The sequence below is a fragment of the Carex rostrata genome, chromosome 30 (assembly GCF_964058835.1).
Source record: "Carex rostrata chromosome 30, lpCarRost1.2, whole genome shotgun sequence".
In the NCBI taxonomy this organism is placed as follows: Eukaryota; Viridiplantae; Streptophyta; class Magnoliopsida; order Poales; family Cyperaceae; genus Carex; species Carex rostrata.
The window spans coordinates 3,956,399-4,027,914 of record NC_135947.1 but is presented as its reverse complement, the minus strand read 5'-3'; the positions used below and the strand labels follow the sequence as shown (position 1 = coordinate 4,027,914).

General features: G+C 34.3%; 6 protein-coding genes and 2 pseudogenes across 7 annotated transcripts; 2 read left to right on the top strand and 6 right to left on the bottom strand.

Moving 5' to 3' along the window:
* Positions 1–12,355: 12,355 nt before the first annotated feature.
* On the top strand, positions 12,356–16,068 carry LOC144546799 (Radical SAM superfamily protein). The gene is made up of 9 exons (XM_078295357.1): positions 12,356–12,530; positions 12,604–12,659; positions 13,147–13,249; positions 13,895–13,995; positions 14,297–14,427; positions 14,679–14,787; positions 14,912–15,103; positions 15,231–15,367; positions 15,606–16,068. The coding sequence occupies exons 1-9, from the start codon at positions 12,395–12,397 to the stop codon at positions 15,883–15,885; spliced, it is 1,245 nt and encodes a 414-aa protein (XP_078151483.1). The 5' UTR covers positions 12,356–12,394; the 3' UTR covers positions 15,886–16,068.
* Positions 16,069–16,173: 105 nt separating this feature from the next.
* Positions 16,174–19,067, bottom strand: LOC144546800 (uncharacterized). The gene is made up of 9 exons (XM_078295358.1): positions 18,664–19,067; positions 18,087–18,129; positions 17,914–18,005; positions 17,775–17,823; positions 17,561–17,631; positions 17,158–17,271; positions 16,994–17,082; positions 16,506–16,551; positions 16,174–16,410 (listed from the first exon to the last, which is right to left on the bottom strand). The coding sequence occupies exons 1-9, from the start codon at positions 18,883–18,885 to the stop codon at positions 16,357–16,359; spliced, it is 780 nt and encodes a 259-aa protein (XP_078151484.1). The 5' UTR covers positions 18,886–19,067; the 3' UTR covers positions 16,174–16,356.
* A 13,096-nt stretch (positions 19,068–32,163) lies between these two features.
* LOC144546664 (uncharacterized) lies at positions 32,164–36,586 on the top strand. Its single transcript, XM_078295197.1, has 3 exons — positions 32,164–33,092; positions 35,487–35,622; positions 36,094–36,586. Exons 1-3 carry the CDS (start codon positions 32,251–32,253, stop codon positions 36,283–36,285), a joined length of 1,170 nt encoding a protein of 389 aa, XP_078151323.1. The 5' UTR covers positions 32,164–32,250; the 3' UTR covers positions 36,286–36,586.
* An 887-nt stretch (positions 36,587–37,473) lies between these two features.
* Positions 37,474–39,714, bottom strand: LOC144546644 (subtilisin-like protease pseudogene; annotated as a pseudogene).
* Positions 39,715–43,992: 4,278 nt separating this feature from the next.
* On the bottom strand, positions 43,993–46,227 carry LOC144546643 (subtilisin-like protease pseudogene; annotated as a pseudogene).
* A 1,461-nt stretch (positions 46,228–47,688) lies between these two features.
* LOC144547095 (putative glycosyltransferase At5g03795) lies at positions 47,689–52,181 on the bottom strand. Its single transcript, XM_078295698.1, has 6 exons — positions 51,706–52,181; positions 51,164–51,294; positions 50,201–50,549; positions 49,472–49,767; positions 48,370–48,835; positions 47,689–47,885 (listed from the first exon to the last, which is right to left on the bottom strand). Exons 1-5 carry the CDS (start codon positions 52,102–52,104, stop codon positions 48,439–48,441), a joined length of 1,572 nt encoding a protein of 523 aa, XP_078151824.1. The 5' UTR covers positions 52,105–52,181; the 3' UTR covers positions 47,689–47,885; positions 48,370–48,438.
* A 4,719-nt stretch (positions 52,182–56,900) lies between these two features.
* Positions 56,901–62,832, bottom strand: LOC144546663 (beta-galactosidase). Of its 2 annotated transcripts, none has more exons than XM_078295196.1 (14): positions 62,633–62,832; positions 62,140–62,284; positions 61,670–61,737; positions 60,768–60,821; positions 60,543–60,626; positions 60,269–60,354; positions 59,982–60,062; positions 59,581–59,714; positions 59,211–59,252; positions 58,413–58,489; positions 58,198–58,306; positions 57,779–57,839; positions 57,431–57,503; positions 56,901–57,256 (listed from the first exon to the last, which is right to left on the bottom strand). In XM_078295196.1, exons 1-14 carry the CDS (start codon positions 62,749–62,751, stop codon positions 57,088–57,090), a joined length of 1,302 nt encoding a protein of 433 aa, XP_078151322.1. In that variant the 5' UTR covers positions 62,752–62,832; the 3' UTR covers positions 56,901–57,087. The 2 variants fall into 2 exon arrangements, with proteins under 2 accessions (XP_078151322.1, XP_078151321.1); XM_078295195.1 differs by having other exon boundaries at positions 57,779–57,860; positions 58,216–58,306; positions 62,633–62,830.
* Positions 62,833–64,426: 1,594 nt separating this feature from the next.
* DEG1 (DegP protease 1) lies at positions 64,427–68,621 on the bottom strand. The gene is made up of 8 exons (XM_078295193.1): positions 67,994–68,621; positions 67,785–67,907; positions 67,100–67,271; positions 66,554–66,591; positions 66,253–66,451; positions 65,581–65,733; positions 65,153–65,287; positions 64,427–64,734 (listed from the first exon to the last, which is right to left on the bottom strand). The coding sequence occupies exons 1-8, from the start codon at positions 68,395–68,397 to the stop codon at positions 64,657–64,659; spliced, it is 1,302 nt and encodes a 433-aa protein (XP_078151319.1). The 5' UTR covers positions 68,398–68,621; the 3' UTR covers positions 64,427–64,656.
* Between the last annotated feature and the right edge of the window lie 2,895 nt (positions 68,622–71,516).

The following is a 71,516-nucleotide window of genomic DNA, read 5'->3' as shown; positions in this document are numbered from 1 at the left end:
TAAGAAATCAACTTAGATACGAACACATGTCAGCTCAGCTCGAGGGCCAAGCGACCCGCATCAGAGATGATGCGAGTCGCATGATAGGTCCAGAGAAGACAAAGTTTGGGATGAAACCTGAGACCCTGGGAACGCCTTTTATCATTGTTCAAAACCAAAACCTTTAATTGCTTTCATTTACTGTTAATTGAATTGTCACTCGAAATTAGGAAATATAAACAAACCAAACCCAACTTTTCACACTTCTAGTACCTAACTCGGATTAGTAAGAATTTAGAGTCGAATTATACCGTCCCTGAGGATCGATACCTTATTATACTATACAGATAGGGTTGTGCACTTGCAATCTTAGACGAGAGTAAATTCAAGGTTTAAACTGGTACGTCCCTGAAACTTTGTAGCATACTTTTGTAAGCGAACACATACCAACTAGAGCACAAATCACTAAACTACTAATACATTTTTGTTAATTTATGAGGGGACTAGAATATATAAAGGTTCAAAAAATTCAACTAAATTTTTATATACATAATTACTAATTTTAAAATCATAGGGTGGCTTCGCAACTCCACCATACATGTAAATTCGCCCCTTAGCAACTTGCTGAGCTATTCTACTTAACATGTAAACAAAATATATTATCCGTGAATTTCACGTTCATACATGTATTGATACAGAAAATTATTAAGTTGAAATACTAACTAAATCTATCAAAAAGATATGGTCTAAGTTTTTATATCGTGTATGTGAAATCCCAACTTCTTTTAGCATTTTGTTGCGACACTCTTGTACCTTTTAATTATATATATATATATATATATATATATATATATATATATATATATATATATATATATATATAGGCTAATGTGCTTTCGGTAGCATATTGGCTGACATACACACGGTCAAAATTTAAAATTTTAAAATCTAAAAAGTCGATCTGAACCGTTCATCTCGTTCTCCATATTAATATGTGCTTGGAGACCAAATTTTATATTTTTCTAAATTTTTTTACTATTTATTAAGCCACTTTGAAAATTGCTAATCCAACGGTTTTACTGTTTTGTTAAGCCACCGTTGGATCAGCAATTTTCCAAGTGGCTTAATAAATAGTAAAAAAATTCAGAAAAACATAAAATTTGGTCTCCAAGCACATATTAATATGGAGAACAAGATGAATGGTTCAGATCGACTTTTTGAATTATGAAATTTCAAATTTGGACTGTGTGTATTTCGGCCCATATGCTACCGAAAACACATTAGCCTATCTTTCTCTCTCTCTCTCTCTCTATATATATATATATATATATATATATATATATATATGATCCAAACCATTTATCTTGTTCTCCATATTAATATGTTCTTGGAGACCAAATTTTACATTTTTCTGAATTTTTTTACTATTTATTAAGTATTTTACAAAATTGTTGATCCAACGGTGGCTCATGATTTTACTGTTTTGTTAAGCCACCGTTGGATCAATAATTTTGTAAAATACTTAATAAATAATAAAAAAATTCAGAAAAATGTAAAATTTGGTCTCCAAGCTGATACGTCCAAAGGGTATGGTAAAAAGCTTCAATACAATAAGATGCACCTTTTAACCCTAAATACACTTTCGGTTCAGATTGCAAGTATACAATCCTATCGTGTAGTATATTATCGGGTATCGATCCACAGGGAGTGTGTTTAATTACTATGCTTAAACTTTAGTAATAAATTTCAGAAAATAAAATAAAGTAAAGTGCAATAAAAGTAAATGGGGGGTTTGTTCTAACAATTCCTAGTCTTGGGTTCAATACCCGAGAGAGAGATTTTAAAACAATAAAAGTAAATTGAGGAAATAAAGATTGATTTGCTTTCTAGTTTGAGAAGATCTAGGGGCATTTGGTCTACAATTCCTTGCTAACTCTATCTATTCGGTATTTGTTTAAGTTCATGTATGATTTAATGAGGTTTCTAACCTAATATGTTATTAAGGGTCACTTTCGTGAATTAATAACGTGTCCAAGTAATTCGAACTTCACGATTAAGTCCTTCATCCTAGCTACCTAGACCATATGCTCTTGTTACTCTCTCCTCTCCTCAAATATTGATATTTCACGATTAAGTCCTTCATACCAATACCTGATTCGATTTGAGATGTCCTAATTAGGGTTTGGCTTCACGGTTAGGTCCTTCACCAAATTCCTAACCTTAATTTCTGTAGTTCTGGCTTAGATTACAAATTGGTTAGATCCTAATCCAAACCTAGGGTATTTGCATTAATAATTTGGTACTCTCCTCAAATCCTAACTTCTTTGGATCCTTTGTATAACAAAGAGATACCAAAGCGGGACTACTTCGATTTCAAGTACTAAACTATGTAATTAATACAAATGATAAATCACAGAAATTAACATCAAATCCCATAAAACAATCATAACAAAAATAAATAACCGAATAAGATACAATTAAACAAGTTCATGCATTGACTTATACCCTTAGAGAGAGATCTACTCTCTCATGGAGAGATCCATTACAAAAAGTTGGCAAAATAAGAAGAAATGAAATAAAGAAATGATTACACCCTTTATTTGATCAAAGCCCTCAATCTTGCCGACTTCTTGCTCAGGAAACCCTTCTTCTCCTTGCTTGAAAGTTTTCCTTACTTCAGAATTTATCGTTAAGTATTGTGTGTGTGGAGAAAGAGAATGAGATAATGGATGATTTTTTATCTTTGCGAAGAGATGCCTTGAATGAGAATGAACTCCCTCTTTTATAGCCAAGGGTTATGCCCAATTAAGAGACTAGGAAGTGGAGTTAGTGGGTGCTATATTTGGATTGTTTTCCAGGATGCTTTGTCCAATTTTGACTGTAAAAACGTGTCCATGATGCGCCAAAAATAGAAACCGTGTTGAAAACATGTAATTTTAGCTTTCTGCGAGTTTAGTGCATTCGACTAACTCCAAATTTCTTTTTTTAGTTTCTCATACTGTAGATCTTCTTCCTAGCTTTCCAAAAAGTGGTCGCAAGTCTAAATCGGAGTTACGAGTCAAAAGTTATGGCTATTTTAAGATCAGGCTCCAGTTATGCGTTCTGCTACAGTGCGGCCAGGCCACCCGCACTGGGCTCGGTTTTTTTCCTGTGCGTCCAGATTTCATTCGTATCGATATCCGTGCGTCCGCACGGATTTTGACGAACAGCTTATTATACCTTTTTAAAATTGGCGCGCATCCAGAAATCCATCTAAGCACTTAGTACGGCCGTATCGTAAACCGTGCGTCCGCACTGAGCATTTTTCTTCGGTTTTCTTCATTTTCTGCAAATTAAAACCAAACAAAAGCAGTAACTTGATCCTAGGTGTATTCTATTCACTTTATATTCAAAATACAAGATATTTGATGTTATTTCATTATAAAAATCAGATCGAATATGTATATAATTTACGCCTATCACAAGCACATATTAATATGGAGAACAAGATTAACGGTTCAGATCGACCGTTTGGATTTTGAAAAGTCAAATTTGGACCGTATGTATTTCGGCCCGTATACATTCGAATGCACATTAGTCACTCTCTCTCTCTATATATATATAGAGGAGGGTTCAAATGCCTCCATTTTTTGTGCCTCCACCATGCCTCCATTTTTTAAAACTTTAATAATTCAACATTTAAAATTTAAAAGTCAAAATAAAACCTTTGGATATGATCTACATCATTTTATTTATGCACGTGTAAAAAATTATGACATTTCAATTTTATTTGGGTTGTCATCAAGAGCTTGTTAAAAACTTACTAATGTGGATCATTTCTAGACGTTGATTTTTGAACTTATTGATTGATATAAAAACAAAATTGAAATGTCATAATTTTTTATGAGCACATAAAGAAAATAACATAGATCACATCTAACGATTTTATTTTAACTTTTAAGTTTTAAATTTTGAGTTTATTAATGTTTTAAAAAATGGAGGCAGGTGGAGGCATTTGAACCCTCCTCATATATATATATATAGAGAGAGAGAGAGAGAGAGAGAGATGGGCTATGGTGCATTGCAATGCATGGAGGGGTTTGTACATTGGACCATAAATCTAAAATTCAAAATCCAAATGGCCGATCCAAACCGTTCATTTTGTTCTCCATATTAATATGTGCTTGGAGACCAAATTTTATATTTTTCTGATTTTTTTTACTATTTATTAAGTATTTTACAAAATTGTTGATCCAACGGTGGCTTAACAAAATAGTAAAATCAGCAGCCACCGTTGATTCAACAATTTTGTAAAATACTTAATAAATAGTAAACAAATTCAGAAAAAATGTAAAATTTGGTCTCCAAGCACATATTAATATGGAGAACAAGATGAACAGTTTGGATCGACCATTTGGATTTTGAATTTTAGATTTATGGTCCAATGCACAAACCCCTCCATACATTGCAATGCACCATAGCCCATCTCTCTCTCTCTCTCTCTCTCTATATATATATATATATATATGAGAGTTCCAATACCTCGTGTCTTTCATATCTCATCATATTTTGTATCTTTGTTTTCAAAGTCCAATATGTCAACCCGAACCAGTCAATATGATATCCATACTAAAATATGCTTAGTGATGAAATTTTATAATTATTTTACTATTTTTTAGATAGGCAAAAAATCACTCTTTTTGAACGGTCCAGATACAGTGATTTTGTACCTATCTTAAAAAATAGTAAAAAATTTGCAAAAATTATAAAATTTCATCCCCAAGCATATTTTAGTATGGATATCATATTAAGCGATTTGGATCGACAGTTTGGACTTTGAAAACAAAGATATACAATATGAGGTATGAAAAACATGAGGTATTGGAACCCCTTTCCCTGTATATATATTATGGCTGATGTCATAACGTTATAATGTCAACCTAAATTAGAACAAGCCAGTTTTTGCAATTTCAAAGTCCGAACAGTCAATCCGAACCGTTTAACATGATCTCCATATTAAAATGTGCTTCAAAACCAACTCTTTTTTTTTGGATTTGTTTATTATTTTTTTAGATGAGTACAAAATCACTATTTTTAGATAATTCTGAACCATTCGAAACATTGATTTTGTACCTATCTAAAAAAATAATAATAAATTTCAAAAAATATAAAATTTGATCTCCAGACATATTATAATATGGAGATCATGTTGAGCGGTTCAGATCGACTATTTATACTTAAAATCGCAATAAATGACTTGTTATAACTTAGGCAGAAATTATTGTTGGCTTTTGGAGCCCTCGACTTACTCGTTTGACTGGATTTGCAAAACATACATAATTGCATTTTACAGTTTTCCTTCTTGAGACATATGCAGGTTCATGACAATTGGAGATACAATTAATACACATCGAGGATGAATCAATGAATTGCAATATAGCATCAAGGATGTGGTCATGAAGCATAGGATTATGGATAGAAAAAGCATAACTCAAAATTAAGGACAATTAATCTGTAAAATTGGTAAAATAAGCTTGAGACCGAACTAAGTGAGGCCTATCGTTGCAACGGTCCAGGAACCGTTGCAACAGAATAAATCAAGTCGCAGAAATGACTGTGTCGCATTAAATCAAAATCAAGCGGCTCCAGCCGAAAGTTGAGACAGAGACTTCTGTTGTGGAGACCGTTACAACGGTCCTTGACCGTTGCATCCAAACCTGTTCGAACTACCCTACTGTTGCAACGGTCAGGATCACTTACTTCATTTTTGACAGCTCTCTATAAATAGAAGCTATACCAAGGTTTGGATTCATACTCTAGTCGCCCCTAACTTCAATATTTCGTATTTACAGATCTAAAGAAAGCCATTGTTGCTTGTGTCCTTAAACTTCAATGCTCACAATCAATCTCAAGCTTATTAATCAATTACACAACTCCTAGGGTGATCCTGCATGATCAAACCATTTACTACTTCGAGCCTTTGTGCTCACCCAGCAATTCTTGAGTCCTCGTGAATCAGATTGTCTTCCTTGAGCCTTTACTACTCTTTGTTTGGGCCATGTGACTTTCCAGAATATTGTAAGGGCTCACCAGTTCCACTTTGTAATCCTTTCTCATTGGGTAAAGAAAGACGCGCCATCTCAAAGGTCGCGGGCCCCGGAGACATAGGCGTTAGTGTCGAACTTCGTAAACAACTCTTGTGTCAAGTGTATCTAAACTCTACTATTTACTTTATTTCTTTCATACTTTTAGTTTAGGACAAAGTTATTCTAAGTTTTCGCCAAGAATAACTTTAGGACACACTCGAACTTTAAAACTTTGATTAAAATTTAAAAATGTCATATTCACCTCCTTCTAGGTGTCTTTGAGACCAACAATTATAACGTTATTACATTAGCCGTACTCTGTGTGTGTGTGTGTGTGTGTGAGTAAGGCTTCGGGTACTATGGATATCATAAGGTCATATGTGCTACGGTCTCAAAAACCTATTGTATAAACTTCAAATTTCGATTTAAGTAGCACAATAAATTGGTTATATAAGAAACTTGTAGAATATCAATTTTTACTTTTTTAAAAATTTTTTTTATGGTTTATGAAAGATGATAAAAATGTCATAAATTGTCAATATTTTAGGCTATTTTTTGTCATATTTCATAGATCATAAAAAATAGTAAAAAAATTTCAAAAATAGTAAAAATTGGTATTCTACAAGTTCATTATATAACTAATTTACTAAACTAGTTAAATCGAAGTTTGAAGTTAATATGATAAGTTTTTGAAGCCATAGCATGGATAGCCTTATGCTATCCATAGCACCCAAGCCTTACTCTCTCTCTCTCTCTATATATATATATATATATATATAGAGAGAGAGAGATATGTTAATATACAGTCGATTGTTTCTAGCCTCTCGTGCAACCAAGTCGTTTTCTGATTTTTAAAGTCCAAATGATCAATCCAAACCGTTATTTGTGATCTTCATATTAAAATGTGCTAGGAGACCAAATTTTATATTTTTTGGAATTTTTTTGCTATTTATTAAGCCACTTTGAAAATCGCTGATCCAACGGTAGCTTCTGATTTTACTGTTTGGTTAAGCCACCGTTGGATCTGCGATTTTCAAAGTGGCTTAATAAATAGTAAACAAATTCCAAAAAATATAAAATTTGGTCTTCTAGCACATTTTAATATGGAGATCACATCTAACGGTTTGGATCGATCATTTGGACTTTAAAAATTGGAAAACAACTTGGTTGCACGGAAGGCTAAGAACAATCGATTATTTATTAGCCTATCTCTCTCACTATATATATATAGAATTGGGCTACGGTGCTATGCATATTTAGTGTCATCTGATGCTATGCGTTTTTTAACATTATGATTAACTTCAAGATCCGTGCCAGATTGAGGCGCTCATGATATTAACAGAGACAAATGGAAATTTCTAACGAAGCGGTCTGCTCGTCCGTTTGGGTTAAGATAGAGCAATTCAATTCTTCTCCCTATTGCCTCCCTCTCTCTCCAGTCAACATTTGAAATTCAATTCATCTCTAGTCTTTGTGCAATTCAAGTTCTCTCTACTCTCAAATTACTATTTCTCCTCTCTTGCCTACGTGACTAATTGCAGTCCATTCTTCTTCTTCAGATCAACAGAAAAAAAGGAGAACAATCGAGGGTTTAGTTAGGTTCAACATAGCCATTGGAGGGTGACGAGTTCAATGGCCACGATCTGCAAGAGATAGTGACTGGGGAGAGGGGTGGGGTGAGAGAGAGAGAGAGGCCAAGGGGATTACAGCGCGACAGAGTGCCTGGAGTGAGGCGTGAAAGGGGCGAGGGGATTGAGGAGTTCAACATATCCGTTCTCTGTTTGTCTCTGTTAAAATGGATCAGCTGGCACGAATCTTGAAGTTAATCATACGGTTAAAAAACACATAGCACCAGATTGTTGTTCGTACAATAATCTTTTACGTCTATTTGACTAATTTGCAAAAATATACAATTATTGAATTTTACGATTTCTTCTATTTTGAGAACTTATAGGTCCAAGAAGAGTAAGAACTGCGATATAATAAGCTTGGACTGAAGAAATCACGAAGACTTTTATCAAGAATACTAATTGTAAAATCAAAAGCTTGGTAAAGTATGTATGAGGTTGATTAAATTGAGATAAAACGTTATGAACGTTTTCAAAACGTTGGTAACGTTTTATAATGATTAGAAGCTTCAAAATTATCAAAAGAAGAATCAAGTTATAACGTTATACAACCGTTGTGACGTTTTACAAACGTCATAACGGTTGACAAACGTTGTAACGTTTAACAGATACAGAACAACTGAAGTACAGCTGTTCAGTACAAACTAGAAACGTTGTAACGTTTATAAAACGTTAAGTAACGTTTTACTAAGCTGTCAGAGAATTAAAACCCTAAATCGCATTTGAATAAAACGTTGGTAACGTTTTATAAAACGTTGGTAACGTTTTATGTCAAACAGCTCATTTTTGAGCTGCCACTATAAATAGACTGAAGGGATCACTTTCAAATCATCTCAGCCGACCCTAATTATTCTAAAAGCGATTTTCTGAGAGCTTAGCATACTCCATTGTTGTGAGAGCTTAAAACTTCAAAATCCCTTAAGCAACCTCAAACCTACTTCACTAATCTTGTTATAGATTAGGTTAGAGTGATCTATTGAGTGTTTCTCTTGTGTTCCTAGACAATCGAGACCTTGTTCTCATCTCTTTGAGTTGGCCGTTTGACTTCCCGCTTGGTGTGTAAGGGCTCAACGGTTCACAAGTTGTAATCCTTTCGTATTGGGTAATAGGAAGGCGCACCTCACAAGGTTACGAAGCCCCGGAGACGTAGGCCTTTGTTTTGCCGAACTCCGTTATCACCCCGCGTGTCAAATTTCTCTAAACTCATCTCTTTACTTTCAATTGCAATTTAATTTCAGTTTTTGAGCAATTAGAGGTGCCCCTAAGTGTAACACAGATGGCACTAAATATACATAGCACCGTAGCCCAACACACACTCTCTCTCTCTCTGTATATATATATATATATATTATATTTCAGCTATCAATATTATATGCATGTCTATTATAAATTATTCAAAATTATAACTTTTTTTTCCTATTATTCTAAATTGCTTTTTTTTTTTTTCTATTATGTTATTCTTAAATGCACCGTTAATTTCTCAAAAACTGAAAATAAATGTGATTAAAATTAAATAGATAAGTTTAGAGAAATTTGACACGCGGGATGATAACGGAGTTTGGCAAAACAAAGGCCTACGTCTCCGGAGCGTCACAACCTCTTCTAGGTGCGCCTTTCTATACCCAATGAGAAATGTTTACAACTTGTGAACCAATGAGCCCTTACAACCAAGGGAAGTCACACAGACAACTCAAGAAGAGAACGAAGTCTCTAAATCAATGTTCGCAAGAGAAACACTCAAAAGCTCACTCTAACCTAATCTAACTCAAGATTAGTGAAGTGGATTTGAGGTTGTTTAAGGGATATTGAAGTTTTAAGCTCTCACAACACTGGAGGAACTCAAGCTCACAGAGATCTGGCTTTTTGAAATTTGGGGCGGCTGAGTTCAAGTGGGGAAGAGACCCCACAGCTCTATTTATAGAGACAGCTCCAGAAAGAGCAATTTGACTTAAAACGTTACAGACGTTTGTTAAATCGTTACAACGTTTTAGTTCAAAATACGATTTTGGGTTTTCAATTTTCTGTGAGCTCAGTAAAACGTTGCCAACGATTGTAAAATGTTATGTAACGTTTTGCACTGTAAAAACTTGATCAAAATTAGGAATTTCTGAAGTTTGGAAATTAATTAAAACGTTACCAACGTTTTAAAACGTTACAGCTTTTTCCACAAACGTTATAACTTTTTAAAACGTTACAGCAACATTTTTGATTTCTTTGACTTTGATCGAGTTGTTTTACAGCGTTTTCTTAAGATATAATCGTTATAACGTTTTACAAACGTTACCAACGTTTTTATCCTGTTGAAACAACATCAAAAACACTTTACCAACTTTAAAATATTACAAATTAAATTCTTGATAATTATCTTCATGATTTCTTTAGTTCAAGCATTCTACATTGCAATTCCAATTCGGCTTTAATCTACATAATTCTAAAATAAAAGAAATCGTAAAATTTAATAGTTATATGTTTTACAAATTAGTCAAATAGACGAAGAAGATTATTGCTAGAACAACATGTTATACTTGCCAATTTGTTAGTAGTATATGTTAAATTATCTGTTCTGAATTCATATTCGATCGTCAAGTATATATTTAGGTAAGAATTTGGTTTTGAATCTAAACACGTCTCATATGCATAGTTGTACCCTATGTGCTAAATTAAATGCAGATATTGATGTAATTTTAAAAGTACAGGTCCCGTTTGCAACCTTAACTTGTAGGTAGCACTGACAAATTTGGCCAAATAAAGGAAAAATCTAATGTCAAATATATTTTTTTTATGTCGAATGTTGCAAAGTTTTTAATTCATGACAAATATAAATTTTGGATTCATGTAATCTCGATTACATGAATGTATAAATTATAAAATTTTGGAATTCATTCGTTAATTATCAACATATGAAAAAATATCGATAAATTTTGGTATTTTTAATTTTGTTAGCTCTTCATGCATATAGTGAAGTTGAAATAGTGCAACTTTTTTTGTGTGCACGTGGTTTATGATATGCGCAAAGCACTAAACTATTCAGCTTTATTATTTAAAATTCTTATATTAGTAATTTGATAATTGATTTAATGACATTGATTTTCTGACGATGGCTTTAGTCAGTTTGCAATTACTAGGGCTTGGTATTCTGTTGACGTCGGAGCAAGATGGGCTTTTTTTTTGTTGACTGTTCACAAATCCCAACGGAATACCGTCAGAGAAGTTCCCTCCGTTGTCCGTAAATTCTATATTTTCAGTAAGACATAAAAAAGAGTTCTTAAGTTTATCAAACTTTTTAGTGAACTCAAGTCTAAAACTCTTCGAATTGGCTTTAAATAATGAATTTGAAATGTTGAAACCCGTCTATCTTACGAGTGATGCGCCTATATAGAAATTTTTTAAATTTTGAAATTAATTTTGCATAGAGTCAAGTGGTAAAAAAACATTTAAAAAATGAATGCATTAAAATTAATTTATTAACCTTCTAATTTTGACTACTTGACTTTATACTAAATTAATTCAAATGTTTAAAATTTTCACATGTAAACACATCAATTGTAAGGTAGACAGGTTTCAACGGTTCGGATTCATCATTTGAAGCAGATTCGATGGATTTTAGACTTGAGTTCACCAAGAAACTTAGTGAACTTAATAACACCCTAGTTCTACTCCATAAAATGTCATAAAATCTAAATGAGTGAGGCTATGGTATTTTATAATACGCGAATCGTTTCGTGCATATCTTTGTCTCTAAAATTTAAATAGTTAATCCGAACCGTTCAATATTATAATTATATGAAAATATATTTAAAGATCAAATTTTATACTTTTGGAATTTTTTTACTATTCTTTTTGGTAGGTAGAATATCACTATTTTCAGATGGTCCATAATTTTTAGATAAATTGATTTTCTAATTGTCTCAAAAAATGGTAAAAAAGATTAAAAAAAATAGAAGATTTACTCCAAGTATATTTTCATATGATAATAATGTTGAGCGGTTCGGATCAACTATTTGGACTTTAAAAGCGGAGATATGAATCCAATGTACGGAACGATCCGCACATTGCAAAGTACCATAGCCTCACTCGACCCAAATTGTATAAGTACGGGTATGAATATCGTATCGGCTATGATAAGAAATACATCGATATGAGTATCGAACGATACAAAAACGAATATTGATATGGCAATACAATACGTATCGTATTCGATACGGAACTATATATAAAATATCGGGATAACATAGCATAAAACCCTTCAAATATATAAGACAGGCAATACAATTTTCAAAATTGAAATTGTTCATACAAATTTTGATGCGAATCGAACGATTGGGTCAGCCATCGGATTTAATTTGATTGGATGTCCATCGGATGGAGTCCATATACTTAGAAATAACAGAATATTTCTATTAGATCCGGACCGTCCGATCAACATCCGATCAACATCTGGCCCAATCTGGCCCGAGGTGGGAATGAGCCCTTTAATATCCGTGCGCGGATCTAAATAGATATACTTGTGTTACTGATATGAATTCCGCCTCCATTCCTATTAACCGTCCATCCAAAATCGCATGCAACGGATCGATCCACGACGCCACTCTGGATTTATTATGCTATTCTGATCCGTCCGTTATAGATCGGACGGTCCAAAAAGGAAAACATGCCCTACCTTTTAGACCAAATTATCAGGGACGCAGGAACGAAACGAAGTCGCTGGTGGAGCACTCCCCGATGGCGATTTCTCTGATGAGAAGCGGCGCCTTCTCTCTCACCTCCCTCTCTCTCCCTTCCTCCAACCCTAGTTTGTCTTTCCTCCGACGGTCCTTCTCCGCCTTGCGCCGCCGTTCGCTCCGGTCCTCGGCTTCGGGTTAGTTTCTGATATACCGAGATTGAGTATATCTTTGGCTTTTGCTGATGAGTTTTATTTATCTGATTTTCAGGTATTTCTGCTGTCTCCAAGGTAATGTTGAAGGAAATGGAGTTCTCTGAGGTAGAAGTAAGTTCTTTCTCAACAAAATGCTACCTATTTTATCTTTAATTTTTTTTTCTTAATTTTCTTTTTGGAAATTTCTTTAGTGAATCAAATTGAGCTATTAATTGTGAATTTAATCTCCAATTCAATTAATTTAACCTTAATCATAGTACTTGACTGTGTAGTTCAGCCCCAATCAGGCTTCAATTCTTCTCAATTTAGCAGCATTCAGTCTCCTTAACCTCAATTGTAATTAAAAACCAAGCAAGCCCAAAGAGAAACCAAATACATATAATGCAGTTAAATTAAGGAGGAATCTGTTTTTTTCTGGTCAAATTGGTCGTCAAACACTGCAACTTCATACTTAACCTGGCGTACCAATGTAAATGTGAAGTTGAGCACACAAATATTGAATTTTGATGTTGCAAGTGCAAAAATGGCTGTACAATTTACAAGGACGTAGATTAGCCTTTCGTGGGTAACATATCTTGTCTACATTTTTTTGTGACAGAAATGGGTTCAGTCGCATGGGTTTAGGTCAGGCCAGGCCATGATGCTTTGGAAGTGTCTGTATGGGAACAACATGTGGGCCCTCTCTCATGATGAGTTGGAAGGTAATTTCCTTTTATTGACTATATTTTTAAGTTTTAGGCAAACTTTCTGTTTTCAATCTTGTCGATTGCATGATTTAGCACATATACATTTTCTATAAATATTGATATTTTAATTGCAGCTATGCCCAAACATTTGGAGTTATTTGCAAATGACTCTTAATGTAACAAATGTTATGATAATAAAAAACGGATAACTAAGCTGCCTCAGACCTTTCTGTATTGACTAATTGAAGTCCACTTTAATTGAACTTATTAAGTATAAGCTCAGAAATCAACATTATATACACCTTGCATGATTTTAGCTTTATTAAATGAAGGAGAAACAATATAAAGTTGCTTGCACTATGATGCACTAAGGTGGATAAATCTGGTTTCAGGTGTATTTATACAAGGGTGCGAGGAGTGATTTACAACTGACCATTACAAAGAACAGTATTAGAAATTTGTTAGCTTCAAATTTAAAAAAAATATGTTGTATTGATCCAGACCAAAATTGTTATGTCAATTAGAAATTCCAGAAATATTGAAGTTAAAATTCAGTTGAGATGGAGTTAAATTATCACTTATCTGGTTGATTCATTATCAGTACTCTTTTAGTGAGATATTGTACCAGAGTCCTGTTTCATTGATCTTTTGCTGTTTTAGGTTTGAACAAAGACTTCAGAAAGATGATACATGAAAATGCTGATCTGAAAGAAGCAGTAACAGTGAAAGATATTCTGACTGCATCAGACGGGACAAGAAAGGTGTGCCTAGAACCTTGAAACCTTATGTTGATCTTTTTACTCCGTAATACTCTCCCCCCCGCCCGTCCCGCACCCCCTCTCACTCAAATAATCAGTAGTATAGTTTAATTGATTGCTAAAAATAGGTGTTGGTTCAAATAGGTAGTGCGCTGAAAAAATAATTACGTGCAGATATAACAATTCAGTCCTTGTACATGCTATCGAATATCTATTACCTGAGAATCTGAAATTTTATAAAGTATATACGTGCTTTACATAACTAGAATATTCTGACTAATTCAAAATACGCAGGATATTACAGATCCTCTTATCTTTGGAAGATGGTGCAGTGATTGAGACAGTTGTGATCCCCTGTGACAGGGGCCGTACGACTGTCTGTGTGTCAAGTCAAGTTGGATGTGCCATGAATTGTCAATTTTGTTACACTGGAAGGTACCTTTTTTTCTTATTTATTATCTGTTTTTGTCCATTTCAGGTTGCTGATAATCTAGATATTAAAAACGAGCCCCACCTGTCTTTTGAAGATATTAAACATGCTGTCATCATTTTTTTTTGGTTGGAGGGAACAAGTTTCCACATAAGTTGTTAGTTAGCCTTTAATATATGGTACCTGAAAATGCCATTCCCTTTTATTAAAGTTATAAGGGTTCTCAGTGGCCATTTTTTTTTTAATTTTCTGATAGGATGGGACTGAGAAAGCATTTGTCAACAGCTGAGATAGTTGAACAGGCTGTACTTGCACGCAAATTATTCACCAGTGAGTTTGGTTCTATCACAAATGTTGTTTTCATGGTAAGCACTGAAAAGGTCTCAATATTGATTGATACAAAAACAACAATATTAATAAACTTCTCTGTATTTGTTTAATTTTTGGTCTTTCCTTTGCTTTTTCCTTCCTGTTATATGTTCTCTACAGGGAATGGGGGAACCTTTACACAATATTGACAATGTAATAAAAGCTGCGGCTATAATGGTGGATGATAAAGGTCTCCATTTCAGTCCCCGCAAAGTTTGTGTCTCTACTAGTGGGCTTGTGCCTCAGCTGAAACGGTTCCTTCAGGAATCCAACTGTGCACTTGCTGTCAGTCTCAATGCCACAACTGATGAGGTGATTATTGTACATTACTATATATTAATTACCCCTTTGTTTGTCTTATGGTTTTAACACCATATATATTTTTTTTATCATTTTTTATCATTTTTTATCATTTAGTTCAACAAAATTCGTTATGTAGGTCAGAAACTGGATCATGCCGATAAATAGAAAGTACAACCTTAGTGTTCTTCTAGAGACCCTCAGAGAAGAGTTGCGATTTAAACACAAGTACAAAGTCTTATTTGAATATGTAATGCTCGCTGGAGTAAATGACAGGTTCTTTCTTCCTTTTACTTATATTTATAATGTTCATTGGACATTGAATTTACCTAGGAGTCCTATTATATGCCTCAGGTTTTTTGAACTTGACCCCTTGTCCAAATGCTCTTTTTACACTTGGTCATATGCTTAGGATTTCTTTCCTATTTTATCTTGTCAGTAAAACTAAAGATCAAACCAAAATAAATGTTTAGCACTGAAGATAAAAATCTTCCTTGTTGAAATAATTGTACAGCATAGATGATGCCGAGAGGCTAATACGACTGGTTCAAGGGATTCCATGTAAAATAAACCTGATATCTTTCAACCCACATGAGGGATCTCAGTTCAAGCCAACACCAATAGAGAAAATGATAGAGTTCCGGAATGTTCTGTTAGAGGCTGGCTGTGTTGTGTTATTGCGACTCAGCCGAGGCGATGACCAGATGGCAGCCTGCGGGCAACTTGGGGAGCCTGGTGATTCCCGGGTTCCCTTGCTACGCATTCCCCAGCAATTTCAATTGGCTTTGTTATAGTGCCTCACTTTAATCTGATTTTTTTTTACTTCTAGCATTATTACATTAGTTAGCCATCACTTTTAAGAGAATGGGCAAACATGGTATTATTATTTATCTTATGATGAAGGTCATGAGTCATAGATTAAGTTACCATATGCACACTGGTATAAATTCATCTGAGTAATAAAATTATTATATGTATACTGCTACAGTACTGGTATGGATTTCTATGCAAGTACATGAGCTGTATTATTAAAAATGGATGGTTGGATTGGGCAAACAAGAGTGCACACCCAAACCAGATTGAAATTAGAGGGTCCTGATTGAATGATGGCATTTACATGTAGTCACAAATACAATAATGACAGCAGACACACTATATGCTACGATGGTTTTGTCTAATGAGTGTGACAATTATACATGGCAATAAGTTCCAATTTTGTTCTTGATTTTCTAATATACATGTATTTGTTTCTAAATTACAATATTTTAGAAGAAAAAACATCTTTTCCTTTGTTTCTTTTTCTGCGACTTCTCTGTTGCCTGCAAAAGAAAGTTAAAATGAAAATCATAGAAAAATAATTTCATGCAGTCATTTCATTAAATTGGCGTTGGTAAAAGAGCAGTAAAATACATACCCTTAGAAGAAATGATCTCATGGTTAGCACTATTAGATCCCTTAGCCTGCCAATTTACCAGAAAATTAGTTTGCACATTTGTTTTCACAGGCAATCTGGTATTGGGATTGATCTCTCGATGGACTCTTTGGTATGTCGTCTATTATATATTAATATTTACAATAATTTTCCATTCAGATAACAACCTACGATCTCTTATACAAAAAATAGTCTTATATACAAAAAATAGTCTTAATTACTAGACTAAAAGTTGGTTCTTAGCACATACAAATACTAAGTGATAGGTCATATGTTTAAAATTCCGTTTGAATATTTTGTGAATATTTAAAATTAAAAAGTTGACCTTATATTTATTTTAAAAAATCAATACAAAAAAGTTAGGTCATATTAAAACTAGCCAAATGCAGATGGGACAGTTTAAATCTCTCATGAAAACTGTGAAAACTAAAAAGTGGTGATTTGTATGAAAGAAATGTGTTCATCCTTACGTGCTGTTCTCTGTTTTTAGTTTAAGAGACTCAGATACTTCGCTGTTGTGAATTTCAATTCCAGTCGGGCTCTCCGCGGGAATAGTTATCTAGAAAAGTGAATTAATTTGCATGTTAGTTGACAACAAAAAATGAAAGAAAAATAAATGATATATTAAGCCTACCGTCATGTGAGGAAGAAATTTCATGTTGACAATGGGATGCAATTTTTCATCTTTAATGATATATTTATCTTTTGTAAGTTCCAATTTAACTTTCTGACGATCATCATAATAGCCCTGTAAATAAACAATGAGATAAAATAAACATTAATTTCACAAATGCTACGAAGAAACATCTAGGAAAAAAAATATAGAGTGACATGCATGTGACCCTGATTGAATATCAATTTATTTTCATCAGAATAAATAATTGTGGATTGGTGAAAAATGATTTACATCTTTTTGTAAATATATAGATTCCATAATGGTTCCTTTTGTTAATACTGCATTTAATGCTTATTAATTTCTATGTTACCTACAAGTATGAAAACCATAGCCACATTAAAAAGAAATAGAGATTTGTTACCACGAAGTAGGCATCAAATGATGCATGACCGTTGAAGAAGTTTTGTTCTACTGCATCTTGCATTTCATTGCCTGAAATTAAGTTATTATTACAGATGAGATTATCCCTCTCTCTGAGTGAGTTGGGAACATCAAATTGGCCAAGTAGCTCCTATTTCTATCATAAAAAAGTTTACATTACAATAATCACAAGTCAAATTGTCTAAGAAAATTACCGCAAGTAATTTTTTTGTGTTCATTTGCAAATATCCTCACAAGGTCACCCTACATTTTAAGAAAAAAAAATAAAGAATGCAAAATAAATAACAAAACTAAGTAAAAATAACATAAAAGGAGAAGAAAAAATAACCGTACCATCTGCTCTTCTTTCCCAATTGGAATAACTTCAACCGCAAGGTACGAATCAACATCATCTGCTGTTACAAGATGCTCTGGCTTTTTCTCTCCTGTCAGAATGTCAGTGTTAATTTGTAATGTTTTGTTGCAATTTAAAAGAAGGCACAATTAAATCAAATGAGAACAATTACCAGGAATATAGCTTTGTCTCCCGCTATCGTAGAACCTCAACCACTGATCATAACAATTAAGAGAATATACAGTAATTATAATACACTGTTTTAACTTGTAGAATAACTTCATTTTTAAAATTATCCACAATTAATACAAATAGCTTCGACAACTGCGACATATATAGTGCATAGAGAATTACTTACAGGTGGGCCCAGGCTTAAAAACAATAATATTGGAAACCAAAAATAAATGGTCTTCTCTACAAACTTAAAAAGTTTAAGCAGCTGAATTACAAGTTGATTTCCATGGTATGAAGTTTGACTTAACACCATCTGATCTCAATTTCAAGTTTTCAACTAAGTTTCCATCATTCGCCCAGTTTTAAACCACACTAGTTAAATGGGTAAGGATATTTACAGAGAAATTGTTACTTCGTGCAGCGCATGAACAATAAAATCAAAACAGCACTTTATATGACCCGTGGGCTGTAAGAAGCAAAAACTAATCTGTCAATATCTTTACCCATTAAATGTGCTAATTAAGAATATGAAATTTGTAAATTTACAATTGGAAGATTAGTTTTAGATTGCATACCGCAAAATCACAACGAACTGTTCCATTCAAACTGAAACCTGTTGCTTGGATGGTATGGCCCGGACGTGCTTCACCCGTGATGCATAGGCTTTCCACCTCCGGCAACAGCTCTGTGCTCTCAATCTCGGCTCCTATGAGCTGCCGCCTGTCGAATGATTCGGACCCATCATCGGTCTCACCATCGCTGTTACTCGATTGCGGATAGGAACTATCATTTTCCATGAGCAGAGATATGGGATGGAGGGAGGTGGTTTGGTTTTAGTGTAATTTTTTTGGGAATTATAAAGAGACTGAAAATGATAGAAAAATACAAAAATAACAAGGAGAACAAAAAAATAGAGGTTACAATGAGCCTGACAACACAAGGTAGGTTTGAAGAAAGAGTTTTAAATGGATTTGGTGACTAGGAAAGTTGCTTCGTTGGTTCTAGGAAAGGGGATAAATTAATAAAAGACGACTTTGAGTCAATTGTGGGACATTCGTTTTTGTTGAGGATATATTATTAAAGGAATGAACTGAAAGCTACTAAATTTCTAGTCACAATTCTGACGATACACCATATCTCCAGTCTCTTTATTTCTAGTCAAATTGATCCGACGTAATACTGGTCCCAGAATCATCCGTAGAAACATCAGTCAAGCAGTCAAGGTCTCCTTGTAATTAATTAATTAATTAATTAAGTAATTATACAAGTCCCAAAATATCTTTCGTCCTTGAATCAGAAGAGCGACTCGTGCTTAGAATGGCAGAATTCCTGTGGCAGCCATCGCAAATTCGCGACATATCATAACATAAATAAATTGTGCCTTAATTGTCTTAAATTTGACTGATTTTGGATTTGGCAAGCACCCGATATTATGTGACACTTTAACTTCATAATTTAATCTTCATTCTCTTTGAAGGACATGCTAACTAACAACCGTCTTTACTGTAGACATTTTGAATAAGATTTTTTTATTTTTAAATCTTTTATATATAATTCACACACGGACAATATATAGTTTTATATATAATTGACAGAACGGACAATTTGAATAAGATTTTACATTTTCCAACTGCATATTTTTTAACGATCAAAGAGATCTTTTCTATCATACTAATTGCTCTAATTACTTTTAGATTGTTCAACAACAAGGGATTCAGAGTGAAAAATTAAGAGCTTAAGGAGCGCTAAAAAATCAATGTTCGGTTGTTTTAATTTGTAAGTAAAAGCTAAGGAAGTTAAAAGAAAGGATAGAGGTGTGTTAAGGTCTGGACGGAGGATTGAGATCCGGATAAAATGAGGTGATCTTAATCTACGCTAAAAGCCTGGTGTTCAATAAAATTAAGCGGCTAAAGAAACTAAAGAAAACGAATTAAATCTTAAAAAGCTTAAAAGATTAAGCAGATTAAGTAACAACACTAATGAGTGCTCATCTCAAGTCTTTATACCTATTAATAATCTATCAAAAATTCATAACTTTTCACCATATCACGACTTAACAGTTAAGATTCAACAAAATTAAAACATTTATACCTAGAATATGAAACAACAAAATTATACAATCCAACCTTTATCATTAATTTTATGAATCATAACTTTATATAGGCAAGAATGAGACGTCTTTGGTTATGTTATTCTACAATTTTTAAAAACAAAAAATAAGATTACTTTATACATCAATTTGCAATAAAAACTCGAAAAAATGTCTTAAATTTTCTCTCGCTGAGGCCATAGTTCTTGCTCTACAAGCCAAAACCCCAATCTGATCTATTCGGAAATGAGCTCGATTTGCTTGAAATAAATTCTGATCCGAGAAGTCTTGAGAATAACTTCTTCTCTAATGAATGTGATAATATCAATTTATTGATATTTCTCTAATATCTTATTGCAAAAAAAATTCGAAGTTGAATACAATATCTTAAATACATTTGCTAAAAACAAGTTTTTCTTTCAATTATTTATAAAAGTATAAATATACTTTTAGACTAACGATTCTTGAAGTATTCTACACAGACAAATTATAGTTCTTTCAATTTATATAATGCAGAAAATACATGTATTAATTATGAAGTAACATATGCATGACATATCATACAAAAACATCTCTCACACTATCAGCATTTAAAACTTTAAGAGCAAAACATCTCAAATTTCTAGTACATAAATGATAGTTGCAACGAATACTTGCAAAACATCTCAAATTTCAAGTTCACACATGCTTCTCTATGCCAAAAAAAAAATGATATATTTGTAATCATAAAAAGAAATAAAAAATATCACTTTGTTTTACCAATATATGATATAGAATTTTGAGGAGCTAATTACTTCTTACAAATTATATTATTTAGTGAATTAAAAGTTTATTATGTATATATGAAAGCAACATTTCTAATTATTTACTCTCAAGTAGTGATGATAATGTCAGAAATATCGGAGTGAATCCAAAGTTTGAATTATATATAATATTACCAAATGTAAAAGCTTGTTTCTTTTTAAAATTACATTGTACTTACCATTTGTTGGTTAATGAATATATTTACCGAAATAAAAGAAACTTAAATAATTGTACATATAATAATAGTCTAATACACATGCTTTCGAAAGAAGACATTTTTTTAATATAAAGTTATTCAATATTTTTTTTTATGCAATTAGAAAAGTATATTATACTAATGTAATAGAATGCATAAATAAAAAACATAATGGCAAACAAAATGCATAAAAATTTATTTATTAGAAAGTAAACGAAGAAATTTTTTTTTTTCTGTTAGTAAACGAAGAAAATTGTGCATATAAACATGGACTGGAGACAATTACACCTAATTAAATATACTATTGAATTATTTATGAACCGCAAAACTTAATTGAAAAGAATTGATGGTCATCGCATTAAATAGAACCTAATTAGGTTTTTTTTACTTGACACCCTGTCAAGCTAAATGATTTTTCTACACTTGAATAAATTTACTCGTCAATAAAATTAAAGGTCAAATCAAAATTAAATGTAAAGAACTGACGATAAAAATCTTGTTGCAATAATTATACAGCATAGACGATGCCAAGAGGCCAATACAACTAGTCCAAGAGATATATTTTTGCAATAGTTATATACAGCATAGATGAAGCAATAGCAGTTCTCGAAGGTTATATATTATTGGTGGAGCATACTCAAGGGGAGGGGATTGTGCTGTCAGACTCAAAGGAAACAGTAACCTCAAAAATAAGGACTCAAACATTCTAGACTGGAGGTCATAAAAAGAAGTATGGATGGCGTGGCAATTGCAAGATGAAGTCAGAAAAGGGAGTTGGGCCCACAAAAGAGTTGTAAAGCATGAGAAAGGATAAGGGTGGAACTGAAACCCTTCAGCGTTTTCGAATTTGAGAAGAAAGAAAGATTTCCTCCTCAGTAGTTACCCATCACTTTAAGAGAATGGGCAAACTTGGTATTATTATTTATCTTATGATAAAGGTCACGAGTCATAGATTAAGTTACCATATGCACACAGTACACTGGTAAAAAATCACTGAGTAATTAAATTATTATATGCATACTGCTAAACTGATATGGATTTCCATGCGATGAAGAATAAATAGCTCAAATACTGCTGCCACTAATGCACAATGCAGAGGTGGCACGAGCTGTATTATTAAAAATGAATTGTTGGATTAGGCAAACAAGTTGCGCATCCAAACCATCCGATTGAAATTAGAGGGTCCTGATTGAATGATGGCATTTAAATGTAGTCACAAATACAATATTGACAGCAGACTTAGTATATGCTACGATTTTCTACGATGGTTTTGTTTAATCAAGGCAATGTCAACCGCCAACCTTCAAAAAAAAAAGTATACAAGGCAATGAGTTTCAATTTTGTTCATAACTTTCTTATATACATGTATTTGTTTCTGAATAATAGTACGTTAGAAGAAAAAAGATAGATGTATTTGTTTCTTATATACATGTATATAACTTTCTTATATACATGTATTTGTTTCTTTTTCTGCGACCTCTGTGTTGCCTGCAAAAGAAAGTTAAAATAAAAATATAGACAAATAATTTCATACAGTCATTTCATAAATTAAGTGATTGTCGTTGGTAAAAGAGCAGTAAAAGACATACCCTGAGAAGAAATGATCTCAGGGTTAGCACTATTAGATTCCTTAGCCTGCCAATTTACCAGACAATGAGTCTGTGAGTTTAAGCACATTTGTTTCGCAGGCAATCTGGTATTGGGACTGATCTCTCAATAGACTCTTTGCATCTATCGTCTTTTTTAGTGTTTTCGGCCAGAAAATTGTTTTCTAGCACATACAAATACTTTTTATTCAGATTTCAAACCTACTGTCTCACACAAAAAATATTGCCTTAACCGGTTCCGGTTGGTTCTCAGCAAAAACAAATACTAGTGGAAGGTCATACGCGCGTTTGAATTTTTTCGTGGATATTTAAAATTTGAAAGTTTGACCTTATTTATTTATTTTTGTAAAACAATTAGGCCATATGCAGATAAACAGTTTAAATCTACTCATGAAAACTGTGAAAACCAAAAGGCGGTGAATTTGCATAAAATAAATGTTTTATCCTTACATGTTGTTCTCTGTTTCTAGTTTAAGAAGAGACTGAGATACTCCGCTGCTGTGAATTTCAAATCCAGTGGGGCTCCCCCTGGAATAGTTATCTAGAAATGTAGAATCTGCATGTTAGTTGGTCAGGATATAATATAGTATCTATGGAATATAGTATCTCATAATTGACTTAAACAGTTAACAAAATGGAATAAATGAAATTATAATGTTCTTTTTATATAATTTAGACACGTCATGCATCGGTGTTACGGTGACTAATTAGTTATATGCCTTGAACATCTTATCTAAATTAACTAAAATATGCTAAATTACACTAAAATATGCTAATTACGCTAAATTACACTAATTACGGTTAACTATGCTAATTGTACTAAATTACACTAATTACGTTAATTATACTAAATTACGCTTAACTACGCTAAATTACGCTAATTACGCTAAAATACTCTAACTATGCTAAATTATGCTAATTATGCTAAGTTACGCAAGTTGGACACGTTTGTAATAAAAATTAATTTAGGGCTATCGGCGATTAAACTTCCAGAGTTTTCGATGAAAAATAATATAAAACAAAATAATATATATCTAATCAAATTTGACTTCTTTGTAATAAAATTAATTTAGAGCTATCGGCGATTAAACTTTTAGGGTCTTCGGTGAAAAATAACCACAAAATAAATAAAAAATATACCTAATCAAATTGGACTTCTTTGTAATAAAAATTAATTTAGGGCTATCAGCGATTAAACTTCTAGGGTCTTCGGTGAAAAATAACCACAAAATAAATTAAAATATATATAATTGATTTTCTTTATAATAAAAATTAATTTAGAGCTATCGGTGATTAAACTTTCAGGGTCTTCGGTGAAAAATAACCATAAAATAAAATAGAGAAGGGATCAAATTACACTCTTTTTTGGTGACACCGAATTACATTCTATATTTTCAAAGTCCAAACAGTCGATCCAAACCGTTCAACATGATGGATATGTTAAAATGTGCTTGCAGATCAAATTTTATATTTTTTGAAATTTTTTTACTATTTATTAAGATGGATACAAAAATTCAATGGTCTGAATATAGCAATTCACTGACCTTCAAAAAAAAAGAATATAACAATTTTGTTAAATATTTATAATAGTAAAAAAATTCAAAAAAATGTAAAATTTGATCCGCAAGCACATTTTAATATATCCATTATGTTGAACGGTTTGGATCGACTATTTAAATTTTGAAAATCGAGAGTGTAATTTGGTGTCACCAAAAAAGGTGTAATTGGATCCCTCCTCAATAAAATAATATATATCTAAAAGTTTGAATTTATCTCATTGGTCCAAAAAAAATTCCAAACAGAAAAATAATTTTGCAGTTTGTAATATATATATATATGTATGTATTTTTAAAAATTCTCAAACTGTCAAATTATTTTGCGGTTTGAATAGATTTAAAAATAACTTTGGATTTTGAATATAATTGAATATTTATATTAAGTTGGATATTAATAAAAATGTCAGAGTTCAATGCACATCCTATCAAATTAAGTCCGATATCCGAATCACAACGAATTACAAAATTCACGTGGATCAAGTACATATGATTTTAATTCAAATTAAATAGTTCTCATCGAATATCAAATGAAATTTAATGTCCATCAGACCGTCTCATTCCTTGGTTTTGATGGAAATAAATCTACTGTTATTCTAATGGAATAACATGAACCTGTTGGGATCGGAATGACATGAACATGTTTTGATGGAAATAAATCAATGAAGAAGGTTTTTCATCCACAAATTTTAATGAAAATCAACGGTTGGAATTAGAATAACCAGCAGATTTATTTCCGGTTTTGATATATATATATATATATATATTTTTTTTTTTTTTTTAAAACCCGTAGGCGATTGCATTAATCCAAAGATATACAAGATAGCTATTACATAGGTTTCTTTTGATTAAAATAGAAAAATATGAAAACCTATACATTGAGCTACTTGTAAAATAATCTAATTTGCTATGTCAGAAAATAACAGATGTGTGAAGCCAGAGAATACAAATTGGTCTATTCGCGCCCGATTAGCAAGTAGGTGGGCCTTCCAACTTTCTTCTCTGGGAATGTAGACACAGCAGTAATTTTTCGAGTTGCATGGTTGGCGGAGTACGCCGTATCGAGTCCTTCCTTGAGGACGAAACGTCTTCTTCTTTCCAAAATCGACGCCGCCCAGAGGAATGCACAGCCGAGAGGCACTAAATCAAACCGGACTGAGACAGTCACCACTTAGAGAGGAGGAAGAGAAGGGCACTGAATCTGATCGGACCGGGACAGTCACCACTCAGCCGAAAAGGCACTGAATCATACCGGACCGGGAACTGAATCAACCAGTCCAGGACAGTCACCACTCAAAGAGGTGGAATAATAAGAAGAAGAAGAAGAAGAAGAGAGGAGGAAGGAGACAACTCTTTGCAATCTCGTCATCAGCAACAACCATAAAAACGCGTACCTTATTCATATATATAGCTATAGTAGATACTATGAGAGTGGAAACAAATATACAAAATCCTCAGTCGAACTCAAAAAATATAGACGAACAGACGAAGCGACGAGCTACAAAACTCTTAAACAGAGTCATCTGCTCGAATGAAGCGAGACGAGATGGACCGGACAGACAAGAAGGGATGGAGGCGAGGCGGAACAGAGCGGCCGAACTAGTGTTGCGACTCTCAAAACGACAAATCTTGATCGACTTCAGTATCGCCTTCTGCGGAGCTAACGAAGTGACCTGCGGAGTTTACGAAATGTAAAGGTGGAATTTAGTTGGGTGAACTTACTGTGCTTGCCTTTTGATCTATATATAAAAATTGTGACTAGGCATGTTTGAGGTGTTTATTCTTTATTTTCGGAAATTTTTTATTTGTAGAAATTAAAAAAAAATGAAAGAGAGAGAAACACATATTATACTATGCTTTTGATTGGTAGAAAGATCAATAGAATTTCTACTGATCCTAAAAATAAAAAAGTTTAGATCGGTAGAAATTCTACCGATCCAAACTTAGTGTGCCAATTTTTTTATTTATATCCAAAAATAAAATAAAATTTTAAAAAAATAGCCAAACGTCGGTTGTATTTTCAAAACTATCCAAATCAGAATTTTTTTTTCCGGTTTTAGCACCAATTACCGGAAATTTTTTTCCGAAAATTGATGTCTAAAACCGGAAATTTTTTTTCTGATATCCAATTCTGGAAATTTTTTTTTACAGTTTTTAGTCTCAAAACGGGGAAATTTTTTTTCCGGAAATGAATTTCCAATTTTTTTTTAAACTTTAAAAACTCATTTACATATATACATAAACATATATATTATACTGAGTTTAAGTTTTTAGAATCTCAAAAATTCAATTTAAGTTTTCGTTTAACAGTAGACATACAACGATCGGTATTTTGTTTATAAACGTCATTTGGTTTTTTTTTTATAAACTCATTTTTTTATAATATATGTATATATAATATAATGAGTAAGGCTACGGTGAGTTGCGAAGTAAAACACGTTTTTACTTCACGCAATATTTTCATTTTCAAAGTTCAAATAGCCGATCCAAACCGTTAGATGTTTAATCTATATTAAAATATGCTTGGAAACTAAATTTTCTAATTTTTTGGAATTTTTTTACTATTTATTAAGCCACTCTGAAAATCTGAAAATCCGGGTGAACAGTAAAAATTTATGGACCGCTGGATCGGCGATTTTCAAAGTGACTTAATAAATAGTAAAAAATTCCGAAAAATATAAAATTTGGTCTCCAAGCACATTTCAATATGGAGATCATGTTGAGCGGTTCGGATTGACATTTTGAACTTTAAAATCGCAAAATATGAGCGTGAAATAAAATAGTCGTTTTACTTCGCAACTCACCGTAACCCAACTCTAATATAAGATATGTATATGTATATATGTAAATGAGTTAAAAAAAAGGGAAATCCCATTTCCGGAAAACTTTTTTTCCAGTTTTGGGACTAAAAATCTGAAAAAAAAGTTTCCGGAATTGGATACCATAAATTTTTTTTCCGGTTTTAGACATCAATTTTCGGAAACAATTTTTCAGGTAATTGGTGCTAAAATCGGAAAAAAAAATTCCAATTTGGGTAGTTTTGAAAATACAACCGACGTTTGGTTTTTTTTTTAAATTTTATTTAATTTTTGGATATAAATAAAAAATTGGCTTAGTGTGTCTTTTTTTTTAATCTGATGTATGGATGGAGAGAATTCTTATATTAAATTTTTAGTAAAATATAATTTTTTTTAAAAAAATAGATGGAATATTTCTATTATATTTAAATTTTATTATACTCTATTTATTTTTGTAAATTCTTTTTATATTTTACTAGAAGAAAAAAAAAACACACGGGTTTAGATCCGTAGAATTCCTACCAATTCAAACTTTTTAACTTTTAAATCGATAAAAATCCTACTGATCTTTCTACCAATTCAAAATATAATTTACTCTTTTTATTTCTCTCTCTTCCTTTTCTTTAATTTCTACATATAAAAAATTCCCTTTATTTTCTCCAGCAATGGGCTCCCGCTCCAGCAGCACTCTTTTTGTTGTAGTGATTTTTTCGTGCGTCACTTGTGTGACATTTACAACGGATTTACTTTTGATATAACGACAAACCTTTGAGGAAATAAATCTGAGTATCTGACAAGTGACAATTGTAGTTCGTCCACCTCAAATTATGAAAAGCAAAAACATGTACTTTGGTTATTAAAGGTATATTGCGTTAGTGGTAATCTTTATCAAACTGAAAATAATATTCACCTTCAGACAACAGCAGCAAAATTATTATTATTATTATTATTATTATTATTTCCACACTCATGCCCCTCTATCTACTCAACAACATTAAAAAAAAATATATATATATATATATATTATAATCCCCACTAATTATATGATCCCTTTTTCGAATTGCCACACTCGTTAAATATAAATACTAAAATATAATAAATCAATTCTTGCAAAATAAAATATTAATACTTGCATGCGTATCTTGATATGATCATTCCTTTTCCAGCCCTTAATGGTCCCTGCATCAACCTTCATCAAATGAAGTAGTGAAGACCCCGCATTCCCGCATCAACATTCTCCAATCGTCACCGTGTTAACTTTTCTTTAACAAAAATAATTGACTACATAGGTATAAATACTCTAGTGCATAAGTATAAATACTTGTAATACTTGATATTAATACTTTTAGACGTTAACTAGTGTCAAATGTAAAAAGTAGTTGCAAGTATAGGTATAAATACTTTGTGATGACGAGTCCGAAAGCATATCATTATGGCCGAAATTTTTAAATATACCATAATACAAAATAAGATAAACCAAATAACCACAATTGCGTGGAAATTTTATTTTTGACACAACCGTATCTAGGTGGAGCGGCCACTTTTCTGGAGGCCGCATCTAGGCAAAGCGGCCCCGAATTGGGGTATGCTCTTAGGGAATACGGCCCGGGCCGCTCTTAGAGGATACGGCCCGGGCCGCTTCTAGGGAATGCGGCCACCCAGTTTTTTTTTTCTTTTCAAAATGTATATTTTTTTTGTTTGTTTTGATATATTTGTTGTTTTTTGTTTTCAAAATAGTTGTAATTGTGTTTTTTTAATGTCTATTATTTTGAAAAGATTTTACGTTTGTCGGAAGAAATATTATGTTCGAAATGTCATTACGTTTAGATTTTACTGTGACGAAAAAACTATAAATAATAAAAACAACAAATAAAAAAGAAAAATACTACGATAAATAAACTGTATCTGACAAAATAAGTATCCTTATATAATAAATCACAGTATCTGACAAACACCAGAGTAAAAAAGTATGAAAACAAATTACAACCTAATAGTCAGAAGGACTAAACGGTTGTCTGGCCTTCTTGATCCTCAAATCCTGAATCTGCACTACAAGTGGCATCTCGTCAAGAGAATCATCTGACTCAGTGGCCTAAACCTCCTCAAATGCTATTGTCTGTCCAAACTCAACCGGCGGGAATAAACCGTAGGCACATCTCATGATAGGATCATCTATGGAGATGGGAGGATACTGTGTGGAGGTGCCAGGAAAGTCCGGGAAGGGAGGATACTGCGTCGGCTATGAGGATGTGCCACGAAATTGCGAGAAGGAGATTATGAACATATTGAGATTGTGAGAAAAAACAGAAACAACGGGCCCTTATATAGGGTCAGGGGTGGCCGCTTCCCCTAGATGCAGCCCGCATTCTGGGACTGCTCCGCCTAGATGCGGCCATGTCAAAATTTGAATTTTCACCAAATTGTGGTTATTTGGTTTATCTTTTTTTTTAGATTATGGTATATTTAAAAATTTCGGTCATCATGAATCTCATTTGAAAGAGAAAATTGCGTAGAAGACGTTCGTGGTTTTAGATTCGCAAAATTCCTCATATATCGTTAGAAATGTGGACGAGATTGAATGAAGAAAACAAACTCACATCTTAAAACGTGTATGGTCCCTCCATGTAATTTGAGATTTGGTTGAAGAGACAATTATTTATGTAAAAATTATTTACCTTATAGGTATAAATACTTCCGTTCGTGGAGATTAATACTTTAGAAAAAAATCAGTACCGTAGCTTTTGTGATCCTCAGAACAGTTATAGAAATTAAGTGCAGAGATAAATAAGGAAATAGAGATACGAAAACAATTATCATAATAGAAAAAAGAAATCCTAATAAATATATAATGTCTAACTTTCAAAAGGCAAACCATTAGCAAGTTTGTGCGAAATCTTTTGCGGATAAAAGTTGCCACATGTAGCTTTCTTTTTGTTTATAATTAATTCTTTCCTTCACACATCAAATTAGCACCTTATTTCATGCAGTCCCGGGGACCACTATTGAGACCCCGGATTAATTAATAAGGGAATGTTTGCCATCTTGCAATTTTGTCCCCAAACTGTATAGATTTTCAATGGAGATAGAAATGTTTTGTCCATAGAATTCTGAAAATCTTGTTATATTTAGACGAGAATTGAACAGATTTACGTGCTATTTTATTATAGCAAATTAACAAAAAATTATCTCGAATAAAATGCCTCTTGATTTAGTTATCTAATTTCAGAGTCCTTCCTACACACACAACATCTTGATTACAATTGCTAAAGGCAATATTTTTATCAATTATTTATTAAAAAATAAATATAAACTTTTAGACTAATGATTTTTGAAGTATTTTATATACAAATAAATTATAGTTCGTGCAATTTATATAATTCAGAATATACATATATCATAAGTTCATAACATATGCATGACATATCATACAAAAATCTCTCTCACACCATACTAGGAGTGATTAATGAGAGAGCATGAGCTAGCGAGTTAGGGTATGCTCATGCTCGTTCATTTAGTAAATGAGCGAGTTTAAGCGAGTTGATAAATGAGCAAGTCGGAAATGAGCGAGTTTTTAATGAGCAAGTTATGAGCGACTCACGAGTTATGAGTACTAAAATTTAATAAATTGTCATAATTCATTTAAATAAAATATAATAAAAATTCAACAAAAATAGAATCATATTACAAAAATCAACAGCATCATCAATACTTCAACAGTGATACTTTCACAGCTATCGTCCTACAAACAACAATAGAATATAACAAAAATCAATAGTATCATCCAATAAAGTGTAATATTTTCACAGTAGCATCAATAGACAACAATCAACATATTACAAAAATAGAATAATCCAACATAAACTAACAACAGTACTAATAAAAATCCAACAACTATAGTGCCAGAAATTATGAATATTACACAGGATTTAATAAGGCAAGGCTGATGTGGCAGAAATTTATTTGGGATTGAATGTGGCAGGAATTAGATGTGACAAATCCTAAATGAGCGAGTTGGGACATACTCATGCTCGCTCATTTAATAAATGAGCGAGTTGTTAATGAGCGAGTTTAAACGAGTTGATAAATGAGCGAGTTTAAGTGAGCATTTAATGAGCGAGTTATGAGCAATTGACTCACCCATACACCAGACGTATCCAAAGCTTTTCTTAATGTCAATTTGCAATAGAAACTCAGCAAAATATCACAAATTTCTAGTACATACATGATAGTTGAAATTAATCTTGCAAAACATCTCAAATTTCAAGTTCACGCAGGCTTCTTTGTGCCAAAAAAAAAATGATATATTTGTGAACAATAAAAATAAAACACATCACTTCTTAGTTTGACTAATAATAAAGAATTCGAGGAGCTAATTTTTAGAAATTATATTATTTAGTGAATTAAAAGATCTTTATGTGATAGAAATATATGAAAGCAATATTTCTAATTATTTCCTCCCTCATAAGTCATAAGTAGTGATAGAGACTTTAACTTTACACAAATAAATAAGAGTGAGTCTATGGTACTATGCATATTACGATTTGTTACCGTGCTACGGCTCTATATTTGAGTTTTCAAATTCTAACGGTTGATCCGAACCGTTCATCTTGTTCTCCATATTAATATGTGTTTGGAGACCAAATTTTACATTTTTTGAAAAAATTTTACTATTTTTTTAGATTTATTGAAAATCACTGTTTTTGGATGGTCCAGAATTTTCAGATCAAGTGATTTTCTAAATATCTAAAAAAATAGTAAATTTTTTTTCAAAAAATGTAAAATTTGGTCTCCAAACACATATTAATATGGAGAACAAGATGAACGGTTCGGATCGACTGTTAGGATTTGAAAACTCTAATATAGAACCGTAGCACGGTAACAACCCGTGATATGCATAGTACCATAGACTCACTCAATAAATAATTACTTATGAAACTTAAATAATCAAAAGCACAATAAAAATATCAGAAAATTAAATAATCGTTGAAGGTTTCCACACAAGAATTCTGAATTCAAGAACTACAGGGGCTAAACTAAACATAATCCTTGCCTTCAAATACCAAGTCTAAACCGAACTCGAACCTCCAATTCTAAACTGTTCAAACTTCACAATCCATGTCTTCCTCCCCGCTCCGGTCACCGACCGGCGAACTCCCTCAATCACCACAGAGTTTCCATTCACCTCTCCAGTCACCGTCCCACGGGCCCACATCGTCAGACAACCACTCAACCCGTCCATCTCCATCCCTCAATAACAAAAACAACACCACCGATTCCTTTTCCCGATCACCGACCAATGGAAGCCTTCACTCACAAATCCCACGGTCACCAAATAACATCCAGTCACCGTCCCGTGGAACCCCGTCGTCAGGCAACCACACAAATTCACCATCTTCGCTCCTGAACAACACCACCACCAATTCCCCCCTCCGATCACCGTCAAATAGGCCAGCATCATTAAATCACCTCTCGATTCCCCACTCACCATCCAATAACAACATACAAGACAACTATAAAGAAAGCCAATCTAACAGTAAATGGGTGTTATCACCGAAACTCAACCCGCTCCATCTAAGATCATCCAAGCCGTCCATCCAAATCCAGCCTCCCTCTTTGCACTCATTATCAGAGTCAGAGCCATCTCCATCCTCGTTGGCAATAATCCCCAACCCGATCAACGAGAGCAGCAAACGTGCGAATTTTGACGAGGAAGCGATCGACTCGCCGCTGAGGACAGTAAATTTGGATAGGAGCGATGGGCCGGGCCGGATAACGGCCCGTGGAGGTGGCGGAAATACAGTGGTGGCGGAGGCGGTGTGGCGAAGTGAGGTGAGACGGGCTGCTTTTTTACTAAGGGTGTTGGCTGCCGTGCTGTGTTTGGTTTCGTTTTCGGTCATGGCAGCTGACCGGACCAAGGGGTGGGATGGGGACTCGTACCAGCGATACGAGGAGTACCGGTACGTCAGATTATTACTTTTTTGTTTAAATTTGTGAATTAGTGCTGATTATTCTTTTCTATTGTACTTGTTTTGCAAATAGATAGATGATTTCGTAAAGAAATATTCCAAAATTATATTAGAGAAATTATTTTTTAATATTAATTATTAATTAAGTAATGCACCACTAATATAAGGATGCTTCAGCTCTAAGGAAAAGTTATATTCCAGAAGATCCTTTCTTCCAAATTTGAGCAATTTCCTAAAGTAAAAGAAGATACTTTAAATCCACATTGAGCCAAATTTTAAGTAGCTTTAGGAATTGGAAGCTAGAATATGATTCCTACTAAGAAAAGAAATAATTATGTTGGTTTCTTACGACCTCATAATACACACTTATTTTAGTTAGAATGTGTATTTAATTATGTTAGAACATAGATTTGTTTGAATCAAAATAAATATTTGTTTACTTTAACGTAAAACATATGGTGACGGTCGTCATACGTTTTGACTATAGTCAAAATGTATTCTAAGAACTGCCAGCAAAATGCGTGCTTATTTGAACACAAAAATAACATTGATTAATATTGAATGAGAATGTTGAGACAACTATAATATTTCTTAAAATTAAATTAAGTAACAACAACCCATCTTTGGGAAATTTTTTTTTTTGTATTACTAGTCTTACCTTTTTTAAATCAGGTAGGGGCAAAAATTTTTTGAACAATTATATTACTCCCCCCGTTCCATCCCCCCACCATCCCCCCATTCCAAATTATTTTAATCTCATTTCAATCTCGTTCACATATTTCACGATATATGAGAAATTTTGCGAATCTAAAATCACGAACATTTTCTACGTAATTTTATCTTTCAAATGAGATCCATGATGACATACTTTCGGACAAGTTATTACAGAAGTATTTATCCCTCATCGTGCAAGTATTTATACCTACACAGACATATGAAAGTATTACTATCAATTATTATAAGTATTTATACTGATATATGAAAGTATTAATATCATGTATTATAAGTATTTATATTGATATATGAAAGTATTAATATCACGTATTATAAATATTTATACTGACATATGAAAGTATTAATATCAAGTATTATAAGTATTATATGCAAAAAAAATATTTTCAAGTATAGGTATAAATACTTGCATGATGAGGGATAAATACTTCTGTAACGACTTGCCCGAAAGTATATCATCATGGATCTCATTTGAAAGATAAAATTACGTAAAAAAAGTTCGTGGTTTTAGATTCGCAAAATTTTTCATAGATCGTGAGAAATATGGACGAGATTGAAATGAGATAAAAAAAACCCACCTCTAAAAATGTGCATGGTCCCCCATGTGATTTGAGATTCCCCCCACCCTCCATGAAAAAAATGTGCATGGTCCCCTAAATACTTTCGTGCTTAGGGATAAATACTTTTGTTCTTCGAGATAAATACTTCTGTACGTAAGTATTAATACCTTATGAAAAAAAATGACAGCTGGAGTTTTTTGGCATTTTGTGCGGGGTTAATTGCGGGGTTGGTTTTGCGGGGTTAATTATCACTGTCCAAATTTTTTTAGTTCTTTATCTATTAAATTTCAACTTGTGATCCTATGTGAGGTTAATTAGTTAACTATGCTACGTTTAATTCTCTAATCAGGTTCAAAATTTAATTGTTTACTAACCGATTATATGATAAAAAATCTTTGATGTTCCAATTATATAATCTATCATAAAGAGATCTGACGCCAGTTGCATTTTTTTTGTGCCAAATCATACGATCCACATCATAAATGAAAGCACCTTTTTCAATCAACAGAAGTTCCAAATAAGTCAAGATGACATATCGCATCATTTGTATGATTATGTTTTTTTTTTTTTTTTTTGTCCTGCTCCAGAAATAAATTTGGCTCTAGTCCTGATAAAGAAACAATATAAAAAAAAAACAGAGGAACGAGAAGCTAGTCTTAGAAAGAAATTTTAACTTTTTTTAAGAAACTTTTTTTTTTTATATAATATCTATAAAAACCGAACTTTGAGTTAAAATAATTAATCAAGCGATTTGTGTTACTTTCAAAGCGAGTATTTAAAACATCTTGAGGCAGGGAGAAAAAGAGGTCACGTGTCATTTTTATATATCATGCTGTCAACATAAGGAGTTAATAGGCGAATGAATAATTGAACTAGAATAATCACCGTTGCTATCATATTATTAATTATTTGGTCCATTAGGTGATGCTTTGCTTCTTCAATAAAATATTCAATGTGCACCTTTCGAATTAAAAGTAGGAGATCTATATAGTGCTTGGCCTACAACCAACATGCTTTCTTTAGGTACCTAATTTTAATATATATTTATTTGAACTTTTATTTTAAATGAGACATTTTGTTAATGCAATGACAGGTTCGTTTTCACTGTGAATGTGATAACATTTGTATACTCCAGTTTCCAATTATTGACAGAGATCTACCGAGTTACCACCATGAAACATCTTATACGCCCACCCCTATCTTACTACATGGATCTCACCATGGATCAGGCTAGTCAATTTATTTCCTTCTCCATTCCTTCTTTCTAAATACTTCAAATTAATTTTATTGAGTGAGGCTATTGTACTATGCATAGCGTAGATATTTTCGTTTTTAAAGTGCAAATAGTCAATATGAGCAGTTCAACGTGATTTCTATATGAAAAATAAACCTGCAGACTAAATTTTATTTTTTTTAGAATTTTTTTGTTATTATTTTTATATAGATAGAAAATCATTACTTTTGAATAATCTAAAATCTTTAGATTAAGTGATTTTCTATCTATCTAAAAAAATAGTAAAAAAATTCTAAAATGTGAATTTTTATCTACAAGTATATTTTCATATGGAGATCATGTTGAACAGTTCAGATCGGTTGTTTGAACTTAAAAAATGTACATATTATGCATAATACCGTACCCTCACTCTTCTTTATTAACTGGTTAATTAACTCAACTAACTAATTTAACCTTACATCTGTAGATATTGGCATACCTTATGATGTCATCATCATCTGTAGCAGCATCGCATAATGATATTTGGGTCTCGAGATTCGGAGGCGATGAATTCACAAAGAAAATCAACGCGTCGGTGGCGATATCTTTCTTGGCATTTATTGCTCTTGCTCTCAGTTCAGTCATATCTACATATGTCCTCTTTAGATGGCTTGCATAGGCTAACAAGATCCATATATCATCTATTTGTATGTATAAAGGGATCTTTAGATCTTGTAAATTGAGGTAATTAAGATGCATGCAATACCTCTTGAGAGAAACGCATTTCTTAAAAAAAAATATATATTATTCTGTAAGGATAATAGAAATATAGATAAGTATAGGCTTACATTATTGCATACGTATAAATGGGCACAGCAAGAGAGCCTTGGTATCTTAAATAAGTTAGCTTTCTTGAAGGTTTTTGTAAAGGTATAATTGTACTTGGATTCTATCCCTTAAAAATCTTCAATATGAATCAATGCATTTAATTATTTCTTTGGGTCTGAGATGTAATTAAAGTTCTTAAAATTTTCTCCAATAACAGATACAATATTTAAATATCTGACATGTTCTTAATTCAATGGGCTTTTCCCTTGAAAACGAAAGAAAGCTTATGTTCTGTTCTTAGCCCAAAAAAAGAAATTAAAAAATGCTTTGTTTGAATAATAAAACACAAAAAACAATAGAAAGAATTTTCGTTTTACTGACTCGTGCTCTGTGGATTCAATACACACTATCAGAGCAGCCTGTATGTTTCTCACTCTAAATTCAAAGTCCGTTGCAAATGAAAGAGAACAGTAATTGAAGTGATAAGATAATTGAAATTTTTTCATGATGTTACTGATTCAAATTGTTATGAAAATAAAACAGATTGTAGAACTTGTGTTTCCGTTTATTCCTTGGTAAATCTTGGTCAATGTCCTTTATAAAATATATTTCATATCGATGTTACCTATCTATTTGTCGATCTATTATATTCTTGTCCTTCAGAACTAATTATTTTTTTTAAAAAGGTAATTGATTAGTTTATTTTTAATTTATTACATCATTTGAATATTTTGATTTAATTAATAATAAAACAAGGAGAAGAGTTTGTCAGTGTATTAAATTGAATTGCACGCTAGGACTAGACGTTAATTTAAATGACAAATATTAGCTAGGCAATAGCATTGTGTAGCATAGATTTGGGAAGAGAAAAAAAGCAAGCACAATTTGATTTTGTAATACTGTTAAACCATACAATATCTCTCATATCATTTTTGCATTTTTCCCGGAGTACAAACTAATCGTAAAACAAATCAATTATAGACAGAAATTAGCAGTAATTATAAAATATTAATAATACAATCAAGCATTAGTCTGAAGATCAAGCTAAAATGGCAATGGGGCTACGAACAACATGACTATTTGAGACCCATCTCAAGTCTCCAAAACTATTCTCCTTCTTACCACCAACCCATTTGAAAACAATCTTGAATGTCTTTTTTTCATATACTCGAGTGAAATTTAGAGTATTCGGCACCACAGTTGCAGATACTCTTCTGGGCACTTTGATCAAACCCGTGTAAGCATCCTTCTCATCTCCCACATTGGTCACAGTTCGGTAAATAACTGCCGTGCCATTTGACAGAGGCACGGCAATTGATGGGTAGTTCAATTGCTCTTGAGGGATTGCCTTGATCTCTGCACATTTGACGGGAGGTAACGGTTGAATAAGTGCTTGGATTTCGTAATCGCCATAGCCTAATCCACATAAATAGTGAATATACTCTTTCGGATTTGTGTCATAGACCAAACCAGGATCTAATGCTTTATTTGGATCCACATGACCAGCACCCATGTCGAAAGCATTAGCCGGTAAATAGCTCCCATTAGTAATCGGCTTTCTATTACGTGCTGTTGTGTATGCAGTTGTCATAATTGCCGATTTAATCGCAGAAGGAGACCAGTTTGGGTGTGCTTTTCTAATCAAAGCTGCTAATCCACTTAGGTGGGGACAAGCCATGGAAGTGCCTGACATGAGATCAAAGCGAAAAATCTCTCCTTCTACTACTTTAGGTGGCACCGCTGCTAAAATATTTACTCCCGGGCCCGTAATATCGGGCTTCAAGATCAATCTACTTTGCTGATTTGGCCCGCGAGATGAGAAAGAAGCAATGGAAGGAGACCACAGGTTATTCATCACAACACCTTTGAAGATGAATGTCGTGACAGGATTTTTGGTAGATCGTATGCAGTTCTTTATTTTCTCACCGTCGAAATATGTAACATCAGAGGCTGGAAGAACATGCTTATCTGCGATTGTATTATATCCGTCTTTCTTAGAATTCACAAGTACCATGCCAACTCCTCCAGCATTTTGCACCACTTGGCCTTTCTCAATTCTCGTGCTGCCCCCACGATCACAAACAACGATCTTGCCACTTACTTGGTTTTTACTTAGTGTTCCATTCAAGCATTGTCCAGTTTCGACTTTGCCGATCTTACCTAGATACACAAGTGGAAACATCTTAAGCATCCAATTATTTGGTTGGTATATTGACTCCCCATCAAGTTGAATTCCATTGCCAAGTTTGACCGTAGAAATAAATCGCCTGTTTATAGTGCTTGCTGCCACTGTAAGAAGCCAAGGTGCCTCATTAGAGAGTGTAGATGGCAAAGGCCCTTCATTACTTGCAGCCGTGCTAACAAATACCCCCTTAAGATTTGCAGTGAATCCCCCGATAGCAATTGCGTCATTGTAGAAAGGCTTTGACACACCTCCAAGAGAAATAGAGAGCACATCACAACCATCTTTGACAGCCTCCTCAATCCCTTTCAATATATCCGCCTCTTCACAACCGTCCTCGGTACAAACCCTATAAACTGCTATGTGTGCCTTTGGTGCCATTCCCGAGGCGGAACCCATGACAGGCCCGTAAAAACTCGTATTCTTCACAATTGCTCCAGCCGCAGTGCTTGCAGTGTGGGTTCCATGACTACCAAAATCAAAAGGAGGGATGTGTTTCAACTCCTCAGCACCAGCTTTTAAGAAAGACTTGGCACCGATAAGTTTGTTGTTGCAAAAGGTAGCATTAAAGTCACAATGACCCTTCCACTTGGCAGGAGGCCGTGGCATGCCTCTGCCATTAAAAGAGGGGTGATCTGGCCAGACACCCGAGTCGATTACGCCAATAATTATGCCCTCTCCCATATTTTGGGCCCTTCTCCACAGCCCACCCGGCCCACGTAATTTAAGGAAGTTCGGAGTTTGAGTTGTTGTCAGTTTGTAGCGGTTGTTAGCTAATATGGCACGCACAAACCACGGGTGTTTTGACATTTCTTGCACTTCCATTTCAGTCAGTCTAGCTGCAAAGCCATTTACAACTGTAGTGTAGGAGTAAATTAACCGAGACGCACTAGAATTCTTGCAGACAGTCGACAGGAGAGAATTGTGCCAGTTCTCTGCATTTTCATGCACTGAAGTGTCGATATTTTTGGCTTCTCTAACAAAAACAATGTAATTCTCGAGCTCGTTTCGGCCGTCATGGGCTACAGTGCTTGACGCAAAGAAGAAGAGGATAGAGATGCAAAGGCAGTGGAGAAGAGGGGCTTCATTGGAGCCCATTTGGAGAGAGAGAGCTTGGTGGCCTACATTTTTGGTGCCGAGAGGCAGTACTAAATAAAAAACGTGCTTTGTTAGAGAAACTGTGATGGTTTTTGGGATCCCCCTAAATAAGAAGATCGGTAAATAAATTGAAACCACAATCCTAAATTTAGGTAACTAAGAACCCAAATGACTAAGATTCTTTTTGTTCTGTTTTTTATTTTTTATTTTGTTGTAACGCCTATGTACTTGGATGTTTTCTCTAACTAAGAGAAATTAAGGGTGTTAATATTTCTTTGTATATAAAATACAGTATCACATTATGCCAGAATGGTAAATTTTCCCTCATTATTTCTTATATTTCTGCAAAGATGATACATTAATGCCTGTAATAATATAAAATTTCATTAATTGAAATTAATAAAAAGGACGCTGTTGATGAATTATTTTTATCCAGAGGGAGAATCCATCATGATACATGACTGACAGTCCTTATTAATGCAAAAAAGTAAATGAAAGTGTTCAGTACCTAAATTTGAAGTTTAGTCCTTATTAAAAGTTTATGTTTATGTGTTTACATGTTTTCATTTTAATGGAAAATCATTTACAATTATGGGTGTCAATTGCATATTCAAGGTTCTAAATAGCGTTTATCGCGTCATAGCGGGGAGCCTCCAGAAAAAGCTATAGCGAATAGCGACGCTATAGCGAAAGCTATCCCAAATAGCGTTTTTTTATTTTTATAAAAATTATATTATATATTTGTACTAAATATCAACATTATTTAGTCTCATAGAACAATAAATAATATCAAATTGATTAAAAAATTATAATATTCATATTGAACCAATACAAAATCCAAATTGCGACTCAAAATATTTATAGTAATACTAATATCATAAACTATCGATCTTTTTCTATTTAAAATATCTTCAACATCATAACATAATTTATCTTTTTTCTATTTAAATTTCAAAATAACCTAGAAATTGAAAAGAAAAAAAAAATCATACTTCTAGTAAAATAAACAGATGATCCTTGAAGAAATTCTTGTTAGTCCCTAAAATTTCCATAATTTAGCAATTATTTATTTGATTTATCATCAGTTAAAAAAAACCAAGAGCAAAATGAAAAAATTATTATAGCGGACCTGAATTTGATATAATGTAATATTCATCAAAATTAAACAATATCTTCACCATTTATTTATTTTAAAGCTCATATAAATTGAAAAAAAAAAAACAGCAAATGTTGCATAGCGCGCGCTATTTGCGCTACACGCTATACGCTATAGCGGACCGCTATTACCGCTATAGCGTCTGTAGCGCAAATAGCGTGTTTTAATGCCATAGCATAGTGTTTGGTCTCCAAAAACGCTATAGCGCGCTATTTAGAACACTGTGCATATTGCATGTTGTTGTGGGAATTGAAGGATTGATTTATTTATAGAAATTAGGAAAGCAAAACAAGGTCTCATCCTTATTAGTTGTTAGTATTAATTTTGGGTTTTAAATATTTCTTGCTACTGATACACCTACTTGATATTAATTGGCCTTAGTCATGCTTCAAATTTTAAGCTGTGGTAGCAGGAACACAGAGGCAGCAATCACATCTTTCACCACTGCCATATCAAGATAATTAATAAGTTTATAGCAACATTATCTAAGACAGAATGAGTTTTCTATAGTTATTGAGGAATGAATTTATAAGGCAGACTTGGTTGGTCTTAATATATAAATTATAATTATTCATTGGTAACTAGTGAGAAGTATATTCATATACAGACCTAGCGGGAACATTCAAGAAACCTGATTTTTTTTCAAATAACATTTTATTGGGTGTATTTTTTGCCACTTTTTCAAGAAACCTGATTTTCTCTTTTCAATTTTGACGAGTAGTGACCTAAATTAATATGTAAATTATTTGTTAGCCAAGTGATGAGATAACATAATAATTTATATGGTTTAATGGATTTAAACTCATATTGATTGGAAGTATAGATCATGTGTGACTTGTGAGTTTGCTATACCAAATTTAGCTGAATTTTGTATTGATACCAAATTTAGCTGAATTTTGTATTGATACCAAATTTAGCTGAATTTTGTATTGACGCGAAGTATATATTTATGAGAAAATGTTTCTGTCCACTAGGTTTTGTCCACCATTTGTCCACAGCACTATCTATCAATAGACTTCCAACGACGCTTTCAAACTACCTTATTTAATAACTTTCCGATCTCTTTCTTTCTCTGTTCTTTTTTCTCTTCTCAATTTTTCCCATCAATCTCCTCTTTCATCAAATTCTCTGCTCCGATAAATCTACATCTCTTTTCTTTCGTTCATCAAAATTTATCTTCTGATCTGATAATAAGAGAAATCAAATCCAATGAACTCTCTCTCTCTTTTCATTTTGTTCTCTTCTAATCTACACCTGTACCTTCGCGTGTAACAAAATTATTAAAAACTCGAATCGAATCTGGAGAATCGATTCCAGGCGCGCAGCGAAAAAGGAGCGACTGGTCTCTGCTAATCCTGTGGAAGGTGAGCGATATTACTTGCATTCTCGTTAATCCGCTAATCCTGTGGAAGGTGAGCGACTGGTCTCCGCTAATCCGCTAATCCTGTGGAAGGTGCGCAAAATTGCAGTATTTCCTGTTGATAAAAGGAAAATTTTGGAGTCTAGTAGTTGGTGACAACGTGAGGGGATTTGTTCTTCAGGTCAACAGTAAAAATAATGCATTTAGATTGAAAAAATATATATAGTTTGCTGAATTTATGTTAGATTACTATATATTGAATATGGTTTTGTATTTGAATCATGCATCAAGCAGTGAAATGGCTGTTTCCAAATGCAAGAATATGTACTATTTTTTTTACAGTATTTTACAGTATTTCCTTGTTAATTTTACAGTATTCATCTTGTCATTTTACAGTATTCATCTTCTGGAAATCTGGAAGAAAGAGATGATAGAGAGGCGATATGGAGTATTGATCTGTTAATTTTATAGTATTGCCCCGTTAATTTTACAGTATTCATCTTGTCATTTTATAGTATTCATCTTGTGGAAATTTGGAGAAAAGAGATGATAGAAAGGCGATATGGAGTATTGATTTGTTAATTTTACAGTATTTATCTTGTAATTTTACAGTATTCATATTGTAATTTTACAGTATTCATCTTGTGAAAATCTGGAAGAAAAAGATGATAGAAAAACTTCTTACTCATCCGAACAATATTCAATTGAAAATTCTACTGTATACAAGATTGAATTTTACAGTATACAAGATTCAATTGTAAATTTTACTGTGTAGAAGATTCAATTTTACAGTATACAAGATTCAATTAAAAATTTTACTGTATACAAGATTCAATTTTACAGTATACAATATTCAATTTTACAGTATACAATATTCAATTTTACAGTATACAATATTCAATTTTACAGTATACAATATTCAATTTTACAGTATACAAGATTCAACCCAGTGCTAATAACCGCTAATAACTAACTCTAACTGCCAATAACTTCCTATAACTATAATTTTCGAAAGTACAGTTTGAAAGTACATTTATTTTGTCCTGTTGTGCAAGTTGCAATCTTTTTCTAACTATCATGAGACCATTTCAAATAGTTGCTGGATGTTTTGTGATTAAGTGATATATTTTATGTGATATATTGTATAATTATACAGCATGTAGAAGTGATTTTACAGTATTCGCGCAAGTCAAAGCTGTGGACAAATGGTGGACAAAAGGCTGTGGACAATTAGACACCTCCTATATTTATTTAGTAAATATAGCAGAAAATTCAGCTAAAGAATGCATATTACTTGGTAGCTGAATTTTGTGCTAACACATGCTTGTTATCTATATCGAAATTCAGCTTCCAAAGTTTTGCTATATTTATACCTTCTTTAGCTGAATTTTGTGTTCATGCCTTATTTATTTATTATATATTAATCATTTATTTGTTAATTACTGGCACATATATTAATCACTTGTTTATTTTATCTTAACGGATAATTAGTTTTGATCTGACAACGAAATCATGAAAACATAGAAATATAGGATAATAGCAGTGCATTGAATTTGCATAGAAAGATTGCCCTTCCTTACCATTCCTTTCACTACCCTCCCTCTGTATCTAACTAAGGTATTAACAGGAGACACAAAGCAAGTTTCATATATAATGAAAAATTATTTTTCCCATTTCAAACCGTCCCTTTTGTCCTCAGAATTCACATTGATCATGAGAAGTCGATATATACGGTTAGGTTACAATTTCAATAAGAAAAAAATCAATCAACAATCGGGATGTCAATCTGGAGAGCAATAGTGCTGCGAACAACATGATCAGTTGAGACCCACTTCAAATCTCCAAACGTGTTGTTCGTGTTAATCCCATCCCATTTGAACTCAATCTTGAATTTCTTTGTTTCATTTACTCTACTAAAATGTAGAACAGCAGGATCAACAGTCGCAGAAACACCTCTTGGAACATTGATCAAAGCTGTGTAAGTGGCCGGCACCTTTCCAACATTAGTCACAGTGCGGTAAATAACTGCAGTACCATTTGATGAAGGCACACCAATTGATGGTAAGTTCAACTGCTCTTGCGGGATCGCCTTAATCTCTGCACATTTTACGGGAGGTAACGGGTGAATAATTGTTTCAATTTGGTCATCGCTGTAGCCTAACCCACAAAAATACCAAATATACTCTTCTGGTGTTATATCGTAGACCAAACCGGGATCCAACGCTTTCTTCGGGTTGACATGACCCGCACCCATTTCAAATACATTTGCTGGAATGTAGTCCCCATTAGTGATCGGCTTCCCGTTTAGGGCTTTCACGTAAGCAGTTGTCATAATTGCTGATTTGATAGCAGCAGGAGACCAGTTAGGATGCGCGTGTTTAATAAGAGCGGCAATTCCACTTAGATGTGGACATGCCATAGAGGTGCCTGACATGACGGTGAATTGCATCGTCTCTAAAGGCGGCACTGCAGCAAAAATGTTTACTCCAGGTCCAGCAACATCTGGTTTCAATACAAGTGCACCTTGTAAGCTTGGTCCACGAGATGAGAAAGGCGCAACAGAAGGAGACCATTTGTCATCCAACACAACACCTCTAAAAATAAATGTTGCCACGGGGTTCTTTGTTTTTCGGATGTATTTCTTGATCTTTTGACCGTAAGAATAAGTAACATCAGAGGCTGGAAGGATATGTGGATCGGGAAATGTTGCAAACTTGTCTTCCTTATGATTTACAAGTATCATGCCGACTCCTCCAGCATTTTGAACCACCTCGCCTTTTTCAAGTCTCGCAGACGTGCCACGATCGCATATTACAATTTTGCCCCTGACTTGCTTCTTATCCAGATTCATGCATAGTGTCGCTAAGTCACTTCCATTTTTTTTGCCGAAATACACGATTGGAAACTCCTTTCCGGTCCAATTCTTGGGTTGGTATAACGATTCCCCATCAAATTGATGCCCATTTCCCAATTTAACTGTAGAAACAAACTGCCTGTTTATGGTGGTTGCAACGACTGTAAGGTGCCATGGTGCCTCATTGGAGAGTGAGTACGGCTCCGGCCCATAATTACCGGCAGCAGTGCTAACAAATATGCCCTTAATAATGGCTGCAAATGTGCCAATAGCAAGAGTGTCATTATAAAAGGGTCTAGACATTGATCCAAGTGAGATGGAGATCACATCACAACCATCTTTCACTGCCTCCTCAATTCCTTTTAATATATCCACCTCTTGACAGCCATATGAGCCGCACACCTGATAAGCTGCTATGTGGGCCCGTGGCGCCACTCCGGAGGCCAAACCCATGGGCATCCCGAATAAACTCGTGTTCCCAACAAATGCTCCTGCTGCAGTGCTTGCCGTGTGGGTCCCATGGCCAATGACATCAACAGGAGCGATATGCTTTTGTGTTTCTTCACCAGCCTTCAAGAATGACTTGGCACCTATAAGCTTGTTGTTGCAAAAAGTGGCATTGAAGTCACAGTGACCCTTCCACTTGGCTGGTGGGGCCGGCATGCCACTGTCGTCGAAAGAAGGGTGTCCTGGTGAGACACCCGAGTCAATTAAGCCAATAATGACACCTTCACCTTCATTTTTGTTCTTTTTCCACAACCCGTGGGACCCACTCAGTTTAAGGAAATTCGGAGTTTGGGTAGTCATCAGCTTGTACCGGTTGTTAGCTAACACAGCATGTAGAAACCATGGTTGTTTCGACATTTCTTGCACTTCCACCTCAGTCAGTCTAGCTGCAAAGCCGTTTACAACTGCGCTAAAGGAGTATATGAGTCGAGACGGCCCAGACACTTTGCAGACTGAAAACAAGAGGGAATTGTGCCAGGTCTCGGGACTGCTGGTAATATGACCGGTTGGTCGAACAAAAACCATGTAGTTTTGGAGTTTGCTTCCGTCATTGTTTGATACTGCAATGGTTGACAAGGAGAAAATAAGGATAGGGATGTAGAGGGAGAGGAGAAGCGAGGATCTCTTGGAATCCATTAGGAGAAGAGAATCTGGATTCCTTAGAATTTCTGGAGCTGAGGGACTTTTATATAAGTTATATGAAACTGTGGTTGTTTAGGCAAACAACTTATATTGGAAGATCAGTAAACAAATTGATATTGGAAAGTCTTAATTTAGACAGATCTGGGCTTGAAAGAGGTTTTGTTCACTGATATTGAACAAATATTAGTTACTATTAATTTGGAACATACTTTCTAAATTCTTGAAATTGAATAGGTTCATCTCTTTGACTGTAACTAACAATATACTGAATTTAGAAATTGAATACGTTTGATTTAATGAGTCTGTTCACTGATAAATCAAACGAACCATGGTTTTATATATTTCTTTTATGTCTGCAATAAATCAAACCAACCGGTCACTATAATTACATGACCTTTTTTTTAAGGTTAGCGGCTTTAAATGTCAACTAACAATTTCATTGATAAAAAATGTATTTACAATGGGTCAAATGACCGTAATTTTTAATTTATTCTTTTATTCTCATAAAATATTCTAAACTAATCTAGTATTCTAATTTCTAACAACTATCTCGCTCCACGACTGAATCCACATTTTCAAGTACCACCGCCCTTCGACAGTAACCGGATACTCACTGTCGCGCTCTAATCGATCACCGTAATTAATCGCCATCTCGCTCTACGATCGGATCCGTTTCTTCAACCGCCACCGAGCTCTGACGACGGTCGGATCTACTCACCGTCGCACTCCAATCGAGATGTGAACTCTACACTCCGAACTCCGACGGTACCAGACTCTCGGCTCCAATCGGCTCCGGTTCCTCCCCCCTCCTTCATTCTCCTCTCCGCTTGAGAAGATAAAACCGAGAGAGAGGGGAGATGTTGTGTCGGAATGGGAAGGTGTGAAAATAGTAAAATTAGGTGAAAGGAGAGGAGGGTAATGACGGCCGTCAAAACCCTCTATAATTACATGACCTTCATTGAAATTTTTGCAATTCGTTTTAAGCTGTATCTCTATACGGCTATACCCTGCTATGTGAAGATGGTTACTTTACAGCATCATCGTCTAATGACTTGGCCACAATGAACTGGTAAAAAAGGTTGTATATATAAAATCGGATGTGGAGGAGCAAAAATGTAACTCATTAATTTTTGTATGTCATTAGAACATTGTTTCATCCAAGAGATCAAAACTTTAGATTGAGCTTCCACACTAAATTTGAGATTCCAAAGTAGCTCACATAATAAATTAAATGAAATCTCGAGTTATCCAAAAAACTTCATTCAACTCGATTTCTATTTGTGGCGTTGTTTCAGATTTTTTTTTTTTTTGTTACACTTATATTGACTCTGCTTTTTTGGAACTATACCTCGTGGTCCCTAAAATATAACCAATTAGGTACAGAGTTTAACGATAACTAGGAACTCAAAATCATCCATTTTGGACCAAATTTTATAAAGAATATACACTATGTTCAACTTCAGTAAATATTCATCTGAAAAAAAAACATTCGTACAATGGTACACTTGATATCCTTTCTCTATTAAAAAATAACTTCCAAATAATTCTTAACTATCTGAAATAAAAAAAATCTATTTGGTGAATTCACATAAACGATTGTCCATACTTGTTGCCAACTAGCTATTCATTCAGCTAGCACAGACAATTCAAGCCTACATAAAACAAAAGGAAATATTTAACGAACTAAGACATCAAGTTAGATGATTACCTTAAGTACCTCAATAAAAAGGAACTTGACCAGTACAGGTTCCGGACATGCTTTACCATTTGAAAAACGAAAGTCCACTTTTTATTTATTAAACAGAGCAGCAGGCAAATTAAATAAGGATTATGTTGATGTTGGGTCCCTCCCATACATAGACATATATAGAATATTAATTAGATTACATATATCAAATGTAAACAAAATTTATAAAATAATGGTGACCAATTGATATATAGCAAATTTAAATCTAAGATTAGCAGTAAACATACTTATGTAATACATCAAAGCCATCGGTTACTTAAAATCTTATGTTTCCCGGTCAATAGATGTAAACTTGGGATGTAAAGGATTTATTTTACCATTTATACCAGTAGAACAGTTCACAATTTCTCTGAAAAACTGTCAATTCAGGGAAATGTTGCAATGCATACCTCAAATCAACTATCTTCAATTTTAACAAGTAAATCTCCACAAGGAACACACCCACCAATAGTGACAAATCAATGTTCTTTCTCAATCCGAACCTGATTGATCCGATTAAACCAAATCGAGTGTAAAAGCATGTGATAAAGATCATATTTAACTGGCCTGGGATGCCACAAAAAATGCTTCTGCAACATCTTCACACAAGTGTGCATCTTCAAGTACCTTCTCAGAGAAATCCCTAGCAAAATATTTTTCAAGTTTGGTATATCCTTCTCTGGCACTACCACTGAAAAAGCACTCCAGTCAAGCACTTCCTCGAATGGCAAAACAAAGTTATCAGCAATTATTACTGGTACACACTCATAGTATATGGCCTCAACGATCCTCGGACTATTCACTTCAAATCCCATTGGGCAGATGCAGTACTTGCTGGTTTTCATGTGTTGGATGTAAGTCATTTTTCTTGAAACCCTGTTTAAAAATGGAAAACAAGTAAAAGTCCAAAAAGTAATATATACGTTGGTTGAGGGTATCAAAAGAAGAAAGAGGGAGGTTCAAATGCTTCCATTTTTTGTGCCTCCATCATGCCTCCCCTTTTAATTTTCTAACAACACAACAATTCTAAAACTTATATGTCAAAATAAAACCATTATATGTATCTATACTATTTTCTCTAAATGCACATAAAAAATTATCAGTTTTTGGTTTTGGTTTTATACGAATCAATAAGTTCAAAAATTAATATAAAAAAATTATCCACATCGGTGTATTTTTACAAGCTCTTGATACTAAATAAAACAAAGTCGAAATGTTATAATCTTTCATGTGTGCAGAAGAGAAAATGACATAGGTCATATCTAATGATTTTATTTTAATATTTAAGTTTTAAATTTTAAGTTATAAAGTTTTAAAATTGGATGCACAATGGAGGCATTTGAATCCTCCTCAACAAGAAATCAATAACTACGGCAATGAATCTGGTAAAACATCAAGAGACAGCGATATTACTTAAAAAAAAATGAAGCTGTCACAAACGATACCACTCTTAGTAGTAATAGTATTTACGTGATGAAGTAATATCACTCTGTTGTACAATATTGAAAATACCTGTCAGGAAGTGGGCCATAGATGTGCATGTCAGGATCCTTCCCAGCCCATTGCTCAAGCAAAATAGGCCGCACTCTCCCATGAACATTTCCCGCGAAAAAGGCCAGGATGGATCGCTGGGAGACGGGTCTGCCCGACCCGACAAACCTTAGGGGCCTTCTAGGGTTGCGTATTGTTGTCTCTGGCAACGAAACATCTTTCCCTTTTATGAAAATTCCCTCTGATGTATCAGCATTGCATAAAGCCTTTATTGTGTTCTTGCATAGCTCTTCATGTGCTGTTGTTGTGTATGGACCCTGTATATTCACAAAATAAATATGAGAGCGTAAGAAACTACAAAAGGAAAAACATTTTCTCCCTTCAGCATATAAAGATCAACTTTGCTTAACCCAATTTTCCTGTCTTGCTTTACTATGCATTATCTGAGTCAATATTTTGTCATCCATTTTCACTTGCTCAGAATTCTTCGCATTATTTCCAAATTCTTTATTTACCATCATTGTTTTATATTTTTAAAATTAATAAGGGAACATGGTTGCTTCATGTTCTAATCAAAATTCTTCATCAATTGTTTACTTTCTGCTTAGCTGTTATTTCTTCATACTTAAATATTTATGGTAGAAGCTGAAGCATTGATTAACTTTTTCTAAGTTCTAGTAAAAAGAGGGTGGATCAGCTAAACAGAATAACTCAGAACAAGCAAAAAGCTCTCTGAAATTCTAATATTACCCAATCGTGGCAAGCAACTAGGAAATGGTCACTTCCTCTTGTTCGATTCCAAAAGGAGTACTTCCCTGCTATCCAATTAACATAGTCTCTTAAATAAATCGAAAGCGGCTTCAAATCATGAGAATCTGGAACGTAAAGTGCATTCTCAAGCTGGCGAGAACTGTAGGGAAGGTAGAATAAATGCGCCTTTTGTGGCTCCAGTGTGACAAACCTCCTATTTTCTTCCATTAGTTTCATAAACCATCCTTCGGAAGCATAAATGCCTCTCAGCTCAGGTGTGTGAAAAATCGGCCTCTTACCATCTCGATAGATGTACACTTTCAATATCTTTTCCATCAGCTCATAACTTCTGCAATTTAAAAAAATATATATTTCTCAGTAGTTTTCTAGATTATAGATATGAAGAAACCAATTTGCTTAGAATGTTATCAAATTAATTAGCTCTAGCTTGAACAATAAACACTAGAAAAACTGCTTCAAATTTTTAGAGATACTTCACAACCCCAATTTCTGGATTCTAGTTGAGTGGCTTGACCCCCAACTTTACTCCAAAAAAACTCCTTTTATCTCCTCGTTAAAAACCTGCCTGTTCATAAAATCAAGCGTCTTGGGTTGTGCTGCTCCAATTTACAGAAAAAATCAAACCAGAAAATTTAGTACTAACAATCTATATATAGCGCCCCTGTTATGCTTCTATTTTCCTTTGGAGTTAAGAAATTATAGGTCACTAGGAGCAGAGGCAAAACTAATTACTTCCTTTTATTTTCAGTATCAGTAGGGCAAAAAATAATAACATCTAATATAATATATTATGTATAGCCTCCATCAAGTAAATCCAAACATTTAATTTTAATGGAAAATATGTCAGAAAGTATTGGATGCTATTGGCTGCAGTGGAAAATATTTGTTGTAATGCCAAAAGAATAATTAAAACAAACAATAAAAGCATTATTGTAACTATACCTCTTGAATACAGACACGTTCTTGAATAAAGGAGCGTAAAGATCCGGATCTTCGACAATTTCCAGTGCATTGTCTATCTCTTTTATTGCATATTTCAATGCATCATCTGGGGACATTCGCCAATAGGCTGGCTATCTATGCAAAATAACAATTACTTGACCCAAATCATATTTCCATATTGTTACATAGTCCTTTTCAGTTATAAATGATTGTTTCGAAGCTTTTATGAGTTTGAAGTTTGATCTACTAGGAGTACCATCACAATAAGTTATTATTTACAAAATAAAGTTTTTAAATCTTAATATCTCTGTTCTTAGATAATAATGAGCATGCTGTTGGAAGTTAGAACTTGGAAGTGTGATATTACATCGAAACAAAATAAAAAATTACATATATTATTAAAATAAATGTTTTACTTGATTTAATTTTGCACCAGTTCACACTGTCTCAATAGTCAATACCATACAATATCATACAAAACGAAGTTAGAGAATCAAGATTATATCAACAAGTTCAATGAATAATTAAAGAAAAAAAAATACCTCTCTTCGTCGTAAAGATGCTGTCTTTTTTACCTCATGATTACCAGAATTCGCATTGTTGTCATTGAAGCTCTTTCTCCGTACCAGAGGAGGAGGAGGAGGGGAAGGAGGACGAAGAGGAGGGGGCAAAGACCCATTTACCGAAGAGTTAGCCGCAATGGAAGCCTCACGCCTTGTAACAACACCCTTGATTGTATAATTGGAGCTAGTAGAGATGGATTCATGTGCGATAGACGAGATTGTGAGAGGATTGGGAATGTAAAGCGTGAGAAAGGCGGTGATTGCGGTGGTAAGAAGAGCCAATGAAATTATGCGGTACGTGAAAAAGGTCATGACGCGGCCACGACGGAGGCGTCGAGAAGCTGCGGTGGCGGTGAGCCTCAGGTCACCGGAGATCATGTGAGGGTAAAGAGAGAAAGGAAAAGATAAAAATGGAATTTACGCGCGAAGAGACATGACAGAGAGGAGAGAGAGGGAATTGCATTGATGACGCGAGATGATAACGACGGGCGAATGTTTTGTTTCGGGAGAGTGCTATATTAAGTGCATTTTTGCAATTTTGAGACCTCAGACAATTTTTTTATTTCAATACCCAATTTATCTAGAGTTTGAATAAAATCCGGGTCGGGTATACCCGATCATACCCGCCCGTACCCGCCGCCCGGGGTATCCGTGCCCGAGCCCGGGTATGGGTCGGGTACTCGGGTACGCGGGTACCGGTAAAAACCGGACCGGACCCGTTATTTTGGACCAATACCTGACCATACCCTACCCGAGTTTACCCGTACCCGACTAAACCCGTACCCGTCTACCCGAGTACCCGTACCCGTATACCCGACCACTGTTCATCCCATTTCAAAATTCAAAAAGTCTCATTTTTTTCCCCCCAAACCGGCAAAAAAAACCAGCAAAAAAAAAAAAAAAAAAAATACCCGTACCCGCCTTACCCGTCAAGGGTACACGGGTAAGGGTATAGGACGGGTAGGGTATGGTTTTTGAAAATTATACCCGCCATACCCGTACCCGTATACCCTTGTACCCGAGTATACCCGTACCCGAGACGTACCCGTACCCGTCCCGGATATACCCGGGGTACCCGTACCCGCCCGAGTATAAATACACTAAATTTATCCTTACTGTTAATTACTCACTTCTTTTTAATTCTATATATATATGTCCAACTTTATTAATCGGTAGGTTGTATATATATAAATGAAAACGTACAATTGCACTCCTTTTTAACAGGAAAAAATTATATTCATTTATATGTTAAAAAGGAATGATGAAAGCTGCACGATGAGATTGACTATCGTGTAAATATACGTTATATTTTAGTTAATCATAGGTCATAGCAAATAAAAAATGTGAGAGGGCTGGAATTTTATAAGCGTTGAAAAATATGTTAGGGTGCTCGTATATAATTTCCTATCAGACCAAACCATATGTTAAAGTTTTTAAGTTGTTGAGTGATTATATATGTAACTTTGAACTTCAACCATTTGATTACCTAGAATCTTCTTAATGTCTAATACCAAAAACTGCTGATACTACATCAAAATACATACTCAAAAGAAGAGAAAAAAACTTTCAGATATACAAAGATAAATTAGCAACAGTTTGTTGCACAAGATCGTTTCCACTTCGACCCTGTCAATGGTCTCCTAAGTCTATGAGCACCATAAAATAAATTAGCAATAATGGTTTCATAATTTAGAAATAATGGTTTCTGCTTTGAAGAAGAATCAATCTCTTTCTTTTTTTTCAACTTGTCAATTTTGTAACTCAGTTTCGACCCTTTAATCATTTTCACTTACGATCTCTTTCTTTTCCTAAGTCTATGCTTACAAAAAAAATATTTTAATTCAGAAATAAATATAATACATGGACTACATACAACTTCACTCTCTCAACGTAAAAAAAAAAAAAAATCCAATCACCAACAAATTTAGTTAATTAGGACAAGTTATGAGGGGCGTGCAATATTTTGGATGGGAAGAATAAAAACTTTTCTTGATTTTATTTAATTTATTAATTGTATAAGAGAGAAATAGAAATTAAGGACAAAATTGGTATTTAGAGAAAAATATTCTCTCAGTTCTCAAAATTGCAAAAGATGTGTTTAATATAGTGCTTCCCTTTGTTTCGCATTTGCAGCTATGCTAACAGCACATTTACTTTTTACGACTTTCTACTTCTATGACATGGCTTTAGATTTGCTAATAGCATCCAATCAACTGAGTTCATTTCGTTGCATTCATAAACACTAGATTGCCAAGAAAACAAATATAGAAGAAAGAAAATGTACTATATATTTAAGTAGAGGAGGGTTTTCAAATGCCTCAAATTTTTGTGACTGCATTGTGTCTCTATTTTTTAAACTTAACTTAAAAGTCAAAATAAAACCGTTAGATATGATATATATCATTTTATCTATGCATGTGTAAAAGAATTATAACATTTCAATTTTATTTTGGTTGTCATCAAGAGCTTGTAAAAAACAAAGTAATGTGAATAATTTATAGACATTGATTTGTCAACTTATTGATTTACATAAAAACAAAATTGAAATGTCATAATTTTTTATAAGCACATAGAGAAAAAAAAAAGCATAGATCACATCTTACGGTTTTATTTTGACTTTTAAGTTCTAAATTTTGAGTTATTAAAGTTTTAAAAAAATGGAGGCATCTGAACCATCCTCATTTAAGTAAACTAACAATTTGCATGACATCTAGGGGTGTTCATTGGGTCCAGTTTAATCGGTTTTGAACCGAACCAAATTAGTTTGGATTAAACGGTTCGGTTCGGTTTGTTTTTTAGAACCGAATTATAACTTTGGTTCGATTCAGTTTGAAAATTTTCAAAATCAAAATAACCGAACCGATCAAACATTTATATATTATGAATTTGGTCTGGACCATCCCAGCTTATTTCTTAATACCCCGATTTCTTTCTTAATCAATTGCTTTAAATACTTCGATTTATTTATTAATATCCCAATTTATTTCTTAATAACCCGATTTATTTCTTAATATACTTCGGTTTATTATAAATCAATTGCTTTAAACAGAAAATTTAATATATTTCGGTTTGAACCGAACAAACATAATAAAACTTCAATTCGGTTCAGTTCGGTTGCAATGCAAAATCGGTTCGGTTCGGTTCGGTTCTATTTTTAAAATCGAATTATAACTTTGATTTGTCTAATTCAGTTCGGTTTCAACCAAACCGAACCGATGAACACCCTAATGACATCTACATCCGTGAAATAAGATTGAAATTAGTATTAAAATAATTAAAATTAATTTCAAAGACTAATTTTATTGTTTTTAGCGTTCAAAAATAAAAAAGTATTCCCTGTCAGAAATTAATTTATGAGATAAATGAGAAAATAAGAACTAATATATTTGGCTGTTGCCAACATAACATTTTGAAATCTTTATATTTATGATATTATCATGTATTTCTCAAATTACAAATCAAATTATTACCTATAATTTGAAATTGGAATGAAAGATGCACTCAAATTATATAATAATTTTAGAGAAGAAATTATATTCTAAACAAATCCATCTATTAATGACCAGGAAAACGATGTTTGAGTGCACACAGCTAGGGGTGGCAACGAATCAAACCGAATCGAATTTACCCTAGTTTGAGTTTAAGTTTGAATAAGATTCGAATCGAACTTGGTTTTATTTGTTTCAAATCGAATTAATTGCAAACTATACATTTTTCGAATCGAAGTCAGTCGAATTACGAACTACAATTTTTTTTTAAGCCCTAACTAGTTATACCAGTAGTTTATGCATTAGTTTTCTTCTCGCGGAACAAAATTCACACGGTTTCCTTTTACCTTTCATGAATTCACACTAATGGATTATGGGCCAGTTCAAGATTTTCTTACCTTTTACGCTGCTGGGTTAATTAAAATCACAGCATTGACCTAGTCAAATGGAACTTATTCCATTGTTAATTTGTTTATGCTACTAAAACATTTTCCTATTATAAGTTATCATTATATTAACAATTTTGAGCTATGATATAAGTTTGGTTCCTGCATTATTAAAGATTAATGGTTGAATTCATTAGTTGTATTATTTGAGATTCGAACCTAAATAGTTCACGAATCAATTTCAAACGAATTATATCCAGTTTGAATTTGATTTGAATAAGATTCGAACCGAACTGGTTTAATTTGTTTCAAAACGAACTAATTTCGAATCGAACTAAACTCAAATCAAACTCAAATCGAATCACGAACTACGAATTTTTTTGTCACCCCTACACAGAGCAGTCATATTCAAATAAAATTACGAAATACAATTACAAAAGTTCAAGTGCCACATTGCTTCATACTCAAATCGTAATTCAACATCTTTATTTTTAATTTTAAAGTTCAAACAGATGATCCAAACTGCTCAATATGATATCCACGTTAAAATATAATTAGAGACCAAATTTTATATTTCTTGGAAACTTTTCACTATTTTTAAAGTAGATACAAAATCATTATTTTTAGATGGTCTACAATTTTTTAAAAATAGTAATTTTGTACCTATTTTTTATAGTCATATTTTAACGTGTATATCGTGTTAAGCAGTTCAGATCTTCTGTTTTGACTTTAAAATTAAAGATAAAAATATTAGAGTACAATTAGAACATGAAGCAATAGGATATTTGAGCCTCCTTCAATTACAATATTAAAAACTTGCAAAAAGAATTATAAAATTAACAGCTCAATGTTTTTGAGTTTATTTGTTTATTCATTTGTGGTCCGTTCTTATCCGAAACCGCTGTTTTGAGAGTCCAAGCGAACCGATCCCAACTTAGTCGAAAATAGAACACGACAAGCATGACCTTAATTTTAGGCCCGATAATAAAAGTTAAGTGGGCCGGGGGAGCCAAGCTTAAAATATTTGTCCCGAGGACCAGATCTAGAACTCGAAACAAGCCTACCGTACATGTACCTGAGAATTTGTTGTTCGGCAGTTATATAAATAATTGTCAGCAAAGTTATTTCTTTCTTTTTCCCATCTCTACCCGGCTTGCGATCTCGTGTTAAAAAAAGGGTGACATTGGTCAATTGACAAGTCTTACGATTCCATAAATTTTATAACTGCAAATATTCGATAAACAAAGATAAGCAAGCTCTTAGCATTTTTTGATGAGAAACTCGAGCTTACGTCTCTTCATGACACCGTCAATAAGCACTACAAAAATTGATACATCCAAGGATGATTGAACAAGAAACTCGATTCCTCCAAATCCCAGATGTAAGCCTATTACTTATTGATACACTCAGAAAAAAAAAAAAAAAAAAAAAAAAAGCACCATCCTATTGTCTTTGGCAAAGACTCGTTGCTATCATTCCTGGGTTAGTTAGAAGATCTTTCCTATAGGCTTGAGTTCACGAGGCAAGTGGTCATAGTTACCAGAGTCAACCTCAGACTGGAACATTGGTCTCTTTCCAAGATCCTTCAAAACTCCCTCAGCGAGGTGCTCTTTGCTTGGTGTCAGCATTACATAATTTGGATCTGCCCTTTGGTAACTGAAAATGGTTTATTATAGGCAGATGAATTTCATTAGTTTTATTTCAGATCATTTATTTCACGAGGAATTCTGAGAAATATATGGCAATGCTTTTATCAAAATGCCTGAGACACTTGTAATATATGCACACACATAATAAAGCATGAATTGAAAGAGAGGGTGTGAGAAAGACCTAGGCTGTCTAAGATCCTCAATGCGGAATCCAAATCCAAACGATGTTGATCTGGTGGCATGATCATTTGTAGCTGCAGGGGCAAAATTCAGGAAAATAAGGAAGTAAATATCAGCTTTAACTAACAATGTGATATTCATGCACCACTTTTTAGTAAATTGAGAAAGTTATTTGCAACCTGTCAATCTTTTAACTACAGCTTATTCTAATTCTCGGTCTTCAATTAGCTCAACTTTTGTAAGTCCAAATCCACTCAGACTAAAATTTGACTGTATGTAGCTCAAGTATATTTGTATATATTGAGATCTCAAGGGATTGCATGAATATAAAGAAAGTCAGGAATTTTACCCGTAACACTGAAAGTAAAAGAAGGTTTCCACCAAGATTTGAGTGCCACCGAAAGAGAAGACTTTGCAGCACCCAATTTTCCCTACATGATGGTTGGTGAGAGGGAGAGAGAAAGAGACCGAAAATTAGTGAGGTCTCATACAATCATATATAATTGTGAACCAAACCACTTTGCCACCGTTACCTGTTTCCTAAAGTATTGAATAGTATCCACACTTCATCGCATATATGGACTGTTTGAGGCTTAATGGAGGTGTAATTGCAGTACTGAGGGCAAATTAAGCCAAAATCAGGCTAAATTTAGCTTGGTTACTACAGTAAAAGATAGTTAAAAATGATGAGGAATATTCTGACCTAATTACACAATTGCCATAAAAACCAATATGACTGATAAAACTTGGTATGGAGTATAGACATACCCACACAAGAAATCTTACCTTGATTAGGAAGTTCTTATTAGCTTGCCAGCTGGCGGCTAACTGGAACACGGATCTGTTGGTACTCTCATCCAGTGATGCTTTGTCAACCCTTGAATTTTTTTTTAAATTAAGTAAAGAAAAAGATAAGGGACATAACTCTTCATGCAGCTACACTCCACGTGTATTCAATTATCACTACAAAATCAAAGAGGTACCTGGTTGCCAGCTCCAATCCAACATCTATGTAATTGGTTATTCCCACAACTTGATCAACCTCAAATGGATTTTTCACCTGCTTTTTGCATGAAAATTAAAAGAACTTTTTTAAATTAACAAATTGTGAAACATCCTCAAGAGTTCAGGGCAAAAGTACATCCAAAATTGAGAAAAGAACTAGACAATGCACAGGTTCTTTTGCAAATTACACCCAACATTCAATTATATCAAGCTAATAACATCATGCACCTTCAATTGTATCCTAGTCCCTGTGTTGTGCAATATATTGCAAAAAGAGCCAGGCTTTGAAGGGCTAAAACAAATGAGAAACAACCAAATTCCCAAATGTTTACCTATGAATTCAAAAACATATGCTAAAGAAGTTCGTGTTTTCAAGATAATTTCAATTTTTTTTTTTTAAAAAAATAATTATTTAATTTCAAACCTTTTCCTGAATGTAGTTTGTACATTAGAAAAAGGCATTATTTATTGGTAGGAAGGTAAATGTAAAAATTTCATTGAGTCTATTAAGCAACCCACTAAAGCAATTGGTCAGATCAGGTTTAAATATGAGAACTTCTAAATAATATTTACGAGTACACTAAGATGTTGGGAGTAATATGCTGAATCTATCTTGTTAATACATCCAAAATTGTGACAATTTTTTTATTGTGTTACCTAAAATGCAGTTAGATTTCAACCATTCTTTTGTACATGAAAAATATAGAAAGGAAAAGTAATAAACAGTACAAAAGGTGTAAAGGCAGGGGAAATAACTAATAGAAAGAGAACATTACCCTTCGTTGGACAACTATATGCTGATAAAAGGATGCAATCAACTGTCAAGCAAAAGACAGTAAAGACATTAACATATTTGATACTAAATAAGGAACATAAACAATAAAAAATGAGCACAAGTAATGCATTCAATGGTACAGATGCTGTTTGCCGTTTGTCCAGTTTTCTATTTTATAACATTCATTTGTTTTGTTTTGAGTTCTCTGAATGAATGATGACAAAATCAAGACTGAAATACAAGTAATTGGGCAATATACTAAATACTACTAGAAGGTGATGGTTGGAAGAGTGATGAAAGATCAAAGATGGTTGGGCAATGTATATATTGGAATCGTGAGAGCATTCTAAAAGTCGCAGAGAAGATCAAACCAGTGAGTTGCGAGCAAGCTCAAGGGCGAAGTTGAAAGAGGGAGAAAGGGGGCTGGTAGAGCCCACACCATAACCAACTGCACAGCTCCAATTCTTCATGTCCATTAAGTCAATAACACTTTGCTTCTGCTCAACTAATCAATGGTTAAAATAAAAAATATAAAAGGGTCAGAGGTCAAAAGTTTATAATGTAACTCGAAAAATGGTTTAATGTATCATAAATAGATTGGTTCAGCAACTTTCCAAATAATACGGAAATCGATTTAATCAAATTTTATCACATTTATACAGAAGTTTGAGAGGCCACATTGCAAAAGTACTGAGTAAATATATTTATTTTTTAGAAAAAAAACAAGGAGACTTAATAATGAACCACAAAAAAAAAATTATGTAAATCTCACATGGAGGCTTGTACTGCACTCCTGCAGTTAGGTTTCCCTTCCGGGCAACTATCCATCCCGAAATTGGTCTCTCACCAGATACTGCAATGTATATATGAAAATGAATAATATAGTAAATTCAGATCATATATATTGATCAGGACGGAGACACTAATTTTCTTATTAGTGACCCATTACTTTTTCCGAGACAATGGATTTTGATTTATTGGTTAAGCTGAACATTGAAACAGTCAAACCCAATAAAATTGAATTAGTTTATTCAAAATAAAAAGAGTTTATATCTCTACCAGGAAAAGGCATAAAGGAAGTTCCAATGGATAAATTATCCGAACCATATCGCAGACCTGTTACACCATAATCTTCAGAATTTACTCTGCATTCACAACCCCTATTTAGTGGAAATAGAATGATATACTTCTCAGGAAATATTAAAACCCCAAAATTCGAAGGAACCACAAGAAAAAGCAAAGAAAACAGAAAAAGTAAAGAACTGATTTTTGCAGTAGTAAGAACTAAAAATGAATACTTAGCCTAATCTATGTTGAGAGATCAAAATAAAACCTTTTCTGCATGAGCAAGGGAAAAACACCAAATGCTCCAAGTCGGTATTTTGGATGATATGCACACGACCTCAACTGACATTTCCTAAAAAACATAAAAGAGAATATTTATGTAAAAGTAGAATGTAAAGAGTAGATCGACGCTTCCATGCATTTTATTATCACATTGATCAACAATTTTACAGAACATGTGCTTCAATAACAAAAGAGGTTTAATTATTCTTACGGTTCTGAAGTGGAAACTTGGAAATCAACAAAGGTATGCGGATCATCTAAATCCCTGCAAATGAAATAAAATTACTTAATCAAACATTAATCTGAAAAATAATTTAAAAATAAAATAAGCACACCTTAAGCCCAAGTATGTCACTGACAGTTTAATTAGCCTGGGTCCAGACTAATTTAGAGAAAAGTATTGAATGTAATCCTGAATTTATGCATTTGGTTCAATTGGTCCCCTTCATTTTTTTCTCTTTTGGTCCAATTGACATTCTAGTCTTTTGTTTTTGTTCCTTGGAGCCCTTCTATCAGTTTTCACTGAATGATCATTGAAGAGTTCTAAAGATGTGTTGGGTGGTAAATCCTAATTATCAATAAATATAAATAAGTTAGAGAAAATGGTGGACACCTCTCTTCCTTTCCCACTTTCCACAGACTACACAAAACAAAAACAAAAACAAAACTAAAGAAGATAGAAGAGGTACACCTGGCATTTGCTATCTTATCACCCCTGTCACTAATCTAATTATCAATTATCATAAAAAATGCCAATTTTAATTTCTCCAAATCGACTCGTGTTCTATTAGCTATTAGTCCCAATAACGTTGTTAATTGCACTTTGTTTGAGAACGGTGTCAATTACTTAAGTAAAGAGAGAGAGAAAAAACCCAAAATTACAGCAATGTTTTTAGGCTCAAGAGATGCTCATGTAATAAAGTAATAGGACGATAGGTTCCATTTGGGAAATTTAATGTCATTTATAGGTCCATCATAGCCAAATCATCGCCCAAATGTACTTCCAAGTCAGCACTAAAATTTAACTAACAGGATAGGCTCCATTGAAATAAAGAAAAATCAAGGTTGAAATGATTGGACAAATCTAAAAATGAAAGAGACATTATTACTTACATCTGCCAGCGAAAGAGGGCATTTCCTTCTATATCAGTCCCAGATTTTTCATCAAGGGAGGCAGAGAACTTATACCAGTTAAGAACTGGTGCATATAAGAAAAACTTTACCCTTAACCATCTCAATTTGCAAACATAAGATCAATTTAAAAAGAAAAAAAGAAAATTAAAGGGCAATTATATCAACAACAAAATTTGTGTGAAAGTCATAACTGTGCATTATGAGCTTCTTATGAGAATAATGAAAGCATTACAGAATTTCTTACAAAGAATTCTTATAGATACTTGAAATAATAATTAGAGAAACACAGTGATAAAAGATGTGCACTATAGACATCTTTTGTATTAATTAGGGAAAAGAGAAATCTATAGATGTTACTAATTTGTAGGAGCAGTCATGAAAATTAGACATTTTACAAGTGCAGAAACCAAATCTCAAATGAAGCAAAAAAATATCCTAATGAAGGATACAGCAGCAACCAAATCAACATGAGGATCGTCGAGTGGCTTTAGCATAAGCCTGGTGAAAAGATGATTTTGTGGTTCGAAGTAATCTTCAAAGAGACAACGCAAGGAGAGCTTTGCAAAAAGCACATCATATGCGGGGACCACCATCCTGCACATTTGCAAAATAATTTCCCCAAGAAACTAGACAATTATGGCATTTCAGTACTTACTATAGTGAGTGCTTTGTTTAAGGCTTAATTAAGCCTCAATAATTGAAACAATGCACCTAAACAAGCATGAAATCATCAACATATAAAAAAAAGGGAAAAAGAGATCATGACAAACACAATGTATTGCCAACTTTAAGTATAAATTTAAAATATCCATGCTCATTCCTACTATTTCCTCCGAAAAAGCTCAGTTACACTACATGCTCGTACAAATTGGCCCTAAATTATGTCTTGCCATTAACACTGAATAGGATATGATAGAAACTAAAACGACATAGAGAACGAACCTGGTGCGAGCTGCTAGTGGAGGGAAGTCGAAGAGAGGAGGAACGAGAACCAATGGCGGAGGCGGTGGAGGCGGCTCGTACCACTTCGCAATCAAATGTTTCGCAATAAAATTCCCCATTGTCTACGGAGAGAGAGCGCGCGAGAGAGGAGGAGAGAGGGGGGGGTGATCGGAGAGTGCACAATCGGTTTGTTCGGAAAATATTCGATTTAACAAAGGTAACTCGGTAATTTTGTTTCTTCGTATGTCAAGTCTAGGGCTGGCAAAAATATTCGTAGTTCGTGATTCAATTCAGGTTTGATTCGAATTTAATTTGATTTGAAATGGGTTTGAATTGAAACGAATCAAATCAGGTTTAGTTTGAAATTAATTCAAATCAAATTCAAACTTAGTCTAGTTCGATTGAAATGGGTTCGCAAACTTTTATAGTTCGAATCTCATAATAACATCGACCGTTCATTTATCTGATGAAATTAAAACCCAAGATAGAGAGTCATAATTTAACTTAGCCGACACTCTATCGTTCTTAAATCTCAATAAGCTAGTTCTCTCTCCGCCTCTCCCTAACTCACTCTCTCTCGCTCTAAAACCTAGTCGATGCTCTCAACGACTGACTGTCTCTCCAGCCTAGACAGCTATCTCTCCTCTCTCTTCGACCGTCTCTCCTCCGCCTTCTCTACTTTTCAAATTCTCATTTCATTAGATGGTCCGATCGAGAGTTTGATCGAGTGAGCACTCGAGGTACGATTACTTGTTTTACTGCATATTTCAGTTCTTGTACTTAATCATCTTTTTACGATTATTTGTTGTGATGTATTTTTTCATTAACAAATTTTCAACTTAAAAACACTCATCATACTGGTAAAAGGAAGCAATGTGAATTTTGTCCCGTGAGAAAAAATTAAAGTATAAAGTACCAGTATAACTAGGGCTGCTAAAAAATAATTTAGTTCGTGATTCGATTTGAGTTCGATTCGAAAAATGTGTAGTTCACAATTAGTTCGATTCGAAACGAATCAAATCAGGTTCGGTTCGAATTTAATTCAAACCAAACTCAAACCTAGAGTAAGTTCGGTTCGATTCGGTTCGATTCGTTGCCACCCCTAGTCAAGTCGCCTCGGACTTCATTACCATTTACAAAGAAAATGATAAACAACAAATTAACAGACGTTTTATTTTTCTTCCTAGCAAAATTACTAGTTTACTACTCATCTAAGTCGTTACAGAGGAAAACAATAATTTATAAACAACAAATTCAACGGGCTTTTTATTAAAAATTCATTAATGAAAAAAATATACTGAAATGAGGTGAAACATCGGTTTTATCAGTGAGCTTAAGCGCTAGAGAGAGTGATAACTCAAATTTTGAGTTTGGATTGTTGGACCATATGATCAGAATCGATCAACACGACATTTTTGTACCAATTCAGCCTGAGATGAACTTTATCCCGAGATGAATTCAGTTCGAGATAACACGGCACTGTCAAACCAGATAGGATAGTCCGAATTTAAACTCAAAATTTGAGTTACCTTGGGTGATATGAATTTTAAGAGTCCATCTCCTTTTTCTTTCGTCAAGCTTGAGATATTATTTACAAGTAACTTTTTCGTAAAGCACAACACAATTTTACTCATCTAAATAATATTTGCTGTTAGTTTCTTAAATAATAAGGTAATTGTTTTCAATATTTACTTGCATACATTTAAGAGACATCAAATCTTGCCGCCGGATGTACACTTTGATTAACTGCAGTGGTGTAGCCTCTTTACAGGACTTTATGACGATTCAATTGACAACTTATGTTACATTTCAAATTTAGCGAATCTGTTAAGATGCGTTCATGACAAAATCATCCAAAATTCCAACAGAAGTTCATATCATACAAACTTAATACTGACTGCTAATGCTAATAACTAAAAATCTGCACAAACGTATTATGTAGGTGCATGATACATTAAAAATTTGCATCAAGAAGAATTACACAATAAAACAATACAATTGCATAATAACAATGCATCAAATGATCATGACTCATCAGGTTTGGGCTCGAGAACTACATTGATTTTCTCCTTGTGGTCTCCCCTTAAGACCTCAACAGTTACCTGTAATGACCAGGAAATTTAGCCGAATTTCATATTTAGCCTCCTCAAAGTGGTCAAATATATTTTGTAAAGACTGGTAAACAGGTTTTCGCATACACTCTTTTTAAACCTGGGACTAGGAGATACTGACAGCTATCCAGATCTGATACTTTTCAAAAGTACTTCGATTATAAAAGTTCCTTCCACATTTCTGTCTAGACACACACAAAAAACCGGGTACTTTTAAGTCTCTTTTTCATCGTTATGATTTTTGTTTGGGCAGGGGTAAACATGGTATTTTGGAAATTTTACAATGATGGACCCAAAATTGTGCCCTTATAAGCTACTGAAGCGGTAATAATTGTTTAATTTCAAAACTGCCTACGAACTTAAAATAAACAAGTAGATATAAACTGAATTGGGATAAATATTAATTTACCGCATCGCCAACTTTACACTGGTCCAAAACTCTGTACAGATCACTCCCAGTTGTCACTTTTTTACCATTAATTGCCGTGATTATATCTCCCAATATTAATCTGCCATAATTATCTCTTTTTGTCGCTAGGAGTCCCTAAAATTTAAATACAATCAAAGTAATAGATAAAAGATGCATCAGATATTAGGGTTTTCTTTAATATTAACAAGCTATATATTCATAATTTGAAGAGTTAACTGGCATCAATAAGTATACATAACAAAAGATAAGTATTTTAGAAGTACAGAGTATTATGTATAACCAGACAACTTAGAGAAATGTTGCACATCACTCAAAAAGTGTTTTGTATTTTAGAAGTATAGTATAACAAAATGTTGCATATCATAATTTAAATATGCGCAAAGCAGTAATGTTCTGAAATAAGTTACCGCTTTCCCGGCAGGTCCATTTGGAGGAGCATCCAAAACAAGAACTCCACTCACACCAAGCTGTTCCACCGACTGATCTGGTGCAAATTTGATTCCCAAAATAGGCCTGGTTACCTTGCCGAATCTCACCAGCTGATCCACTATGCCACTTACCTGTCACCAAAACAGTTGCATAATTTTAACCCCAAAAGCCGCTTTGTTTCTGAGCTCCTAAAGTGTTCCATGTTCAGACAAGAATAAAGTCAACAATCATGTATAAAACCTAGTATTATACAAGCTATCTTCCACTGCTACCAGGCGGATCTAGGTATAGCCCTGGAGGTGCTTAGCCACCCCCATGATTTCAATTTTTTTAATAATGTATATTGAAATTTAATTGAACTTTCATTTTTCTTAATGTTTCTTATATGGTTCAGCCCCTCTCATGAAATGCTAACTGTTTGATTGTAGGCTGTAGCCTAGTGGTTAGAATTTCATTTAGTGGTTGTGGAGACTTGGGTTCAAATCCCAGTGACCACATATTATGCATTTCACATTTCAACCCCTCCTATCTAAATTTTGTAGTACTGCCTCTGACTGATACCACACCAAATTTTAGTCCAGCAAGAATGCAACAAAGGATACAAGCAATACGCCAACCAGTAAACTAAAATGTCATAGAAAGTGGCTTACAGTATCAACTGGGATAGAGAAGCCAACACCGGAGGAAGCACCAGAAGGGGAATAAATGGCGGTGTTTATTCCAATCAAGTTTCCAGAACTATCTAGAAGTGGGCCCCCACTGTTACCAGGGTTAATTGCAGCATCTGTCTGTATGACATCTTGTATGGGCCTTCCTGTGGCTGCTGAACTGATTTCTCTCCTTAGGCCACTGGGAAAGAAAGACAATATCAAATTGTATTTAGTAATTTGTTCCATTTGTTGTATCAGTCTGATATAAAGAAATAATAATGAAAAGAGTGAATGAGCCAACCTGATAACACCCGTGGTCAAAGTGTGGTCAAGACCAAACTGCAAAAGAATGATGAAGAACCATTACATTAAATAAGTACTCCACTACTTAAAAAGTAAAACTGTAAAAAGATAATAAGATACTCAGAGATGCACATCACAAATGCTCCAAAACAATGACTAAAATGAAACGCAAAATCTGTTCTCTGAGAAATTCAACAAGTACGTTCCTGCTATTAAAGTGCACTGTCAGTTTTAAGTTTCATAATTTATTATGTCATCCTATCAAAGAAGATAACATAGTCAATTCATACTCTTAGATAAAGCTAGGGGGCCAATACCTAAAAATTTCCCAACCTTTAAAATTGTATGAACAATAAAACTCATATATTTAATTTGCATGTAAATAATTCCAAAACAAGACAATTTCAAATGGTCATTTTATTTTTAAATTATGCTGATTTGAAAGGCCAAGTAAGCAAAACTACATCAAATGGTTTTACAGCATATAGAACAAAAGGTGGCTGTGTGCAAAGTCAAAAGGCCAAACAGATAAGAAAGTACATACAGGATTTCCAATGGCAAATACTTTCTGGCCGACCAACAAATCAGCAGAGATTCCGATTGGCAATGGTCTAAGCTTGTCTTTTGGTGCATCTATTCTTAGTACGGCCACATCTTTATCCTGGTCAAATCCCACAACTCTTGCTTCAAAAGTCGATTGATCAGCAAGTGTTACCCTGTTTAGTTGTAAACCAGTCAATTAGGTCATACTAGATTTTTCCATAGGTATGATTTCACCCATGAAAAGCCTCAAATTTTTGTACACCCTGCAAAACATAGAGACCTCGTGTTTTTTTCTATAATAAATGGTGATTAAACATATCCCTTCTTCAAAATACCTTAAAAAACCCTCTTCTTCCTCAGTAGACATGCAAAGTGAGACGTTGGATGAATGATGTTTCTATTTTGTGGGCTTACACATACATTTTAAAATTACATGTAGTTTCACAGGGAAATTGCAATTTACTATATTGAGAGTGGTTTCGGCAGCAGTAAGAATGTAATACCAACAGTAAACAATTTAAATTATCCTATATAACCATCCAATATGTAACAATGTAGGTATTGGGTTTGATGTATTACCTTAAGATGGCCAGATAACACAAAAACCAGTATAATATTACACTAATATCATACCAGCTGTATCCAATTCCAGTACTGAAATTCAAATACCCGATAGAAAGTCTAACCTCAGATCAGATGCTCCACGAATTACATGGTAGTTGGTCACGATGTGGCCATCTTTATCCCAGACAAATCCCGATCCCGATCCTTGAGGCACCTCCAACACATCCAATGTGAACAAATCCTGTCTATCTCAATTCAATTCTCTCTTATTAAGCTCAAATCAATTGTAACAACAATTAAGACTGTGAATTAAAAGGTAAAATGATCTCACCTTGCGGCTAGGTTAGTTATATACACGACAGAAGGTGTGTTCACTTGGAATAGTTTAACGGTCGCGAGCTCGTCAGACTGAAGCTTTTTTGATGGGGTCACAACAAAAGCCGAAGCGGGGCCCACTTCGCCGAGAAACAGAGAGAAGGAGAGAGATAGAGAGGCTATAGTTAAGAACAGAGGACCGGAGGCGGAAGAGAGAAGAGAACTGAGATTTGGCGGGAGAAGAGGAGGAAGGGTTGGAGAGAATTTGGGGCACGTGATGTGGAAGGAAAGCGGGGGCAAGGGAGTGGGGGAAGGTTTTGGGGACGGAGTGGGGGATGGATAAGAGCGGGGGCGAGGTGAGAAGGGCGATTTGGAGAGGAGAGAAGAGAGGAGGTGAGAAAAAGAGGAAGTGGAAGCCATTGATGGAAGGACAGCTGCTGGTTTAGTCTAATGAGTGAGTAGCTTTTGTTTGTTGACTTGTTGTGGAGATAAATTGGGGAGAAATTTTGGGTTGTTTTATGGCATGCTTGCTGCTGATTTGTTTTCTTTTGTGCAAGTAAGATTTGTGGGGATCAGGAGAGTTCTAGTAATATGGATTTTGTATACAGTTCCAGTAGACTGGTTCACTGGTACAGTGACTAATGTACGACTTGATTTAAAAACGGTCATTTTTATTAATATCCCTAAAAAAAAATCAAAATTTTAAAAATGTCTCTGTTCTCCATTTTTTTTTTAAAATGTCCTGACCGCCTGGGTCCAGGGCGGCCCAAAATTCCCCAGCCCCTAGGGCGGCCCATAGCACAAGTGAGGCGCCACACAGCCGGGCGCCCCATATTTAATCTGATTTAACCCTTCGTTTTCTGCCTCTATCACTTCCCGATTTGAGAATTTCGCTCGAGGCAAGAAACTGAGTGAATAGGTATGTTTTTAATTATAATAATTAGTCATTACTATTGATAAAGACGGAGTACTGTAGTTAATTTTGACTGTTGTAGTTACTGTAGCGTACTGTACATTTACTGTAGCACACTGTACATTTACTGTATCTGACTGTTGTAATTACTGTAGCGCACTGTACATTTACTGTATCTAACTGTTGTAATTACTGTATCGTACTGTAGCAAAATTGTAATTTTTTTAAAACTTTTTTTAAATTATTTTCAATTAGTCATTTATTACTGTACCCATTATTATGTCATGTAATACTTGTAAATTTGTTTTTAAAATGTAGTTTGTTAAAGAAGAGATGTTAGTTGCACTGTATGTCGGCGGCAAGCTAGAAATGGATGAAGATGGCGTGCATTACACGAAAGAAGTTGCATTTGGCTTCGAGATTAATGAAAATACCACATTTGAGGAACTGAAGCAGCTAATATACGAAAAGACATTTGTAAACCCCAACAGGTATGAAATAGAATTGGCTACACGGATTGACAACTCACGCGGGGGGGGGGGGGGGTAGACCTTACTTTGTTAAGTTTCCAATAACAGATGCCAATTTGTGGAGAGTTGTGTATACTCAATTTGTAGCTTGTGGGGTCCCGGTAATGGACATATATTCGAAGAGGGTTCCCCGAACGAGGGCCGGACCTTCAGGTTATGACAATTCGGATTATGACAACCAGGGGTACCACCAGCACTCCCCTTATGACCACCAGGAGTACCACCAGCAATCCCCTTATGACAACCAGGGATATCACCAGCAGTCCCCTTATGACAGCCAGAGGTACCACAGCCCCGGTTATGACAACCAGGGGTACCACAACTCCCCAGAAAATACTGAAGAGTTGCCACCACCACCCAGACAGACACCCATAATCCCTAGATTTCCAACTATGCCAGAGTCAGGACCGGTACCCGTTAATCGAAATGATATTGATATTGATGTTGATGCTATTGATGCCATACCAGAGAGGGAAATGGAAACGGGGGACGAATACCAAGGGGTTTGGGAAGCTGATGACTTATTAGATGGTGATGCAAATGTACCAGGTTTATCCAGGGCAGAAAAATTCCCGATTACAGGTTGGGGAAGTAAGCATCCGGTCGCCACATTCAACGACACCACAGCTTTCGAAGAGGCAGACATTAGTTTCTTCGATCCTCGTGTTGAATACAATAAAGAACTTGCCGCAGGGCAAGTTTATACCAACATAGACGAACTTGTAAAGAAAATAAATGAGACTCATGTTCACGGCAACTGGGAATGTATACTACACAAAAGGGACCGAACAAGGTTAGTTGTGCTGTGTAAAACTCACTCGCGCTGCGAGTTCCGCCTTTTTGCAACCCCTGTGGGTTCAGGGGAAGCATGGATGATTAAGAAGTGTGAACCACCTCATACATGCAAGTCTGCGTCCACAAGGACAGACCATGCGCAGCTGACGACATCACTAATTGCCGATGCAATTGAGGAGGACATTAAGTTGGATCCATCGATGAGCATCAAGGCGGTGGCTATGACCGTCAGACACAAATACAAATATGTAATCCCAAAATACAACAGGCTGTGGAGAGGTCGTGAACTTGCTATCTGCAGGATATTCGGTAGTTGGAAGGATTAGTATGGCTATCTGGCACCATTGCTCCAGGCCATGGCAAGTACAAATGTCGGCACCGTATATGAGCGATGGCATTGCCCTTTTTTTGATAAAGACGGAGTACTAATAGAGGGAGCTCAACAATTCTAGGGCATAGCATGGGCTTTCGGTGCTTGTATCCAGGCTGTGCTATACATCAGACCCGTTATCAGCATTGATGCATGCTTCATGTCTGGCCTTTACGAGGGGAGGCTACTGATAGCATGCGCATATGATGCTGAGAACCAGCTGTTGCCTTTGGCATTTGCAATTGTTCATAAAGAGGACGGCGAGAACTGGGGATTCTTTATGCAGTTTTTAAGAAGACGGGTGATTGGGGAAGGGAAGTTTTTCTGCGTGATATCAGACCAGCACAAAGGAATAAAATATGTTTTTGATCGTGAAGATTACGGTTGGTCAACCCGTACTGGCCAGTGTGTGCACAGGTTGTGCATGCAACACGTTTAGGAGAACCTTTCCAAGGCAACCGGGGGTGACAAGTGGGTTACTGATACATTTAGATGGAATTGCAGAAAGAAAAAACCGAGAAGGGTGGTAGAGATGACTAGCAGTTTTGCAAAGGTACATGTATTTCAATTGTTTACATATACTATTGTACTTTAAGAAAACGATTTTTTAGTACAATTGTTTACTTACATTATTCTATTTCCTTATTTTTTGTGTAGTGCATGCCAAAGGCAAATCTCTACCTAATGAAGGTGGGCAAAAATAATCCCCGAGATGTCAACGAAGATCTAGCATACGAGAAAATATATCAATCCCGTGATGGAGGTTGGCGTTGGGGAATTATGACAACCAACGGGTCCGAGTCGCTGAATGCAGTATTCAAGCAGAGCCGGATGTTGCCTGTGGCTGCAATTGTAGAGGACACATTCTACAAGTTAAATGCCTGGTTTCAGGAACGGCGTGCTAAGGCCGCATAATTAATAATGATGAACC

Coding starts and splice junctions, on each gene's coding strand:
- LOC144546799 (XM_078295357.1), top strand. CDS start 12,395: ATGGCGATTTCTCTGATGAGAAGCGGCGCCTTCTCTCTCACCTCCCTC. Junction 12,660..13,146: donor TGGAGTTCTCTGAGGTAGAA/GTAAGTTCTTTC, acceptor TTTTTGTGACAG/AAATGGGTTCAGTCGCATGG. Junction 15,104..15,230: donor TCAATGCCACAACTGATGAG/GTGATTATTGTA, acceptor TTCGTTATGTAG/GTCAGAAACTGGATCATGCC.
- LOC144546800 (XM_078295358.1), bottom strand. CDS start 18,885: ATGGAAAATGATAGTTCCTATCCGCAATCGAGTAACAGCGATGGTGAG. Junction 17,824..17,913: donor TTGGGAAAGAAGAGCAGATG/GTACGGTTATTT, acceptor CTTAAAATGTAG/GGTGACCTTGTGAGGATATT. Junction 17,272..17,560: donor CATTTGATGCCTACTTCGTG/GTAACAAATCTC, acceptor GTTTATTTACAG/GGCTATTATGATGATCGTCA.
- LOC144546664 (XM_078295197.1), top strand. CDS start 32,251: ATGTCTTCCTCCCCGCTCCGGTCACCGACCGGCGAACTCCCTCAATCA. Junction 33,093..35,486: donor CAGCGATACGAGGAGTACCG/GTACGTCAGATT, acceptor ATGCAATGACAG/GTTCGTTTTCACTGTGAATG. Junction 35,623..36,093: donor TGGATCTCACCATGGATCAG/GCTAGTCAATTT, acceptor TTACATCTGTAG/ATATTGGCATACCTTATGAT.
- LOC144547095 (XM_078295698.1), bottom strand. CDS start 52,104: ATGATCTCCGGTGACCTGAGGCTCACCGCCACCGCAGCTTCTCGACGC. Junction 51,295..51,705: donor CATCTTTACGACGAAGAGAG/GTATTTTTTTTT, acceptor TTGCATAGATAG/CCAGCCTATTGGCGAATGTC. Junction 48,836..49,471: donor TATGGCCCACTTCCTGACAG/GTATTTTCAATA, acceptor ATTTTTAAACAG/GGTTTCAAGAAAAATGACTT.
- LOC144546663 (XM_078295195.1), bottom strand. CDS start 62,751: ATGGGGAATTTTATTGCGAAACATTTGATTGCGAAGTGGTACGAGCCG. Junction 60,822..61,669: donor GCCCTCTTTCGCTGGCAGAT/GTAAGTAATAAT, acceptor TTTCATTTGCAG/GGATTTAGATGATCCGCATA. Junction 57,257..57,430: donor GAGGATCTTAGACAGCCTAG/GTCTTTCTCACA, acceptor AACCATTTTCAG/TTACCAAAGGGCAGATCCAA.
- DEG1 (XM_078295193.1), bottom strand. CDS start 68,397: ATGGCTTCCACTTCCTCTTTTTCTCACCTCCTCTCTTCTCTCCTCTCC. Junction 66,592..67,099: donor TATTTGCCATTGGAAATCCT/GTATGTACTTTC, acceptor ATTCTTTTGCAG/TTTGGTCTTGACCACACTTT. Junction 66,452..66,553: donor TTGACCACGGGTGTTATCAG/GTTGGCTCATTC, acceptor TTTCTTTCCCAG/TGGCCTAAGGAGAGAAATCA.